This window comes from Marmota marmota, unplaced genomic scaffold (genome assembly GCF_001458135.2).
Source record: "Marmota marmota marmota unplaced genomic scaffold, marMar, whole genome shotgun sequence".
Taxonomy (NCBI): domain Eukaryota; kingdom Metazoa; phylum Chordata; class Mammalia; order Rodentia; family Sciuridae; genus Marmota; species Marmota marmota.
The window spans coordinates 23905711-23977799 of record NW_025999842.1 but is presented as its reverse complement, the minus strand read 5'-3'; positions in this window follow the sequence as shown (position 1 = coordinate 23977799).

Sequence of the window (72089 nt, the reverse complement as noted above, 5' to 3'; positions counted from 1 at the left end):
TCTTTACAAAAAAGAAAACAAAGGATAATAGGGGCTGGGGTTGTGGCTCAATGGTAGTCCGCTTGCCTAGCATGTGTGAAGCATTGAATTTGATCTTCAGCACCATATAAAAATAAATAAATAAAACAAAAGTATTGTGTCCTTTTACAACTAAAAAAAATTTAAAAGGATATTAATAATTTTTACTCAAATCATCCAAAAATTTAATCCTTTAGCTTTTTTATTTCATTTTGAATAATTTCACATTCAACCTCAAATTGCAGCTTAATATCACATATGTAATTATTTGGATATGAAATGTTCTCCAAAACCTCCTATATTATTGCAGAGGTGAAATGATTGGATTGTGAGAGATGTGACCTAATCAGTTCATCCTAGTTTGAATGGACTGCGTGGCAACTGGAGACAGGTAGGGCATAATTAGAAGAGGCATGTCACTGGGTGTATATCTAGGAGGGTGAATTTTCCCTAGGGTCCCTTTGTCTCTTCCCACTCTATTCTCTGACCCCTCCAAGAGCTGAGCAGCTTTCCTCTGATGGGCCTTTTTGCCATGACGTGCAGCTTCACCTTGGGTCCAAAGCAATGAAGTCATTCATCTATGTACTGAAACCTCTGAAACAATTAGCCCAAAATAAATTTTTCCTTCTTTAAGTAGTTCTTATAGGCTATTTTTGTCACAGTGATGAAAAGTTAACTAAAACAACATATCTTTATTATTGCTTTTAACTTTTCTACCATTTAATTCTCACATTCCTCTCTTCAATGTTTTGATATTCTTGCTATTCTGTCATGTCTTTGTTATTATGGTAATATTCAAGAATTTCTAATAGAAACATACAATCAAATCCACTACTCTCTTGCCCAAACCCCCAGTGAATTCTCAACACTAGATCAACACAAAGGTTACTTCCTCTGTGTAGCCTGATCACTAAGTAAAGTACTTCCTGCCCCACACATAGTATGTTGTAATGTGTTTCTTCCATGTTTCTATAATCAATTCATTCTTCCTTAACCTGTTGTATTTTCATCTGATGAAAAAAGAGACAGTGTTATATTTATTCTTTTATCTTTTTCTACACTCTGTTATTTCATGCCTAAAACATTTCTATGACATTCATTGGATGAATATATGAATTCATTTTCATTATTTTATTTCTTTTTAAAAACATGTATTTACTGTGTACAACATGATGTTTTGAAATATATGAACATTGTGAAATGACTAAATATAGTTAATTTACATATGCATTGCTTCTCATGTAATTATCATTTGTTATAAGAACATTCTATGCTCATTATCCCAATATTTTTCAAAAAAATACAATTTATTATTAACTACAGTCACCATGTTATTCGACACAGATCTTGACTTCATTCCAAAAAGCCTCTGTATGGCAAAAGAAACCATCAAGAGTAAAAATACAACCTATGGAGTGAGAGGAAAATATTTGCAAACTATATACATGAGAAGGGATTAACATCCAAAGTATGTATGGACCATAAATAACTCAAGAGTAAGAAAACAAATAACCTGATTAAAAATAGGCAAAGACCTGAAGAGACATGTCTCAAAAAAAGATGAACAGAAAGCCAATATCCTGATTATTTAAAGCACGTCATCAAGAAAGAAGAGTTCTGAAAAGGGCCATTTTTTTAAGTGAACGAACACTATAGTTTCTGTGGTTTTAAAAAGAAGCAAACTCACTGATGCAGATGCCATCAGTGCTCTGTCTGAATTCCCTCAGATCCTGTTACCACGCATACCTGCTCTTGTTGGGCTTTTATTCTCAAGCCAGCATCTACAACTTTCTGAGAACTGCCCTAAGGCTGCTTGCTATTACATTACCTGTACACACAGGGTGCCAGAAATACTTAAAAATACATGTCCCTTAGGGGCTAGCCCTTAGCTAAGGATGTTGATCCTCTCTGCTTTCTGCTTTTGATCCATAGTATTCAGTGGTATTTCCTATAATGTCTCCATAGCTTACTACCAAACTGACCCAACGGAGAGACATTACTTGATATCTCAGTTTTGTTTGGCTCCATTTATTTCCAGTTCCCTTTTCCCACTCTCCTACTGGTCTTTGTTGGAGCATTTCCTAATAAATCAGTTTTTCACAAATATCTCTTTTAGGGTCTGTTTATAATGAGCCATCCATTTTTCTGTTACTATAGCAAAATATCAAAGGTTGAATAATTGATTTAAATATTTGATTTTAAAAGGTATATTTACTTCACAGTTTTGGAGGCTGAAAGTCCATAATTCAGTGGTCCAATATGTCTGGCCTCTGGTGAGGGAACTCTTGGTTATGTCGGTATATGGCAGATGACATTCTTTCGGGAACAAGCGTGAGAGGACACAGTAGTCACATGGTGATAAAGGGAGCAAAAAGATTCAGGGGCTTATACTTGCTGTATTTATGTTCTTATGGAAACTAAGTAGTAGGACCCTGTAAGTATTTCATTACTTCCTTCCAAGGACAGTATTCCCAATTACCTAATCATCTTCCAGTGGGTTCCACATTTTTCTCTTTTCTTATAAAAGATTTATAGTTTTTTATAAGGGATCATAAACAATAGTTGGGTTCATCCTGAAAAACTGATACATGGACAGAAATCAGTTTCAGTTCATGATCTGCCTTCTTCCCTCTCCTTTTCCCCTCCCATCCTCCCTCCCATCTCCCATTCTTCCTTTACTCTACTGAACTTCTTTTGCTCATCTATTAATCTATATTTGATTGGTTCTAAATGTCATCCTATCTTTTCCTCCCCCTTTCCTTTATTTTACTCTAGCTTCTGCATAGGAGAGAAAATATTTGACCTTTAGGTTTCTGAGTTTGGTTTATTTTACTTAGCATGATATTCTCCATTGTCATCCATTTACTGGCAAATGCCATAATTTCATTCTTTTTTGTGACTGAGTTGAACTCCAATGTGTATATATACCACAATTTCTTAATCCATTCTATTAATCTTAATCTATTGATGAGCATCTGGGTTGATTCCATAATTTATCTATTGTGAATTGCATTGCTATAAACATTGAGGTGCCTGTATTACTGTAGAATGCCATTTTTAGAACTTTGGGGAAAATACCCAGGAGTGGATAGCTGGTTATATGATGATTCCATCCCTAGTTTTTTGAGAAATCTCCAAACTTCTTTCCAGAGTGGTTGTACTAGTCTGCACTTCCACCAATAAGGTACAGGGTCCCATATCTTACAGGTTGCACCACCTCAACACTGCCACGTGGAGGACCAAGCTTCTAGCACATGATGGCATACTTTAGTGGGAACACGTTCCAACTACATTCAAACTGTAGCAGCAGGAGGCAACCTAGGACATCTACTAAAGTTTGAGGATGAAAAAAAAAAAATTAATCCCTGGTAAAAATTACGTATGTGTGTGTGTAAATTTTTATGATTGTTTGTTGATTATTGAATAATTTTGAATTATTGAATAATTTGTATGGTTCCCAAAGTACCTGACCACTTAAAACTTAATCTTAGCACAGAGAAAATCGCTTAATCATAGAACACTCGGAAAATTTCTATACAGTCCTTCAGTTGAGAAGTCAAATTTTCTCAAGAGCTAACTTTTCATTTTTATCTCCTCTTAAAAGCTCTTAAAACACTTTATTATCAAATCCATTCTTCTCTGTGTGAAAATATTTGATAGAGAAGAAGAATATTTAGAGAAGGATCTTGTAACTACATGCTTTGGTACCTGGGCAAAAATAATGTCTCCACATTATGACCATCACTAATATTTTATAATTTTTAGATAAAATAGCAACTATTGAACTAGATCTTAATTTAAATGTAACGTTATGTGGCAATCATTAGTTCATATTTAATGCTGCAGCCCATGTAAAAGTAAGAATCATGCTTGTAAACATACCATCTTTTCCAGTTTGAAATGAATTTCATCAGCTTCTGTGTTGCTGATTCAAGTACCAAATTACAACCTAATTGTTACATAATTATGAAGCTGTTGAAAATTAAGAATGAAGAAGAGAGACATAAGGAGGTGATGTTAGACCCAAATCATTTGGTCACTTAAATACATGTTTCATTAAAATATTGTGACAGTTTTATCTTTACATGCACTTTAGGGAAAAAAAAAAACTATTGTTTTGATTTTTCTCTATTGAATATAATATACATGTAAGACAGTAGATTAAAAAGTGTCCCTAGGTTTAATCCGTGGTAAATATTATATAAGTCTTCCCAATAAATTGTAATCTGCTATGCACTGTCATGTAATAGCACCTAGATTAAGAAAGAGAACATGACAGCAGCTCAAGTTCCCGTCAACTTTTTCCCACTTATTACCTGACAACAGTGGTTTGTTTTTGTGCATAATAAATATGAACTAATAGCGTTAGACCTTTTTTGTTGTTGTTAAGACTCTTTTGTTCAATGTTATGCCTATGAAATTCACCCAAACTCTTATGTTGAAATTCATTTATACAAACTGCTATATAAAGTTCTATTGTGTGAACGTATCACCATTTATTATTCTACTAGTGATGAACCTTTGGGTTGTTTACATATCTTGGCGCTTAAAATTATGTTGCAATGGCCATGATAGTTCTTGTTTTGAGTGTCAAAGGGCATGCATATGTTTGGCTTTAGTAGATGCTGCCAAATGGATTTTTCAGAGTGTTTATACCATTTATGCACACATCAACAATATATAACATTTTCATTGGTTTCACATCCCTGCAAAAAAAATTTTTTTGACTCATAGCAAATCTGAGCAGTATATACGTAAGTATATCCTGAAGTAAGCATATCCTGCTCTCACACACAGAGAGCCTCGTCCATTATCAACAAATTAATTTCAAAGGATGATACTATCTTGACATATTTTTATAACCCAAAGTCAATAGTTTGCATTAAGGTTCACTTTTGGTGTTGTACATTCTATGAATATTCATCAAGAATTATGATGTGTGTCTACTAAAGCATTGTGCAGTATGATTACACTGTCCTAAAAAATACTCTGTGCTTCACCGATTCATCCTTCCTTTTCCTCTTAATCCTGTTAACTACTGCTCGTTTTTTTTTTTTTACTGTTCAATAGCTTTGTATTTTTCATATTATCATGATTTGGAATTATATAGTACATAGCCATTCATATTGGCTTATTTGGCTTAGTTGTATCCATTTAAGCTTATGTCGTATTTGGCTTATGTCGTATTTAAGCTTCTTCCATAGCTTGGTAGTTTCTTTAAGCCCCAAATAATTTTCCATTGTCTGGAGGTACCACAGTTTGTTTATCTGTTTACCTACAGAAGGACACTCAATTACTTCCAAGTTTTGGCAACAAATAAAGCCTCTATGGGACATCTGTGTGCAGGTTTTTGTTTGGACACAAGTTTTCAGCTCATTTGGATAAATACCAAGGAGTGTCATTGCTGAATCAAATGGTAAGAGTTTTTGTTTGGTTGTGTTATAAATCATCAAACTGTGTTTAAAGTGGCAATGCAATTTTGCATTTCTACTAATAATAAATAAAAGTTCATTTTGTTCCACATCCTCATCAGCATTTAGTATTTTCAATGCTCTGGATTTTAACCATTCTAGTAACCCATCTAATAGACAAAGTGGCATCTCATCATCATTTTAATTTGCCTTTCTTCGCTGACATTTATGGTGGGCCATCTTTTTATAATCTTATTTGCCATCTGTATGTTTTCTTTGGTGAAATATCTATGCAGGCATTTTGCTTGTTTTTAAAATTAGGTTGTTTTCTTTCTTATTGTTGTTTTAAAAGTTCTTTGCAAATATTGAATAAAAGTCCTTTATTAGATGTGTTTTGCAAGTATTTCTCCCAGTCTGTGCTTTTTCCCTTCTTATTCCTTGAAGTTTCTTTTGCAAATAACTTTTTTTGTTGTTGTTGTTACCAACAACCCACATTTCTATCCATTTTCTATATTTTATTTAGAGACAGGGTCTTGCTAAGTTGCTTAGGGCCTTGCTAAAGTTGGTGAGGCTTGCTTTGGATTTGCCATCCTCCTGCATCAGCCTCCCTAGCCACTGGTGTGTGCTACCATGTTTGGCCGCAAATAACTTTTAATTAAGTTAAACTCATCAAATATTTCTTTCATGATTCCAATATTTGGTGTTGTACAATCAAAACCATTGTCATTATCAAAATTGTCTAGATTTTTAAAATATTATCTTTAATATTTTACATTTAAGTCCATGATCTATGTTAATTTTTTTAAAAGAATGTAGTAGTTCTTGTAGCCAGATTTATTGTTTGTCATGCTGATGGATGTCGGCTTGTTCCAACATAATTTGTTTAAAAGACTCTTTTTTTCTCCATTGGATTTGCTCCTTTGCCAAATATCAGTTGACTATTTATGTGGATTTATGTCTGGACTCTACACTTTTTCATTGATCTATTGGCCTGTTCTAACAGCACTACCAACCTGTCTTGATTACTTTATCTTTACAATAAGTCAAGTAGTGTCAGTCCTCTGTACTTCTTTTTTGTTTGTTTGTTTGTTTTGTTCTTAATATTATGCTGGTCATTCTGTGTCTTTGACCTCTCCATATCTACTTTAAAATAAAAACCCCGAAGAAGATATTAAAATAGTCAATGGGCTTGTGAAAAAGTGTCCAATATCACTAATCATTAGTATAATGTAAATTAAAATCAATGTAAGATGTTACCTGGTATCTGTTAGGATGGTTATTATCAAAAAAAAGACAAATGCTGGTGAGGATGTGGGGGGGAGGATGGGAGAAATCCAAGTACACTGTTGGTGCAATGCAGATTGGTGCAGTTATTATGGGAAACAGTATGGAGATTCTAAAGAAATTAAAAACAGAACTATCATATGACCCAGCAATCCCTCTTCTTGGTATATAACAGGTGGTTGAAATTATTACCTTATAAAGATATCTGCACTCCCATGTTTATTGCAGCATAATTTACAGTAGCCAAGATAGGGAGACAACCTAAGTGTCCACTGAAGGATGAACAGATAAAGAAAATATGGTGTATATACAGTATATTATTATTCAGCTTTAAAAAGGAAATTCTGCCATTTGCTACAACATGGATGAACCAAGATGACAATATGCTAAATAAAATAAGACAGACACAACAGGGAAAATATTGCATGATTTCACTTATATATGAACATTAAAAACTTTTTTTAAAGGTTAAATATACATAAATAGAGGGGCAAAGGTATAGGGAGGAAATGGAAAATGGGAGATGAAGGTCAAAGAAATAAAAAATATGGGCTGAGGATGTGGCTCAAGCGGTAGCGCGCTCGTCTGGCATGCGTGCGGCCTGGGTTCGATCCTCAGCACCACATACAAACAAAGATGTTGTGTCCGCCAAAAAGCTAAAAAATAAATATTAAAAAAAACTCTCTCTCTCTCTCTCTCTCCCCACTCTCTCTTAAAAAAAAAAGAAATAAAAAATATGTAGTGAATAAGTATAGATGTCTAGTGTATGACATTAAAACTATAGTTAATAAAATTATATTATGGGTATTTGCTTAATAAGTAGATTTTATGTGCTCTTGTCCCAAAAATGTAGGCAAGTTGATAGATATGTTGAATTGATTCACTATAGTAACTATTTTACCATGTATATGTCTTCATAATGTAATGTTGTAAACCTCAAATATGCACAATGAAATATAAACATAAAATTGATTTGTTAATAACAACAAAATAACTGCCTGAAATTTTGATTTGGATTGCATTGAATATAGAGATTGAGCCAGGAAGAATTGACATTATGACAATATTGAATTTTTCTACTCAGAAAGAAATAATTATTCTCCATTTTTTAGTTCTTCTTTGATTATATTCATTTATTGTTAATATAACATTTGACTAGAACTGTTTCAAATTTTATTAATATCAGATGGAAGTGATCACTCTGCCTGAGAAATTTTAAGAATCTACATAATAAAAGTACAAATATATGATACATTTTTATTACAGTAACTTGGGCAGAACTGGATAAAGTTGCAGTTGATCATGCTTATCATGGGTTCCTGATTAAAAAAAAACTGATTTTCTCATGGCCCTACTATATCACAGCCATATGAAATCATCCTGACAAATCACATTCAGAACATTTGCCATGAGATCATTTTATCTGTAACCATTACTATTCATATTATGGTGAAGAGTCAAGAAGCTGGGCTACTCTGTGGATCAACAGGAAAATCAGAGATTTCTAGGATGTTTCTATTATGTTTCCGATCACATTTCCTCTATTAGAGGTGATTCCTTTTGTGTAAGCTTGCAGTATACAATCATAAATCATAGGAATAACATAAGAAAACATTTTCATTGTGTTACTTAGTGTTGTTTTCTTTAGTTCTTTACTAACAATAAGAGAAATTAATAGACATATGAAAAAGAGATGAAATTATATATCTCTTTCATGTGAGATTATAGTTTGCAGTTCTGATTAGAGATGCAAAATTGAAATTTTTTATATACAGAAATATATTTCTTCCAATTCTTATATTCAGTCCATACATCTGATCTTTATTCTCATATACAAAGGAATTGTCACTGGAATGAAATCTAAATAATCATATGTCTATATACGAATATTCCACAAAAATCCCACTTTTACATTTAATCATAATATGAATTGTAATGCATTCCACTGTCATATATAAATAAAAATAATAACAAAAATAAAAAAAATAATAATAATAACCACAATAGAAGGGAGATGAGAAGAGTAGAGCAAGTGGATTGATGGGAGGGAAAGATGAGGTATTGGAGAATAGATTGAGCAAATTATATACGTTATATACATGTACAAATATAACACAATGAATCTTATCATTATGTATACTTATAATGCACCAATAAAAAAGAAAGAAGGCAGAAGTTAAAAGCATGCCATCTTAACACAACTAGTGAGCCCTGGAACCAGGACTAGAGTCCAAGACTGCTGTCTCCTAAGCTGGATCCTTTCATCACTACACTGCTACCTGGACTAGAGAACTTGAGAGCTCCTCTTAATGACCTAAGAGTATAAGTGCCCATCAGTGTTCTGACGAGAAGCTATTTGCTTTTTGTAGTTAATATACTTGAGATAATGTAAAAAAATACTGAGATAGCAGAAGCCTTACTGAAGTCATTAAATGTTTTACTGTAACCCACCCTATGAACCATTTTCATAATTGCACAATATGGAATTGACATCCCCATCATTCCTGCCCAGAAATACAGGAATAGTAGTCAATATGCTATGGGTTCATATCAGAACTGTGGAATATTGGATCAATTATCTCACTTCTATGAATTTTAAATTCTTTGTCTAGAAAGTACACAAATAACTACAATTTTTACATGATTGTTGAGAAGAATAAATAAGATAAATATACATTTTTTGCAGTTATTTATTCTTCAGTAACCATTAACAACCTACCTCCATCCCCTCAAATGTTAAATAATTTCAGACTCCTATTCTTTGTAAAAGTGTTGTTTTTATATTTTAAATATATTACATTAAAATCAATTCTTTGGAAAACTTAGACGATTAACTTGAACATTATAAAATTGAAATTGAGAATCATTGGTTTGCAAAAACAGATTCTGTTACATTGTTGTGTTGACTGGATCAGGCAATTTCTGCAATTTGTAAGAATTTTACCTTTCAAAGTATTTTAAAATTATTCAAAAACAACATTAAAAAAATTCAGAAACCTTGATTCTGTAAAACCAAACATAACCCTGACAGTATACACAGTCAGATATTCCTTGGACTTAAATTACAAAACATTTTGGATACAATTAAAAACATTTTTCCCTTGAGTTTTTGTGCTGACCAAGATATCATGTAGTTATAAAACTCATGTGGATTATGTGATACAAGCTTTGGACCTTAGTTATCTTTCTTACTCAAGTCACTTTGGTGGAGTCATGCAGACTTCTTTTCTAACTTGAAACCTCTCCCCAAATGTCTTTACATGTGTAAGTTGTAATGGAGAGACGTGAAGGACTTAGTATGTTGAATTGTCAACTACTATGTTGAAATAACATAGGAAAATGTAAATTAAAAACTATAATACTATTTATTAAATTTGGACCAATTATTCAGTATTTCTAAGAACTTTTTTTTTTAGTTACCTGTTCTGTGAGATGACATGATTTTACATTTTATAGGAAACAGACCAGATGGCTGCTTATTCTCTGGTTGATTTTCTCTTTGGTACCTTGACTTTTTTCTTTAAAAGGAGCTTGCTTTCTTTTCTCCTTGCCTTCCCATAATAACAATCTCAAGTTCACAAAATAGGGAGAGAATGTGTTCCTAGAAAATATAAGAATAGGAATATTCTGAACAAAATGCAGTAAGATAAAAATAAGACATTCAGATTATTTTCTGGTTATTACGATATCTCTATTTTCTGGAATATCCCTAGTTATTGCTTTGAAATTAATATCATTAAACAAAAATCAAAATATTAGCATTAAAAGATTGCACTCTTGAAAGTTACAACAGAAATTGTTGTTTTCACTATTTAAATAAACAATCTCTCCTAGGAGTTGAAGAGTAGGCTTCTTGTGTACATTTTATCCCTTTTTAACATAGTATAAATGTTGAGAGAAAATAGTTTTGCATGTTATTTTAAGAAATATTGTCATTTAATAATTTCATTTGTATTTATAAATATTTGTTATGTTTAAACAGGACGAAATGAATTGACCATTTTTTTTACTTTTATTAGACAGGTATCACAATTTATTTGTCTTTTAATTTTAGCTGGTTTAATGAGTCAAATTTTTTAAAAAAAATCTGTATATGTATTTTATAGTAAAAAAATATGATAATGTCCTCTAAAATGTTGTATAAAAAATTAAAGGTCATGAAAATTGCAGGTTTGTGCTCCAAACTATACCTCAAAGAGCCCTAGAGCCCAATATTTACTCTCTTCACAGCTGTTCCCTAAACTTTACAACATATATATCCAATGAATGACTATTGTGTCATCAGGTACAGAACAGTGTTCTTTTACCTCAAAGTTTTTTAATCCTTCGTATAACAAAAAACTCCTCAGGAATGCAGACAGTGTAGACAAAATATACTTAGCTCATTCATATTCCCAAAGAGAGTCTACTGTTGAGATGATTTCTTAGCTAGCTCTTGATATGTTCTACAAACCATGAAAATATCACTGGGAAGTGATCTGTGCAGATCAGTGAAAAGGAAGATACAGCTAACCCAAATTACCGTAATGATAGGTGACTTCAAGGGCTTGGCACAGTGAAATTTGGATGTGCATAAAAATAAAATCAGATCTGATGTGCACATTATTATCCCTAAATACCACTTCTTTATGAAAATATGATACCAGAGTACATTTCTATGAATGTATAAGTGAACAGAATAATAATTCCATGTAGCTGCAGGGAATTTTTGCAGTACTTGTCAAAAAATGACTGCAACAGAGCTTTAAGCAATTAGGAGATTTATTTTCCAATGTGAATATTTTCCTGTTCTAGTCAGATCAAACATATTAAAAATGAGGTCGTCAGCATGAACAATCATATGTGCTTTATGTGTACTTGTTATGCATGGTCCCATAAAAATATGTACTGGGGGAAAGACATTACAACCTCAATTCCTTGTAAAGACAGCAGGACTTAATGGGCCAGAAAGCAGGTATGCAATCCAAGGAGAAATTGCTCTATAACAGTGCAGTACCATGGTTGGGCAGACTCATGGTTTTGTTTTCCTTTCTAATATCATTGCACAGTCTATTTAGATGCTTTCTCTAAAATGATGCCCAATGATCCATATTTTTGGTTGTGTCAGAATATGTTATTAACAATAAACCAAGCCACTGCCAAAACCAGTGATGCTCTTCTGAAATACTCAGTGTTGGAAGGCAGGCATGACATGCATTTTATGGACTGATTATGTTATATTGGAACTAGAGGTATATTGTTTTCATGTAGTATGATTTAAAGGATATAGCTTAGTGTATGCCAATATTTAATAATATATTATTCATTTGAACATGAGTAGGACTGTTTTAATAGTTACACATGGCAAATGAAAATTCTATGACTATGATGTTGTGAGACAAATTCCCACAAGTAACAGGCTGAATTCAATAACATTACTTCATCGCTATAAATTTTAATTTTGCTGGCCAAATTCCTGAAAACTCTACTAATCCTAACAATACAAACTTAAAACATGAAATGTCCTTTATACAAAAATGGCAATTTTTAAAACTTATAATAACCATTATTATCAATGAGGATGTACTGAATTGAGAAAATGTCAAGTATTGACATAGTTGCTGAGAAAACAATGAATCAATATAGTTTTCTCTAGAGGGAAGTTTGACAAACAAGCAACATTGCTAAAACATTTGTGTCTTTTGACTAAACAAACTCTAAGAATTATCCTGAAAAAAATTAAAAATGTATGTGAAGGTTTAATTTGTCAAATGTTAATCATTATGCTATTTGCAAATGTGAAAAATGAAAATACTTTTACTGCCCAGTATAAGTTATGGTATATGCATATATCAGATAATTCACAACCATTAAACTTGCATTTTACAGAACATTAAATGATATTGGAAAATATTTGTTATTATGTAATGGGAAAAGGAAGTAAAAACACTGCATTACTAAATTAATTAATATATTAATGGATAACAGGGTTTTCACAAGTAGCATCGAAAATGGTAGTGGCCTGTTAATATCTGGCACTCTCCTTATGAAGCCATACTTGACCCTCTAAACCTTAGTTTTTGTGTTTTTTATTTATCCCACAACTCCTTTGTTTACTACTATCATGGTGATTAACACATTCTATTGAAATTGAACTATTTCTTGTCAGGCTTTCCAATTAAACAATCAATATAGAAAAGGTAGGCATTGTTTTAAGCGTACTGTTGACTTTTCAAAGAAAATATCCCATATATAGAATACTATCTTCTCACAGATACACTGTAATTGATTAAATGGTTTCTGAGTTAGTTGGCCAATAATATGGGAATTTTGAATTGTCTCGTCCTATTGCCTTTGTCTTAAAGATCACATAGTCAGAAGTACTGAGGAAGAGAGAAGACGAGGGGCCAGTGTTCTGTTCTTCTCCAAAGTAGAACAGAACTACCAGAGATCAAGCTTTGTGTGCTTTGTTTTAGCCACACTGATCTTATTTTAGTTCTTAATGTAATATCATTTTTCATCTAACTAGATACAGAAATAGCACGTGAAAAAATCTAGCATCAATTAATCGTAACCTTCAGCAAACTGGGAATAGAAAAATACTTTCCCAATCTGATATAGCACATCTACAAAAAGATCCTGTAGTTATATCATACTTAGTAACAGAGGACTGAATATTTCCCCCTAAGTATAGTAAAAGGGATTTTACCAAGTCTATTCAACATTATGTTGAATAGCTAATCTCAAGTAGTAAGGTAAAAAAAGAAAACAATATTCTTAGAGATTTAAAAGATAGAAAATAAAACTATCTTTATTTGTAAAAGTCATGATTGATTACAGAATGAATCCCCAAGAAAACAAAACTCTGAAATAATAAATTTACACAATATCTTGGAATGCATATACAAAAATGATTTTTAAAACACTATAATTCACCTTGGAATAGATCTGTATAAAATACACTGATAAAAAAGGTACAAGAGTTTACATCTTTGGAGAACATAGAAAAAGCCCCACCTTTTTACTTTAAAAAGGAATATGTGTATGTGGCATAAGAGATACCATTTTTAACTTTAAGATATTTATTATATAGTTGTTTTATTGTACCATATCATTAAATATTAAACCACAAAGAAGATGGCCAAGAGAGAAAGGGAGGGAGAAAACAACAATACAAAGAGAAAACAATTTAACAAAATGCAATAGCAACTCCTTACCTCTCAATTTTATTAATAATAAATGTATTAAACTTTAAAGGTAAATGGATTAAAAAACATAGAGTAGCTTAATGGATTCAAAAAACTCCTCAAATCCAGTTTTATGCTGCTTATAAGAAACTCACATTAGATTTAAGAACACATATAACTAAGAGTAAAGAAAATAAAAAGGTATTCCATCAAAATGGCAAATAAAATGGAGAATGGTGCCTATATTTACATTAGACAAAATAGACTTTAGGTCAAGCACTGTCACAAAAAAACAAAGAAAGCTATCACATGATGACAAAGGTCATTAACAGGAAGATATAAAAATTATAAATATATATTCACCCAACATCAAAGAACCAAATATATTAAGAAAGCACGGGCAGATTGGAAGGAATAAATATATAACAATACAATAATAGTAAGAGCTATCCATACCCTAATTACAATAATGGACAACTATCCAGACAGAAAAACAATAAGGATCAGCATACTGTAGAGAAAATTGACCCAACAATTATATAGATACAGGGTATTCCACCTAATAGAAGGGAAAAATTACTCTCAAATGCAGATGGAACATTCCCTATGATAGATCACCTGAACATGATGTTGGGTCACAAAGCAAGTATTAACAAATTTTAAAAGTTTGATATCATTTCAAATATCATTTACAATAATGAAGTGAAATTAGTTATGAATAAGAAGAAGAAAATTTAAAAATTCATACATATATGGAAATTAAACACACTCAAACAACTATTGGGTTAAAGAAAATTAAAAGTAGAATTATAAAATAAGACAAATGAAAACAAAACACCACATACTTAAACTTACAGGATGGATCAAAGCAGTACTGAGAATTTTACAGCAATAAGTGCCTTCACTAAGTAAGAGGAAAGAGCTAAACAATCTAATTTCACACCTCAAGGAATTAGAAAAAAATAAAAAAGAGCAAACTAATGCCAAATTTAACAGGAAATAATAAAACTTAGGGGAGAAATAAAAGAAATAGAGGATAGGCAAAAACAATTAGAATAAAAACTGACAAAACTGAGTTGCTTCTTTGAAAAGAAAAGAAAATTTGACAAACCCATATCTGCACTATTTTTAACAAAAGACCCAAATCTATATAACCAAAGTGGTAACAGCCATTATGATTGATGCTGTATAAATTTAAAAAAAATTAACAACAACAAACAAGGTGACTATTATGAGCAATTATAAACCAACAAATTGGACAACCTAAAAGAAATGAATAAAATCTTAGAAACATACAGCCTACCAAGATTGAATCAAGATGTAGAAACCATGAACAATCTAGTAACGAATAAGATAACTTAACTGGTAATCAGAAATCTCCCAACAAAGACGTGCCAGGAACAGATGGGTTCAAAGGTGGCTATTCCCAGCCATTTAAATAAAATTAATAACACTTCTCAAATTTTCCCCAAAAGTGGAAAGGCAAGTATTTTTAAATCTTTATTGTGAGCCCAGTATCTTGCTGATACTAAAGCCAGAAAAAAACACAAGAAAGCTACAAACTAATGTCCTGATGAACATGGCTGCAAAAATCCTCAACAGAATACTAACAAACCAAATTCAATAGCACATTAAAAGGATCATACATCATGACCAAATGTGATTTATACCTGGGATGTGAAGATGTTTCAATACATGTGAATCAATCACTGGAATGCATTACATTAGTAGAGAGAAGAATAAAAATTAAATTACATGATCATCTCAATAAACGTAGAAAAGGCATTTGAGAAAAATCAGCACATTTTTATGTGTATCAACAAATAATGTATGAAGAAATGTACCTAAATACAATAAAGGCCATATATGCAAATCTCATGGTTCACATTACACACAAAGGTTAAAAACTGAAAGCTTTTCTTCTAAGACCTAGAACAAAGCAAGGATGCTCACCATGATCACTTTTATTTAACATAGTATTAGAAGTCCTAACCAAAAGCAATCAGGTGAAAGAAAGAAAGGTATCTGAATTAGCAAAGAGGAAGTAAGCTGGGCACTGTGGTACACACATGTAATCCCAGTGCCTAGGGAGGCTGAGGCAGGAGGATCGAAAGTTCAAAGTCACCCTCATCAATTTAGCAAGGCGCTAACCAACTTAGTGAGGCTCCGTCTCTAAATAAAATACAAAATAGGGCTGGGGATGCGGCTCAGTGGTCGAGTGCCCCTGAGTTCAATCGCTGGTAGTCAAGAAAAAGTGGCGGAGGGGAATGGGTGTGGGGAGTAAAATTATATCTGTTAGAAGATAATATGATTTTTGTGTGTGTGTAGTGCTGGGGATTGAACCCAGGACCTTGTATGCAAGACAAACACTCTATACCAAATAAGCTATATCCCCAGCCCCCTCACATGATCTATGTAGAAAACTGTAAAGATTATATTAGTCAGCTTTTTGCTCCTGTGACCAAATGCCTGACAAGAGCAACTTAGAGGAGGAACAGTTTATTTGAGGTTCAGTATTTCAAAGGTTTGGCCATGGTTGGTTGACTCCACTGCTCTGGGCCTGAGATGAGGTAGAATATCATGATGAAAGGGTGGGATGGAGGAAAGTTGTTCAGCTCATGTCAGATGGAAAGGAGAGAGAGAGAGAGAAAGAGAGAGAGAGAGATATGTTGCCATGGGGACAAAATATAAACCTGCAAAATATGCCCCAGTGACCTCCTTACTCCACCCACACCCTATCTTCCCACAGTTATCACCCAGTATAGTAGTCTTGCAAGTTATCAATCCATCAAATGGATTAATCCACTGATTAGACTAGAGCTCTCATAATGTAATTTCAGCTCAAAACAATTCATTAACACATGAGCTCTTTGGGGGAACACCTCACATCCAAATCATAACAGACTCCACCAAATAAAAAATGCAAATTTCAAAACAAATTTAAGAAAATTACAAAATAGAAAATCAACATGCAAAAATCAGTTGCAAATATTTATATATATATATATATATAATATATATATATATATATATATATACACACACACACACTAACATCAAATTACCTAAAAAGGAAAAAAAAAGTCCCACTTAAAACAGCTCTAGAAAGAATTAAACTGCATTCCCATGTTCATTGCAGTATTATTCACAAAAAGTAAGAAATAAAAGCAACTTAAGTACTCATTAACAGATGAGTGGATAAATAAAATGTTTTATATATGTACAACAGAATATGATTATGCCTTTAAAAAAGAAGGAAATCTTTTTTAAAGGAAATCTTCAACATGGGTGAAGCTGGAGGACACTATGTTACCTGAAATAAACCCAATCCTGAAAGACAAATATTACATGTTGGCACTTATAAAATGAATTTGACAGTAAAACTCATAGAGAGAACGGATTGTGGTTTCCAGGAGCCAGGGGGAGAAGGATGAAATCAGGAGATGTTAGTCAAGGGTACAGTGCTTGAGTTATGCAAGATGAACAAGTTCTAGATAGCTATACAGCATACCATCTGTAGTCAACAACACTCTATTGTATATTTAAAATTTGCCAGGTGGGTAGATCTTACATTAAAGCATTCTAATAAAATAAAATCACAATAATAAAAATAAATGAGTGTGAGGAGACTTTTGGAGGTAATTTATAGCTTTATGGCATAGATTGTTCTGATGTTTTATGGGTGTATATTTATCTTCAAAGTCATCAAGTTGTATGTATTAATTAAGTACAGCTTTTTTGTGTAAAACAGGTACCAGTGGAATAGCACAAAATCTAGAAAATGTGTTGATATAGACCTAACAATATGTGCATGATCTCTAGGTTGAAAAGAGAAAAATGATGGTGAAAAAAATCAATGAATTCTCAAATAGTGTATTATACTATATTTATGAATTCAAATACTCCATACTGCTGAATAGTTAACCCCACACTGTTTTAATGTGATTCAAATCAAACTCTCTATAGGATTTTGCATAGCTTTTTGACAAGCTGATGCTAATATTCGCATGGAAAGGCAACTAATTTAGATTACTCCATTTGGGTTTGGGGAAAATTTAAAATAAAAAATGAGGTCAGAGTACTCACAGTACCCAATTTCAAAACTAAGTATGAAATTATGTTAGTAAAAACCAGGCCACTTTTGAAAGGATAGACCTAGAGAGCAATGTGACAAAATAGAGATTCAGAAACTGCCTCACACACATACATTTAACTCATTTTTCATAAAGAGGAAAAGCTATTCACAGAAAAAGGGTAATTTGAAAAAATAGTGCTTAAAAATGATCCTCAACCTATTCTTGGTGATCATTTACAAAAATTAATTCAAAATGTCCCAAAGACTTAGAGGGAAATCTGTAAACTCTGCTTGCAGGGGCAATCAGAAGTTTTCTGAATAGGAGAAAAAAAATTAACATATAGAACCTGAAATTTTAGCATTGTGTTAGGCTAAAGGTAGTTTTATGTTATTGTATAGCTTTAATTCTATTCTTATTTGAATTTAGTCATTTCTTATGTTCCAAGTTTCAGGTATCAGCGTAGGTATGAGATAGTATGCTTCTAAGAACTTAATATATGGAGCTTCTCTTAAAGAGAAACTCCTGTCCTCCTTCTTTTTATGTAGAAGAGCAATATTAAACCAACTTCCCTGGCACAAATTTGAACACAATCTGATTTTTCAGTTCTTACTAGGGTTCCCCCATTAGCTCAGCTTAAATATATCTCTGTTAAAATAAACCTTCTGTGGCCTCCAGCCTAATGCATTTGTAGATGACATAATTTGGTCATCTATTTGTACACTGTTTCAAAAAAATTCATCAGAGACCACCAAGGGAAAGCATTGTTGGTTATTTTTCTGTGATCTCCAGCTTTTCTGTTAACAACTAATTTTATTCACACCAACTAAACAAATCTCTCATTGTAGTATTCTTAGCCCCAGGGCCTTTCAGAATTTCTTCATGCTGTGTAATCAGAAATATGTACCAGTTACTTGGCCAAGTGCACAGATATATAAATTATCAATTAATAGGAAAGTCATTCTTCCATCTATCCACCTTATCCTTTTTTTTCCCATAGAGCTCATTATATGATCTACATGAAGATGTAATTAATGTCACTCTGAAGCAACAAGTGGATTAAGAGAGATGATGGAGTTGAAGGAGAGAAACCCCACAAACTTGTGTATGAACTCAGGAATCAAGGTAAACAGGATGTTACAACCAATGTAAGTCAGTCAAGAGGTTATCAAGAGAGTCAGTGGTTCTGTGTTCAAGGACAGAAACTGAATAAAGTATAACCAATTCCCTAATAGCATAAAAACACTAGGGCCTAACATCTAACTAGTCTAAGATGAAAAATAAAGGTCAGTAAGATATCTGTTTCCAGAGTCCAGAAATGATTCTAAGTGTTCAGAGGACTGAAAGAAACCACAAAGGAAAATCCAAGGATCATGGATTCTACAAGTTGCTACTAAAAGGATCAGAAAGTTCCTAGGTGTCTATTGCTAGAGAAAGACTGCAAACAAATACTGTTTAAGCAGCTATAGAAAGGTAATAAATATACTTCATCTATAAGTCTGAATATGGTCTTATATTAAGACAATGGACATTTACTTGTAGAAGATTTCTAGCATACCCTGCATCTATATGTGGTCAGAACTAGTCCAGAGGTGGCAGCATAGCCAAGGAAACATATTCACACTCAGATGAGAATGGAGACTCAGGATCATAATGTTTTCATAGGTTTGGAAGATAAATTTCTGATTTATACACTCTGTTTTTCTAAATATGTTGTAGGGTAAGAAACAAACAAACTAACCATAGTCTCTGCCTGAAAGAATTTTGCCTGGGTAATTTTGAAAGACTCCATTGAGAGGCTGCCCCTAGGGAGTCTATTTCACAGTCTCATAGACTTTGCTCATTTAGGTTTTCCTTGCATCCAATCAACACTTTCTTCTGTTTAATTTAACCTTAATGAAGACATTTCAACAAATGTTTACTTTGCATCCCGTAACTTTTCAAACCCAGGATTTCAGAAATTGAAGAACCTTTTGGAGGCCTAGGTACAGCAAAATTAACAAGTAGTGTCTGCTTGAGACCTGAATATAAGAAGAAAAATCTAAAGAATGTATTAATTGCATTGTGATTACATTTTCATTTCAATGAAGACAATGAGCTATATACCAGGAAAGTCAAAACTATGCAGTTTTATTTTTTTATTGTACATTAATACGACTATTAATGAAACATAGAGTAAAAGTAATACATGTTCATCAATATTTATATTTGATGTTTTCTTTTGCTAAACCATGGGAATTTGTGTTGTCACATATAGCTTCTGGTGCCATATATTGCTTCCAAAGACCCACTACAAAGGACATCAGGTTCCAAACATGAATAAATGAATTAGAGATTCCAGAGGATCCTGTGACTATCTGTATATAAGGTCACATTAAGATAAAGGCTGTAGAAAATTGCTTATAATTAGAAAGTCCACAAGCAAGTAGGCACTGGATGTCTATGTCACTCTCTACTTAAAACCTGTTCATTCACTCTACCTCCCTTCCATCCCTTTCCCTGCCTCCCCGCCCCTGCATACTAAAACCATGTAAATGGCCTTTCTGGACATATTTGATTCATTCACAGGCAGACACTTGACCTATGCCAAGCCAAACAAAAGCCTTTGTAGGATTTTTATCCTGGAACGGAAGAAGACAAACTGCTTCTCTGGTGGCCAGAAGAAAATGGGAATGGGGCTAAGTTAATGCCACGTGAGGAAACCAGTCTCTAGGAAAAGAAAATGAAATGATAAAAAGACATATAGAAGAAAGAGACTAAGAGGTGAGTTCTCTGGTGAATGATATTATGGTTACAGTGCCATTTAAGACTATGTCTGCTTTTCATTTCTGTAGTTTGGACGCTTGGTCCTTTCTTGGATTCTATTGGTTGATAGATCACCATTTTATATGTGAGTTTTAGTTATTTTTTCATCTCCATTTTAGACAACTGATTAAATTTTAATATATACTTAATATATTTAGTGATGGTATTTTAGCTTATTTATTTATTATTTATTTATCTAATTTTTTTGCAGTACTCAGGACCTTACGTAGGTAGGCAAGTACTCTACCACTTGGCTACATCCACAGCCTTTGTTTTTCTATTATGGTATATGTCAGTTGAAATTACTCATTTGTTGCATGGTAATGTATGATTAGGTGGTTATATTCATAGTCTCAATAGTCAAAATATTCTGTTGGAAGAAAGACATGAGACTATCAGTAACATATATAATTATATATTTTATCATATGTAGTAACAACAAAACCTAAAAAAAATAGAATTACATTTATATCTGAAATAAGATGTGGAAGCTGTAATGCCTGTCTTAGGTTAGATTCCTAGAACAGAGCCTGAAACAAGCACTTGAGAACATGCAGATCATTGAGGGTGTGCCCCTATTAGAAAGTGAACATGGATACAGGGTGGGGAAGGAGATAAGGTGAGAAATGTTTTTTTCAGTGGGAGTTGAGCTTCAGTTTAATCCACTGGGGAGTTTGGGATAAACTGTACAACTGAGTTTTGGAATAAGGGCCAGACTTCTGCATTCCCCTGTCAGCCAGTTACTGAGTATGGCCTAAAACTCCTACTCCATGGGGTTGCGAGATCTCCCAGGTGAAAGGCCTGCTGAGAGGGCAGTTCTCCAGAGCAGAGGGGCTGCTGTGAGCCATCAACAGCTAAAATTTAAAGTGCTGGAGGATGGGTGCACCCTACAGGCAAACAGGATCTTGCTGTCTGGTCAGATCACCATCACCCGCTATGCTAAAAATGAGAAAATTTTGGGAGAGCTGAGAAACACTCAATAAGATTTTTAAAAGCTAATTTGTCTATGTCAAAATTAAAATTGAAAAAAAAAACCCACAAAACTATGTGAAATGGCTGGCAGATGATCAATGGTGAAAAAAGTATTTGGAAAAAAATTGAGACAGGAAAGGGTGATGGTTTTAACTTTTAAAGGCCTCTCATAAATCAGAGTAAAAAGCATCAATCTAAAAATATAAATATCTAACATAAAATAAAAGAAATAAAAGTAAACATTTCCTTTTATTATACAATGCTTCAGTCATATTAATGGTTATTTTTTAAAAGCACCAATGTACTAGCACCTGCCAAATATGACAGAATATCACAGAATACCTTGTTCATCATTCTGTTCCCAATAACTTGCATTCTTTACTAAAGAGAATGAGTATTATGAATTAATATATAAACCATTTTTAAACTAAAACTACCTTTTTTCTAAATACTAAATATAGAATATTATTGATGTGTACTTAGATACTGAATTAGCATTGAATTTAGCAGCTTGCTTTATTTGCCTAACATTTTGTTTATCAGGTTATATAGACTCTCAAACTCCTAATTTTCTAAGAAATTTAAAAATACAAATAGATGTTGGATTTCTTGAATATTTTTCTGCATTCATTTACATTAATCTTCTTGTTGTTTAAAAATGTTATAGATTAAATAGGTATATTTTCTAACATGAAATTATTCTTACATTCATGAAGAAAGTTCAACTTGATTCTGATTCATATTGTTTATATACTGAATACTTTGTTTAGGATTTAAAAACCTATATTTATATAATCTGGCTGATTTTTTTTATTCTCAATTTTTTTTTTTAAACCGGGATTGAACTCAAGGGTACTGGACCACAGAGCCACATCCCCAGCCCTATATTGTATTTTATTTAGAGACAAGGTCTCACTGAGTTCCTTAGTGCCTTGCCTTTGCTGAGGCTGGTTTTGAACTCAAAATCTTCCTGCCTCAGCCTCCCCAGCCACTGAGATTACAGACATGCACCACTGTGCCCAGCCTATTCTCAATGTTCTTGATTGGTTATTCTAGACAAATGGAGTGACTTATGATTGGATTCTGTTAATATCATCTCTTAATCTTAAGAATGGAATTATTTTTTTTTAACAGAAGACTTGTAAGAGCATATCGGTTTTTATGTATAAAGAAGAGAACTAAATTTTTAAGTATTTTTTAAAGATTGTGAATCTCTGAGATTTTTCATTTTCTTAATTGAGTTTTGATGTAGTGAATTTTTCCTGAAAATTTTCCATTTGTCTAAGGTTTCAGATTTATTTCTGTAAATTTATTTCAATTTCTTTCTTTCTCTCTCTCCCTCCCTCCCTTCCTCCCTTTCTTTCTTTCTTTCTTTCTTTCTTTCTTTCTTTCTTTCTTTCTTTCTTTCTTTCTTTCTTTCTTTCCTTCCTTCCTTCCTTCCTTCCTTCTTTCTTTTTGTTGTTATTTTGTTCTCTTTCTAACTGCTTAAATGAATGCTCTCAATTTGGATTTCCATAGCATCAGACTCAGAGGATTTGATCACAAATCCTCTTTGATCACAAAGTTTACTTGAATGGTGATCCTTGAAGCAAAATAAACTTCAAGACTATTGTCAAATATAAGGAGGGGCTTTTAAAAATAAACTCATTATTTCATCTGCAAAACATAACCATCATGTGTATGCATGACTCTTAGAGCTTCAAAAAGGAATAAAAGTGATCAAATTATGTACATGATGAATGTGCCACATGAATTCTGCTATTATGTATAATTATTTTGTACCAATAAAAATATTTTTAAAAAGATTAAGTGTTTATAAATATAAACATGCATGATACAAAATCTGCAGTCTTTAAGGAGAAAAATTATCAAATCCATATCATAATTAGATATTTCTATACCAAATCTGTAAGGTAATAAATTTTAATAAGTCATAACATAATTTGACTTAACTGATATTTATAGAACACTATACCAAATAATTGCAGAATATACTTTCAGGACCATATGAATGATTAAGTTAGACTTTATCCTGGGTCATAAAAAAAATCTCAATAAATTTCAAAAAGTTTTACATTTTATAGACTATGTTATTAGGTCAAATGGGGAGCTAGACATGCTTCCTATATTCCTCCTTTTCCCATTGTAGAATCCTAGAGAGGAAGTCTCTTGGGTTAGCCTTGGGCTGTCCTTTTCTTGACTCTTTCTAAAATTTGGAGACAGATAAAGCTGGATAGGGAAATGAAGGAAATGTTTCTTTGTTAATTGGCCATGATCTGATACTCTGTTGTTGCTGTATTGGCTAATGGTACCTCACACTTGGGATCACCTGCTGGCTCTCTTGAACTCTGTAGGTTCTTCCAAAAGTCCTGCATGAGCCACTAGCACACCTCCCTCTCCCTCCCCCTCTTTCAGAAGATGTAGTTTGGACTCCTATTTTACAGTCTGCTACCCAATTCTTCTTTCAGTTACACTTTTCACAGCCACTTGCTGCTTCCCCCCCCTCTGAAGGTACTTTAGCAAGATTGCTCAAACCAGTTATTTTCCACAGTGCCACTTATTCAGGAGAAATTTACAAATTCTTGTTAGAAAAAAAAATGGTGGAAATGCAGGTTGCTTCACTAGGCTTCTCTCCATTTCTCTTTTTCCCCTATCAAGAAATGCTTGGGGTCAGAAGGACAGATCCTTAGCCTGACCATAAGTTTGACAAGGAAAATGGTCATGATCTTCTTGTGGTCATCCCAAACATCTCCCATGGGCATGTGACATTCCCAATGACCCTAGCCCTCCATCTTTTGTAAGCTGGGGGAGGGATGGAGGTAACTGGGACGATTGTGTACATAAAACCTGGCTCTGAGATATGTGTGTGTGTGTTATAATATATGATATATTATAATATATGAATAATAATATTAAATATAATAAACATAAGAAAATGGGGAGATTACTTCCAAACTGATAATAGCAGTAGTCTCTAATTTAAAATTAAGTAGGATGTTAATTGCTATTTGGGGATTTTCTAATATTTGCCAAATTTATGTTGAAAAAATTGGTCATTTTTTCCTTTAGACAATATTATAATTATTATTTCTTTAAAAAAAGTCTGACAATAAGTCAATTTAATTGACATGTCAGCTCTGTCCATTAAAAGCCATGGCCTTATGTCCTCTTACTTCTTTCTATACTTTGTTAAATTAAAAAATAAAGTGATTTACATGATTGGGAAACGACATCATTAAGGTTGCATATGCATTATCCTCCCTTCATTAGCAATCACTCATATTTTGAACACAATATATATTTTACTTTCTTGCTCTTTTGCTTTTATTAGAAAGCTTTAGATACTCTAAACTTTGCTTCATTCTCCTATAGTTCATAAGTTCAAACTGTATATTTTAATGTGAAAATTCATTATGTGATCAGCATCTCAGATACTTTACAAATACCAGAAGTTGCCCTCTATAACTGTTAGCATACTAGATAAAAGAACCTGGAAATGCTGCTTATCAATAATAACATCGATGTACAAAGACAGGAAGGTGGGAAAGGTTATGCTTCTGCTAAAGAGATATGGAATTTTGGCTTATTGTGATTGACACTAAGATTATTAGGATATAAAGAAAGTAAAACACAGAATTCTAAGGTAATTGCTTTAAAATATTGCTAACATAAACCTTATTTTAAACATTTATATGGTTTTAAATTCCCTGAACATTAGGTCAGTTACTGTGTGACAAGATCGTGTGTCTCCATTTCATCATCCCTACAGAGGAGCAAAATATTTATTTCTCAGTATTGTTAAAAGACTCTATTCTGATGATGGATAAATTAAAAAATATAGAGTACCATAGAAATCCAAGCATATTACTCAGCATGGGCTGTCAAAACAAAACACTATAGACAGGGTGGCTTGAGCAACAGAAATGTATTTTGTCACAGTTCTGGGGGCTGAAGTTCAAGACCAGGATGTTGGCATGCTCAATTTCCAGAGAGGGCTCTACTTCTCTCTGTGTGTTCACATGGACTGCTGTGTAGAAGGTAGAGGAAGAGCAAGCTTTCTGGTGTCTCTTCTCACAATATGGTTACTAATCTCATCATGCGAGCCCCATCCTCAAAACTCATCTAACCCTAGTTATCTCCCCAAAGCCCCATTTCCAAATGTCCTTATATTGGTACTTAGAACTTAAAGATATGAATTCAAAGGAGGGGGGACACAGACATTTAATTCATAAACCAAGTTATTATTATTGGCAACATAATAATACTGATTGTATTAGACCAATTAAGAGAGAAAACTAATAAAATGTGTGTTTATATAAAAAGAGACTTAGAAGGAATTGGATCTTGTATCTATGGGGCTGCCAAAACTCAAGAGGTGCAGGTTGAGACTGTGAGCTGGAGATTTATGACAGCCAATGGTTCAGTTCCAGTTCAAGTCAGAAGAGACTGAGAACCAGGGGAGCTGGTGATGTAGTTCCAGTCTGTGGCCTGGCAGGCTTCAGTCTCAGGACAAGTTTAAGTTTCATTTTGAGTGTGAAATGAGGTAAAAAGCAGATTGTTCCAGTTTGAAGGCAGTCAGGCATTAAGAGTTCCCTCTTGGTAGGACAAAGTTCGGTTTTTTATTCTATTCAGGGCCTAAACAGATTGAATGAGGCCCACCCACAGGAAAGAAGGGAAATCTTCTTGACTCAATTTACTGACTTAAATCTTATTTTCATCCAGAAGCATCTCCACAGAGACATGCAGAATTATATTTTGACCAAATATCTGGTATCTCAAGGTCTAGTCAGTTGATATACAAAATTAATAATCATAGTAATAACTGAACTGTGGAAAAAGAACTGGCAACCAGAATTTCCCTGACTATAGTAATTTCTTCATTAGCACTTGGTCTCTAAGTAGGAATGAACTAAACAGACATGAAGGACCCAGCACAGTTCCCAGCAGGTGATAGATACACAATAATTAATATTCTTCCTTTGGTTTGTCCTTTCATCAGCAATGTCTTGCTATATCAGTGCTTTAATAAGGAAACCTGGAGATTTTCTTGTGGGTCATTTTTGTAGAAAGGGCAACGGGAACATACAGACTTTAAGACTGAAAGAGCCAATATCAATATTTATTCTTGTTAGCTGTATTTTCTCTACTTTTTGTTACCTGTCTCATTTCATTTTTCTTTTTTTTTAAGCTTTTAGTCACTTTGCTATAATATTCATCTTTTCTCTATCTCCTTCCTTTCATATCTAATTTCCTGAGAGGAATTTTGCAAAGTTTTGAAGTGGGTCAAACTTTACAAAAAAAAAAAAAAAGAAGACCGAATGACTTACTGAAGTCATACTCTATTAAGAATGGCAGAACTAGATAAAATAGTGTTTTTCTTCCTTCAAATTCAACCATTCTCCCTCTAAAACAGTCTGCCTTACAGAATAGATATGTTTTTAATTTATTATCACTAAGATGAAATGAAAATATTATTGCTTTACATATCAAAGTGCATAGTCCCAGTAAAATGGTCAGTCTAAAGAGATCATATTATCATTTCACTAGAACTTGGATTCTTTTTAAGGAAAATAAAAACTAAACCATGTAAGGCACTATAATTTTAAATTAACTATGAGCTTGCTATATACTATATAAGTGAAGTGAATATAATTCCTATAGATTTAACTTCATTTTATATTTTCATATAAACTCTGCTCATAAATTATAAACAAGTCTATAACAAAAAATATTTATTTCTTTTAAATAACCTTAATCAAAATAAAATAGGCAATTAAATTTAAGAATCTATTTATGTATTCAGTGTTTTGACTAATCTGTACCAGAGAACATATGGACTTTTCAATATAATTCTTAAATTTTCTGTTGTGGAAAAATGAGACCTCAGAAAATATTTTTTTTTGTTGTTGGTTTAAGACTATCTTAAATAGTTTTCCACCTCAGAATAAAAGTGAGCCTAATAATACCTAATTATCACACTTTAAGAAAAAGCTGGTATGTCACAATCCACATGGAAGGAGACTAAAGAAAGAAGGGTTGGTGGGGTAAAATCAATTATCCTAAGTAAAGTACAAATAAATTTAGCATCAGTTAAACTTTATTTGCAGCATTATTCTCTCTCTCTCTCTCTTTTTTTTTTGTTTCCAAAAGGGAAGAATAAGATTTCTCTTTCATAACTATCTGTACAAAGAATGAAGTATTTCTTAAATGTGAAAGGTAAGAAAAATGGTTCCTTCTATCAAGGGTTTTTGTTGGGGAAGATTTTTTATATACATAACTTCATTAACTTTTCACGACACACATACCAAAAATTTAACAGTCCTATTATAATTCCATTCTTACTTGGAGAAAACTAGAATAAAAGAGGTGAGGTAATTGCTTATGATTACACAGCTAATAAATGTCAGTCCTGGTATTAAAACAGCAAGTCTACCTTATTTGCAATGCTGCACAAATTTTTTTTAAAGTTGTCATCAATGCATCATTATCAACTAACTAACTAGGGCTCAATTGGAGTGGAACAAGGGCATTCCACTCCCTTCATACTGGCCATCATGTCAACGAGTGAGTGGCACACTGAAAATTGACTCCCAATGCTGTTCTGCTCAGATTCCTGGAAATAAATGTAGTTCAGAGTGGGGAATGAAGACAGGATCAGGCAGATGAATAACTGGATGCAGAAGGGCCCTTGTCAAGTACTCTTTTTTAGATTTTTTTGTTGTTGTTGTTTGGCACTCCTGTAAACACATTTTTTCAAACAATTAAATTAAAAATAATTTTCAAAAAATCAAGTTTTTAAAATATTTTTTCTCATCCAAGCAGATTACTAACCCAGTTTGCTGAGTTCAAAATTTGTATTTTGCTAAATGGTAAAATATCTTTCTTGATGGCCTCTTATTTGTCTGACAGCAATACACCTTGATGAATTTGACCTGCCCTTTTACTTTCGTCTAATTAGGATATAATTTTATAGAAACAACATATACAAATTTAATACAATTGCAATGAATAAAGGGCTTAGAAGCTATATTCAAGAACTACTTTTCTACATTGATGGCAGAGACAAATTAATGTTATGAAATGTTGTCACCATGAAATATTCATTCCATGAAGGTCCTAAAAAGTGACATCCTAGTACTCTGATTCCATTATTTCTTCTAAAAGACAGGCTCCAGACAAGAAGTAATCTCACTGAGACAGACCAATCTGTATGGCTCTAATTTCCATATGAATTGCAAGATTAAGGTTGAGGATTTGTGCCTTGAGTCTCATAAGATGGATAAAAATGAGCATCACATATGTCAGGAGAAGGTACCTTAATAAAATTTAGACTTTGGGGAGAACTGAGGCAGATGTGGAATGTAAAAGTATTTTCCTTTTTCTCCTCTTTGAATGTGGAACAGCAACTTTAAAAAGTGAATGGCCTCTTTTAATGGGTGGACTTCAGTAGTAAAGGAAATGCATTCTATTGCTCATTGCCAAAGAAAAGGAAGAATTCTCTGTGCTCTGTTATGTGCCAGTCCTGTAGTGAGCCCTGAAGCATAAATTGTAGACAAATCCCCACAGTAGTAGTAAGGCGGACAAATTGCCTTTATATATTTTAAGCATAAAAGTTAAGAGCAGCTATAAGTAATGGCAAAAATTCATATGAGCTGAGGGGCAACGTTGTAGTTGGTATGGCAACTATCACTTTGAATTTTCTGACCTTGGTGTAAAATAAAATTCTAGCTATGTTCTTTCTAATAATGGAAACACATGGGGTGCTTGGTAGGTATGAGACCTGTATATAGAGACCAGCCTCTGAGTCCAAGCAAATGAAATTCTAGGGATGCAGAGTAAAGCAGTAATATATATTTTTCATCAGTGATTGCATCTCTTCTGATAACATTTCAAACAGTAACTTAATAAGTCATTAGATATGTTGGGGTATGTTTTCCTTTGATTAAGTTTTCCTTAGTGATAGTCATACATTTAACTAGTTATTAATTCATTAATTTAACATATTTATGCAGTGACTATTATATATCTGATGCCATTTAAAGAACTTTGCATACAATGATGAATAGGAGCAAAAAAATATTCAGTTTTCATGGAGCTTTCTCTCTATTGAAGTGGATGGATTTAAACTGAAATAAGTGAATTATGAAACCACATTAGATTATTTTAAATTATATGGCAAACAAAAGAGTAGCTAAGAAAGTTACAAAGCATTGGGGTCAGGTAAGTGGCAAAGGAAGTCCTTACTAAGAAGCTTATTGCTTCACAAAACCCAGAGGATGTGAGGGGATGGGTGATCATGTGACTTGTAGGGCAAACGCACCAAGAACCCCTGAAAGTCTGTGAACAGAACATGTCTAGTGAGCCCCAAGAGCCCTGGGGAGCAGCCTAGTGAATAGGGCAGAGTAATCTGACACAAGTTAAAAAGAATGGGAGGAGAGAGAGAGAAAGAATAGGCTTTGTAAATCAGGGTATTGCAAGGAGTGTGCCTTTTACTGGAGTGAACTGGCTGTGAGTAGAGAAGTAAGAAGCTCTGCCTCAGGTGTCAATAGGGACATTCTGGTTGCTGTGTGGTAGACGACTATAATCAAGGAAGGAAGGGAGGCATGGAGCCATACAGCCCAGGTAGGGCTATCGTAGTGATCTGTACACATTACATCAAAAATAATAGCTGTGGGGGTTGTGAGAAGGAGAAGCTGTCAGATCCTAGTTTATATTTTGATAGTTGAGTAAAAAGTATTGGTTGATGGATTGCAAATGAGGCCCAGGTTCCCCCGCTCCCCCGAAAGTTACCAACATAATGGAGTTTCCATTTAGCTAGAGGAAAGAATAATAGCAGGTTTAGAGGGTAGATGGATGTCTACATACTGAGTTTGAAGGTGGTCTGTGCTGTCAATCAGTAGCTGACAATAGAAGTCAAGTAGGAAAAAAACTATATAATCATCACTAAACACATGATATTGAGAACAAGAAGACCTGTGCCATCTCTTGGTTCCATCACTGTCCTTCTACTCTATGGCATTACTTCTTGGTATGCGTTAACCACAGACTTTAAAGGAACCATCTGGTCACTCTTCATCTTGTTGCACTTTTTTCTTTCAAAAAACCATTCATGTCTTATACACCCTTAAAGCTTTAAATTTTTTTTTTACATTCCCTATTTCTTCACATTCAGGCAAATGGAAATTATTCTTTAACTTCATTTAATTATAATTCCAATCAGAGACATGGGAAGAAATAGAGAGGAACTTTAAGAAAATACACTGAAATCTTTGGAAGAGATTGAAACAAAGAATATAGTTATACCCTTACTTCATAAAATAAACTTGTTAGTCCTTTTCTTACCTGAATATTATAGTGTAAGGATTTCAATTTATAAATCAGAACAACAATTTTAAAGATGAATGAATTATTTGGTTCTATAAATGTCATGTGCCTGCATTATTGCATTTGACACAGGAAAGGAGCTCACCTGGTTTGTTTTACCCTGTCAACGTCTCTATATAGTCCAGTTAATACAACAGACACTAGTATGGAAGTATGTATAAACGTGGCTGTATAACAAATGTGATCCTGCAATCTGTTCACATGGAAAAATAAGAATTCATACCCCATTTGAATCAAATGTATGATATATGATATGTCAAGAACATTATAATGTTTTGAGCAACTAATAAAAAAAAAAGGAATAAATCTCTATCCAGCCAAGCCAGAAAGGTGAAGTGCTGGGTGTCTTTTCTGGTTCATCCCAGAGGCAGGCTGAAACTCTACCAGGCTCTTCTTGAGACCAGCAATCATTAGTTTTCTTGACTTCCTCTGAGAGGAGTGTGAGCCTTGTCTTCTATTTTCTGCATCAATGAGGTCCTATAGACTTGCAGCTTGTAAGGAGCATCCCCCAATAAATGCCTTCCTCTGCTAGCGTGATGCCAGCAGTGTCACAGTGAATCTGCTCAAGCAGTAAAAAGAAAAATAGAATTCTTTATATAAAATACAAAACAAAAACAAGTATCTGAGGTTTTCTTGATAATAACATCTCAACTTAGATCTTTCTTCCCTCAGTCCTGTGTGGCATCAGTATAAGATTAACACTCCTTGTATTCAGCTTGGATTATGATAGTTCCTCCTCCAAATCTTCACAGTCTCTTGATACCTAACAAGATAGATGCCTCCATGCTCCTGCTCAGAGTATTGTTTCATCATGTATGAGCTCAGAATTTGTGGAAAAGACTTTTAACCTTTTTATTTTGGTTTCTTTAACTGTACAACATGGATAAGTTTAGCATTTATCATGGGGTTATTTTGAGGATTAGATAATTAACACATTTAAACTTTAGAAAAATATCTCCAGATTTTTTTTTATTATTTACAGTGGTAATAATTTTATTATTAATTAATTTTATTATTAAGTTGCAGCAATATATCTAAAGGAATAATCCATGAATAATTAAAAGTTCCAGTCTTTGGAAGTGTTCAGATGATGTTTAAATTCTAATTCCACAATGTACGAATTTTGTTCTGTTAGCAAGTTGCCTAGCCTTTTCATAAGAAAACTGGTGTTAAATAATTCCACTTTATCGAGTGATTATAAAAGTTAGATTCAATCAAATAACATATAATCAATGGGCCAGTGATTGATAGTGGCAAGGAAACCATGACAGACTCATTTCTGCAAAGTGTGGAACTCTGATAGGCAACTTGGACTGGAGGACACCCTATCAGCCTCACCAAACTCTCTCAGAACTGTGCTGTCACCAAAGTCACTGTCATCACATGGTTTTTGCTCTCTCACTCCTTTCCCACACACTTCCAGCAACCATCTCACTTACCTTACAGGTTTCTTCCTTATAAATTTCTTCCATATCTAATGCATCTTAACCTCTGCTTCTGGGAGGACTTATGCTAATAAACATTTCTCAGCATCTTATTTTTTCTCTCTCTTAGCAATGTGTCATAGCTATCCCTTCAAAAAACTGGTATAAATTTAATCTACTCTTTTTAATGGGTTTAAAATCATCCCTGGATATTATGCTATTAAATTTATTAAATCATTCTGGAAATACAATTTTTTTTTGCCACTAGAAACAAAGCTTTAATGAAAGTTCTCTATGAGTGTACTGAACACCCTACCTTATATTTGCAAATTTCCTGTGGAATAGATGTCTACATGTGGAGTTACTATGTTTTTCAGTCAATTAATATTTGCCAGTCTGCTTTCTAAAATGACAATGAACTGTATCTTTATCAATGGGAATCTCAGCAACAATTTGAATTAATATTTGAGGGTTTTTTTTCCTTCTAGTAGATGTGAGATATCTTTGTAACTTTAATTTGCATTCCTCTAAATACTAAGTTAAAAGTATAAAACTTACAGAAAATAATTTCCTGGGAGATATCCATTACCAATATTGAACTAATGAGGAAAAAATATATAAGCATTAACATTTTTAGAGTACAAAAGCAACAAATCATTTTAGAACTAACTTTGAAAGAGCAGATATTATTATCAGTTAATATCAATTTAAGGAGAAAAGTACCAAATATCAAGATGAGTGTGTGTGATGTTTTGGAGAAAACTAAACAACTTAAAATCTCTGGGTATAAATAATGTAACAAATAAATATATAAAACAAATACTATCATAAGTAAAATAATGTAAAATGAAATTGCAATGGAGTTTGAAACACACTTTCAGGAGTGGACAGTTAATAAGAGAAAAGAAAATAAGTGGAAGAATAATATAAAGTCAATTATACACAGAAATATTTCTGTATTGTTTTACTAGAGAAACAGATGATAGACGAATTTATTAAGAAGTTTTAACATAATTTTCCTGAGTATATTGTTTCAAGCTATAAACTGAAGTATTTTTTTTCCAAAGAATGGAATTTTTAACAATTTGTTATTCAATTTCTGTCTTCACTTCTGTTGTTCTTCTTTTTCCTATTGGTGCATATTACTTATGCAGATACTGGGTTTCATTGTGATATGGCCTAATTTGATCAATTACTTTCCCCTTACCCTCTCTACCTCCCTGATCCCCTTCCTCAACATTAATGGTCTACCTTTTATATTCATGATAACTATTTTATTTCCCTTTGCTTTCCATAAGTGAGAGAAAACATGTGATCCTTGTTTTTCTGAGTCTAGCTTTTTGCACTTAAAATCATCTTTAGTTCCATCCACTTTCCTGAAAATGGCATAATTTGTTTATCCTTATGACTCAGTAATACTCCATTGTATATATACCCATATTTTCTTTATACATTCATATGTTGATAGACACTTGGCTGGTTCCATAACTTGCTAAATAGTAAATCTCTATGGAATGCTTATTTTAATTCTTTCAGGTAGATAACAAGGAGTGAGACAGCTGGATCATATAGTAGTTCTATTTTCAGTCTTTTCAGGAACCTCCATGGTAGTTTCCATACTGGCTGTACTAATTTATATTCCCACTGGCAGTGTGTAAGAGTTCCATTTGACCTACATCCCGACCAGTGTATTTGTTATTTGTAATGTTGATGATTGTATTAAAGTCATGTCCTCAGATCCCTACTGTTCCTCAAATGCTACTCCTATATGAGTAAAAGGGGCAACTTACATTCCCTAAATTCTGCCAAATATTCTTGCTTCGTTTATTACACTTGGATTGCTTTACTCTTATCACTCCCTTGATTTCTGAATATTACCCTTCTAAGTTCATTTTAATTCATGCCTTACTCTTTGGAGAATTCCAACTTCTTTTGCTTTGTTCTTAATTATGTATTTACATATTTTATAAGTTCACATGCAATATTCTTACACTGCCTTAAAACAAATATAACACAAGTTACTCCAGTATATAAAATTAGACATAGAGAAAACAGTTATTAAATGTTCTGAAGTGATACCATATATAGCAAAAACCCATAATCTAAAATGTGTGCAACATTCAGACAGACCACCTCAGTGCGTGAAGTCAGTACAGGGATCTGAGCCTTGGTCATCTGCAGAGCATGTGCTCTAGCTTGAGGTAGCTTTCCATAAACTCCTGCTGTAGATCTTGAAGACCAGTCTGCAGACCCTCAAGTTTTTAAAGGAATTTAGAAATAAAAATTTTTATATTAAAATTCTCAGTTTAGAAAATATCACTACTCATACTTGAATACTAAAGACCCCATGTTAATCAGATAAGTATGTATGTAATAGGATCTGTGGTCTTTTGTGATTTTTCATGTCTACTTTGAACCATAAATCATCTTTATCTTACATCTCACTATGAATGGGGAAATAGAACACCTATTGATCCTTTCTTGTATATGATTATTCCCCTCTGCTGGCTACCAAAAGCATTGCATATGAGACCTATGAAGTTATGTGCATGTAAAAATATGACATGATGAGTCCCATTATATGTATAGCTATAATGCACCAATAAAAATATATGGAGTTAATTCTTCTTCCTCTGTCATATTAAAATTACCATTTATACACACTCAGCTAAATGTCACGTAAAGCAGCTATGTGAATAAAGTTAGTCAAAATAATGACACACTTTACCCTTAGGAGTCTTTGCATGCAAAGAACCATCTTACTGATGCCTAAATCTGTTGACACAGAATTTCCATTGTTCACTTTGTGGACTGTGGTGTTCATATAAGGTCATGTAGAGTTTACTCTAGATTTCAAGCTTCAAAAGACAGAAATATTTTCTCCAGGAAGTGAGAAGGGAATACAGGTATGAAATAGAGGAAGTTTGTCTTTGTTAATTCTTGCCTACCTCTATTCACCTCTCTCCTCCTAAGAAATTTTGATCCCTACTCTCAAATTTGGGACTAAAGATTCTCCAAATTATTTTTCAATGGGTATTTGTTATTTGCTTGTTAAACATATTTAGAAAAATTGTATCATCGAATCATTTTGGATTTTATACTCATATTCTAACTAGGTGGTTTTAATTTCCTCAGTAATTTCAGCACATTTTTTCCTGTAAGTCAGCTGTTCACCATACCTAGTGATTATCATATTAGGGTAAAGTAAGAGGAAGGCATAGCATAAAACTCTTGCATATATAAAGGAAAAAAGTCACAAACTTAAATAGTGATTCTCCTCCTCCTCATCATTGTCATCTTTACCTTCATCTGTTTTTATCTTCATTATCATTAAGTACTTACTATGTACAGAATGAAATAATTATTAACACATCTAGTCTTTCTAGAAACACATTGGAAAAGTTTTGTATTTTCATTTTACATATGATAAGAGCAAAGCATCTGAGCTTAACTTGCCCAAGAATTCAGAGCTAACATATGGAGGTCATAAGATTCAAAATCAAGCAGTCCAATGTCAGAACCTTGAAGAACCCTTAAACAGGAAATGCACTGCCTTTTGCTCAGGAGGATAAAATATTCTCAATTACATAGCACTGTTATTAAATCCAGCAAGTAATAGGGCTCCTGGGTGATTAAATACAACTATTAATAAATTCATATTGAGAATATTGAGAATACCTACAAGCCTAAAGGAGGTTTTGATCACACAATGATATACAAATCTCATAGCCCACAGTGTGACTGTGATGCACTACTTCAACAACCCACTTCTTTCTAGGGAACTCTAAAACAATCACATCTCTTTAGCAAATTCTTTTAGTTAGGTAAAATTTTATCTAACTAACCATTATAAGTCTCTATGGGACCCAAGGGTCACATTAGTAATCCAATTAAAACTATTCCCCTCTGTCTGTGGGAGAAATCAGTATTGTTCTTTACAACAGAATCCTGTTCTGATTAATGAAGAGCTCTGGTGCTCTCTCATTTTATTTAAATAGCCTCACAGGGTCCTATTCCAGAATGATATTAATAGGACTTACAGGTTCCAGTGTATAAAACATTGTCCTTCTCTGGAAATGAAGGTGAGTGGGGGGTGGCTTGGTAGAATGACAGGTACAGATTAGGACAATAGTAACTATGGGCATCCTTAGAAAAAAAGTCTCAGAATATAGTATTGCTATTTTCTCACATTCTTTTTTATTTTTTTTTTAAACTAGAAGATTGGAATCTACAAATATGACTATGAAAAATGTGAAATCTGAGTTTTACTCTTATTAAATTTTTGAGTCTAGGTTTCTATAACTCATAAAAAGACTCTGAAGTGGGTGCAATAGAGATCAACAATGATAATTTCAAGTAACACCCATGAAGAAGTGTTCAGGGAGTGAGGAATTATTTAGTGTGAAACAGAGAAGATTGGGGAATAATTTAAACATTGTTCAAAGATATGAAGAAAAATTATTCATCTCCCTTCCATTGAGAGCCTAACAGCAGGAAATGGGCTTTTGCTGCTATCTGAGGAATTCATGTTATTATAGAAAATAGTTTCCTCAGGCAAAAGTTTTTAGGTACTTTTTCTGGAATGCATTATTGAAAGAGGTTTGTAGATCTTTTTCTGAAAGTCTTTAAACACAAAATATTTCCTCATCAGCTTGGTGGTGTTTACACATAAATCTATATAAAAAAAAGTAGGGAAGTAGGGATGAAAATGATAGATAGCATTTACTAAATTCTTAAGATCAAAATTGGAGTCAGTATCATTTATTTCTCTATGAATCAATTGTGAAAAATATTAGAATACATGTAGTAAAATATATCATATTTTAATGCATCATATTTTGATGCAGAAAGTTTGCATGCATTGTATACAAATAAATTTATATTTTACATATGCACATATGAAAATATAAAGGGTAAAATAATATAAATAAAAACTGCTCTAGGAAAACATTGTAAGACATATTGTACAATATACCTTGACCTTACAAATATAGGATCCTACCCCCAAATCTAATGAAGGCACTTCATTATCAGAATAAGCTGAATAAAATTGATTTTTACTGTTGTGAAACATCCCCCTCAGGGTGCCTGCCTGCCTGCTCCCACTCCTTGCTGCACACATGTTGCTATTTGGGAATCACTGCTCAGTGACATGCTTGACAGAAGGCTGGTGATTGTTCCAACTAGTCTACATGTGGTCTGTGACCAGAGCTCTTTCCTCATCCAGACTGCTGGATTGAGGGATGACTTTCAAGCTATTTGTCTCCACTAGTTTTTTAAAGGCTATGATTTGTTTGCATTGACATTTTATTTCTCACATAACTGTAGATAATATTTTTTAAAAATCATGTTTTTTAGAACCCTATACCATCCCAGACTAAGGAGTTTTGTTTTCCAATTTCTAAGTTGTTGAAATCTCATTAATTAGGACAGCTAATATTACAAATTTAAAGTTTATAATAATTTGGAGAAGGGGTTGGTTGAAAATTATTTTTACTTAGCAAATCTTTCCCTTAAATTATTCTAAATTGCAGCTTGAGCTAAATTGCAGGAGGAATGCTTAAAATACTTAAGTGAATGGGTGATTTTGAAACATTTTCAGAAACGCCCACATGCTTACAATTTACTTGCTAACTGAGAGCATTTTTGTTTTTTAGACAGAGTGCCTTAGCACCTCTAAGAGTCTGCTATTCTAGTTTGGAATATCTTAGTTAAAACTAATACATTTGTATTTATTTTCTATATGTGCTGTGATTTTTTTTCACTCAGTCCTGATTGACTATTTCTTATTTGGTTAACATTGGTAAAGTTTCATCATGTTTTTGTGCTGCTATATGATTACTGAAAATCATTGCAAATGAATTGCTAAATTTGGTCATTCTTTAAAGTGTAGAAGAGAGAGAACTCTTTCATACATATTATTTTCCAAAATGGCTGCCCTCTGAAATTCTAGTAAAAAGCATTTTGTTTATACAAATCTCCAATTATTGAATATAGGCTCTGTGCTTGATTATGGAGGAGCTAAGAGTTATTTAAGGCAGACATAGGCCCTGTCCTCAGTGAGTTTAATAGAGGATATTGCTAATGAGAACTGAGATAAGGATAACCAAAGTCTAATGTGGGAAATGTTTTGAGAGAATAAGAATGGATTCAAAGAGACTATTAACACAATCTAGGCAGAATCATTACATATAAATAATGACCAAGAGTAGTTTTAGTACATTGGAGACAAGGAGAAAGTGAATGGGATTGGTAACAGAACAGCAGGATGATTTCAGTTTTGAACATAGTGATTTTTAAATATGAACAGAAAATTCAAAGAAAATACACAGTTACAAAGGTACACATGAAGCTCAAAAGCGGCAACTACTGATGATACAGATCTTGGATCCCTCAGTCTGACAGTGGTCACTGAAGCTGTGGAGTAGAGACAGTCTACCCAGGGGAGACAGCAACATCACAGGAAAGACTCCCAGGAATGTTCCAATATCAGTGAGAAGAGACGTCTACATCTCAGGCTTCAACAACCTACGTATTATGCATCCTTGAACCCAATGCTTCACCCTTCTGGCTTAAAAAGGGAACAACTCATGAAGAAGAGCAAACTCTGAGCATAAATATTTTTTTTTCAAGTGATTTGATTATGAAGGAGTTGAAGGGGCTATTGAACAGAAGAAGTAATTTATTTTTTAAGGAGAGACTTGAGCCACTTTCAATATTGATAGGAAGCTGGGATCTCAGTGGTGAGGAGAAAGATGGCTTTCATCTCCGCAGGAGGGTTAAGGAAAGAATGGAGCAGAGACTGGTGAATATCTCCCTCCTTAAATTTCCACTTCTGTAGCACATTTAGCATGTAACATAATTTAGCTTCTCCAAGGTATTCTCTTTTATTACTTTATTTCATGTGTTAGCCTTGGTATTAATTGCTTCTAAGTGCTCTGAAAGCAGGAGATCACAGTTTGCAACATTTCCAACTGTGAGGTTAGAGATGTTGCTCATAATCATCCCCAAATGAGTCCTAAATATCAGAAGACAAGATATTTAACTGTTTTTGTTTCTTATAGAAACAGAATATTAATGGATCGTGAAAATGCAATATCAATGGGAATCCTATTGCCTTTTTTTCTGTTATCCAGACTGCTTGATTATTCTGAAGGGAAATTTTAAAAATTTGATTTAATCTGTGATTAAATATTATCCTACCATGTTTTTCTATATCTGTTTAAATACAGATAAATATGCTTGGAAATATAGATAGACATAGATATATAGATTAGGGCAATATTGACCCTTTTATTTTAAATAAAAACAAGACAGGCTCATTCTATTTGTATTACAAATTCATAATTTCTGACTGGCATGAGGAATACAAAAGGTACTCATGCTCTTTCCCATCACTGCTGTTTTCTGATCTAACCCACAAGTACCTGCTTGAAGAACTGTGTAAAACCTTCATGTTATTTATGCAACACATGGGTAAGAAGGGCCAGCTTTGAGGCCCAGAACATCTCTTATTAAGGTATTTTCTACCTTAAGGGAAAAGATTAAAACATTCTGGATGTTATCTGCAGAATGCTCTGAGTAGTGAATAATGGATTCAAGAGGCCCATTGCCCCGTATTTGGCAGTAGTATACTGAAATTTTAATCTCACTGCAATTAAAAAAATCTAAAAACCTTCATGGCCAAAGCAGGGAAGCATCTCAAGGTTTAGTAGATACTGTTTTAGTGATGTAGTATCAAACTGGTAAATACATCTTTTTTGTTGATTGACTTCTAAGATGTGGTATGACCTGTTTTCTGTTAATAGTTAATAAATACATAATTTAGAATTGTGCATCCAGAGTTGAGTGACACACCAGGTCCCACTATTGAAATATGCCAACATTTTTATCTGTTTATTTTTTCATTGAGGAGGTAATACAGTCAAATGATAAAAATGACAGTTCAAAATCTCTCAAAAGAATGTTTCAATTATTATTTTTTTAAAGAGAGAGAGAATTTTAATATTTATTTATTTTTTTTTTAGTTTTCGGCAGACACAACATCTTTGTTTGTATGTGGTGCTGAGGATCGAACCCGGGCCGCTACCGCTTGAGCCACATCCCCAGCCCTGTTTCAATTATTTTTACTCCTTGCCATTCTATGTAAATGTTGTCGGCAAAATTACTCAGTACTTTACTTAATGTCTCTGCTTTTGTTTCATGTCTACTATTTCAAAAACTGTCTCTAAATAAATGTTCCTGATATGGAGCCCATGACCATCACTTGACGTTGTCTTTCCTACTGAATCCATGGTCCATCTTTTCCTCTGACCCTCAAAGACATAGATACTTAATGCACATCATTTCTCGGTTTCAGATTTCCTCCTCCATAGATAATTAATTGGTAATTGAGCTTTCTTTATGACATTTGTGAGAGAGAAGGAAGAATAAGAGAAAGGTAGCTTGAGGAAAAACTGTGTTAGGCAAAACAGATTTTGGTTCCCAATACCTTTTTAAGTTGAAGACCGGCTATTGGAAAAGGATATGCTATGCATGTGAGTCAGCCTGTACACAGTCACATGCCGCTCTGTATGTGGAATCTGTCTCCAAGGTGCTATTTGACAGCTTGTATTTGCTTACTAACCATTCCTCAGCAAGGAGATGTTTGGGTCTGGAATAAGAGCTGTTTATAGACATTGGGAAAGTTGTCCATTGGCACTGTGTACATAAACATTTAGAATTACACAAGCATTATTCAGAAAATTTTCCACTAGAGCATAACTCTTTCCCTTATTCTCCTCCAGCAAAATTGTTTCCCTTCCTCCCATTTTCTCATATGCCTAAATATAGTAAAACTCAGAGTGGGCCAAAAGCACACATGTATTTTTTTGGCCTATATGTAAGACTTTATTTCACTCCTTTCATAGAATGTATGTTTTTTTCTCTTCCTCAAAATCCTCAAAGAAATTCATTCCATAACAATTCTTATCACATTTTCATTGCAAGCACTTGGTTTTTCATAAACATTGAGGGATGTTGGCAAGAATTCATTTAACAGATAATTCTGATTATGTTTTCTTGTATTTATTTCCTTTTGTCTTGTCCTTAGTGGAAGTTGAATGATTGCTTTTGGCCAACTCCAAAATCTTGTTTCACACACTAATATGAATTTGGGACTAATTGAATAAAGAAGTCTCATTGGTGTTTCAAACTGCATTGTGGTAGACTTTTCTAGTAAACTAGACTTCTAGAGTTCTATTAGAATACGCCTTTTTACGAAAATATTTTGCCATGCGTTTGCTTTATGTTAATTACCTCATTTCCTACTGGCAGATTTCCTATATCCCAAATGCTTCCATCATGGTGTCTGGGAACATGATGGTATTATTGGCAGAACATCTCTCCCATCTATTATAAATCTCACCATACATGTGCTAAGAAGACTCAAATAATTACATATCTATTAACGCTGAAAATCTTACTTTAAAGTTTTTCTGTGAGGACCATAAAATAACTGGTATTCATCAGGGCAATTCAAATTTCTAGTCATTCCTTTCATTATCAGATTGCACAGTTTTTTTTATGTCTACTTTTTTCACTTAGACATGTACCTATTTATTTGTTTTCAATATCACTTTCACTTTTCCTCTGGACAAATTGATTTCTATTCTTCACAGAATGAATTTGTGTGTGTGTGTGTGTGTGTGTGTGTGTGTGTGTGAATTGTGTTTTTATGACCTGATAAAGTAGATAGCATTTCAATTTCAGTCCTTTTATTTAGGTGCTGAAAAGCTGCTCAAAAAATGCATAAAATCTGAAATGTCCCCATACGTCTTTAAGACATCCAAAACATGGAAATGAGAAGTGTTGTATGGCTTTTAATTGATTGGATAGATTCTGCTATTCTGTTCCAAATTAACTTTGCTTACAACTGTTAGAATTGCCAGTCACTGAAGGCCCCTGGTGCTGCTGTTCTCTTCATCCTGGATTGTACTCCACACATTTTTCACCCACTCTAGTTCACCTTCCAGCACTTATCAGAGTTTGGACCTACCTTACCTGTCTTTTAACAACTGTTCCTAGTGCCTTCTCCTTCTTTTTAAGCACACATGTCCTTTGGCATTTTCTCATCCCTCTCTGGTGACTAAATGTCCTTAGATGCTTCTCTTTGAACTTTAAATTTTGACTTTTTCATTGCTCTGTGGTAAGATTTTGCTCTTCTTTTTTATACCCTATCCTTCAGAGAGCTCAGCTAGGATGAATGGCTTCATTTATGGCTTATATTTGATAACTCTCAAATTGAAAAAATCTTTATCCCAAAGTTTTAAAAAATTATCTGCCATACATAAACTCAACTGGTTGCAACAAAGGCATTAACAATCAGATTTATGCCAAACTGAATATGATTCTTTCTCTGTAACAACCTCACTCCCTCCAAAATTGTTCAAAATGGTTTAGTCTTCATGGTAGTGAAAGGGTCCAAATTCCACTAGTCATCCTTGACTACTTTCTTCATCTCCTTCCTTAGCTAGTCAATAATCAGATTACTTCAAGTCTACCTCTAAAACATATCCAATTCATTCTACTTTTCTCCATTTAGAGTCCTCATTTCCTTCTAACCACTGTCACTTCTCACTTGGAATAACTGGTCTCTAAATGATCCTCTTTAATTGGTACTTCATATTGCAGTCCGAGTGATTTCTTTATAAAAAGCATTTTAAGCATGTTATTTCTGTGTTTAAAATATTGCTCTGAGGAGAGGGATAGCTGGGTCAAATGGAGGTTCCATTGCCAGTTTTCCAAGGAATCTCCATACTGCTTTCCATATTGGCTGCACCAATTTTCAGTCTCATCAGCAATGTATGAGTGTGCCTGTTTCCCCACATCCTCGCCAACACTTATTATTGTTTGTCTTCATAATAGCTGCCATTCTGACTGGAGTGACATAATATCTTAGAGTAGTTTTGATTTGCATCTCTCTAATTGCTAGAGATGATGAACATTTTTTCATATATTTGTTGATTGGTTGTATATCCTCTTCTGAGAAGTGTCTGTCCAGGTCCTTGGCCCATTTGTTGATTGGGTTATTTGGGGGGTTTTTTGTGCTTAGCTTTTTGAGTTCTTTATATACCCTAGAGATTAGTGCTCTGTTTGATGTGTGTGGGGTAAAAATTTGCTCTATGGATGTAGGCTCTCTGTTCACCTCACAGATTATTTCTTTTGCTGAGAAGAAACTTTTTAGTTTGAGTCTATTCCATTTATTGATTCTTAGTTTTAATTCTTGTGCTATAGGAGTCTTATTAAGGAAGTTGGGGCCTAATCCCACATGATAAAGATTAGAGCCTACTTTTTTCTTCTATTAGATGTAGAGTCTCTGGTTTATACCCAAAAGACTTAAAAACAGCATACTACAGGGACACAGTCACATCAATGTTTATAGAAGCACAATTTACAATAACTAAATTGTGAAGCCAATCTAGATGCTCTTCAGTGGATGAATGGATTAAAAAAAATATGGCATATACACATAATGGAATTTTACTCAGGAATAAAAGAGAATAAAATCATGGCATTTGCAGGTAAATGGATGGAGTTAGAGAAGATAATGCTAAGTGGAGTTAGCCAATCCCCCCTCCCAAAAAATGCCAAATGTTTTCTCTGATATAAAAAGGCTGACTCATAATGGGATAGGGAGGTGGAGCATGGGAGGTATTGATGAATTCTAGATAGGGCAGAGGGGTGTGAGGGAAAGGAAGAGGCAGAGGATTAGCAAGGATGGTGGAATGTGATAGACATCATCATCCAAAGTACATGTATGAGGACACGAATCTGTGTCAACATATTTTATGTACAACCAGAGATATGAAAAAATGTGCTATATACATGTAATAAGAATTGTAATGCATTTCACTGTCATTTTTTAAAAATCAATAAAAAATATTACTCAATATCAAGTAATTGTTAAATTGGCCTGCAATACCCTATTCACACTGACTCTGGCATAGCACCCAGGTTATGTGCTCTACTACTATTTATTCCACTCAGTCCTCCAACAATATTGTCCTTGCTTCAATGCCCTGTTGTCATATGCTGTGTCCAAATCCAGGGCATTCTTATATCCCTTGTCTATATGATTTTACCTCCTTATGTTTTGATAAAATAATCTTCAGAGCTCAATTATTACTTGCTCATAGAAGCTTCCCTAATGATATAGATTAAATCAGGTACCTTTTTACATGTTTTAATTACATCTTGTTATGAACCACACATTTGGGTCCCCTCAAAATTCCTATGTTGAAGCTCTGAGCATAGGTATAGCTATATTTGAAGAGGGAGCCTCTTAGGAAGTAATTGAGGTTAAATGAGTGGAGCCTTACCCATTAGTGTTCCATAAGGAAGACATTAGAAAACCTGACTTTTTAAATTCTTCCTTACATATGCACCAAGGAGAAGCAATTTGAGGCCGTGGTGGGACAGCAGTCATCTATAAGCCAAAAAGAGATCCCTCAAAACAAACTGACCATATCACATGGGCTTAGCTTGGGCTTCTAGTCTCCAGAACTCTCAGAAAGGACATTTCTGTTGTTTAAGCCATTCAGTCTATGGTGTTTTGTTATGGCAGCCCAAGTTGACAGGCTTAAACTTTCTCTTTATAATACTCATAATGACTCTAAGTCACTAATTATTATTTTTTAATATTCTGTTTTTTTAGTTGTAGTTGGACACGATACCTTTATTTATTTATTTATTTTTATGTGGTGCTGAGGATTGAACCCAGGGTCCCACATGTGCGAGGCGAGTGCTCTACCGCTGAGCCACAACTCCATCCCTTACTAAATTATTATTAAGTTGGTCATTTAATGACTGCCACTCTTTGGGGAAAGGTAACCTGGCTAAAATTGGGCTTGTTTTTTTCAGCACTTGATTGACATCTGGTGTCTATCTATGAGTTTGCAAAACTAAATATATATGGGTACTTAACAAGAAAATGCATTAGTTGAGTAAGTGCTCAGGAGAGGGTTAATGCTTGGAAAACAATTACTAGAGAAGAGATCTCAGAGAGCAGAACTTCCCAGTCATAGGCAGAAATAAGGCACAAAAGGAAGTAGAACAGCAAATAGTGAGAAGACAAAATAAGTTTATTGCAGAACAACTTAGAAATTCATCAGCAGTTCTCTCCACTGATAAAGTAAACACATAAATAAATAAATAAATTTCAAAATACAGCCTGGTTTCATCATCTGTCAACATCTTTCATCCACTCCTTTATCCTCACAATCCTCCTACAAGACCTGCTATTTGGAAATAAATAGAAAATTATCAACAGTGCTCAAATAGAGCAACTTGTAGCTAAGGCAACTTGAAAGTATTGCTTATCTTCTTTATCTACCTGGAATAATTTTATTCTACCCTCCTAGCTAGTAGACAGGCTGAACTTTCAAATCAGTGGTTCTCACCTTTTAGACTTTCATATAGCTTCAGGTGTATGTGAACCCTTTAAAATTATATGTTCTTTTTTTCATAAATGCACGGTTGTTGTGTCCTTTTGTGAGAAAGGGCACGATAATTCTTGGAAGGTACCTGCAATATGACTTATGCATATTCTTGGAAAGTACATGCAATATGACTTATCACAGTTTATCTTGGATAAACTCTGTGATAAGTCTTATTGCATGTACTTTATCTTTCAGATAAACTCTGTGATAAGGTAATTTGATTCCAGGTAAATGACTAATGCAGCCACCATGGGAAAGAATGATGGCCCTTTTGTCACCCCTTCCCCCACCCGTTTAATGTGTATTGCTTAGAGAACACAGCTTGGAGAATTACCTGGGCTTGAGTGGTCACTGTCTGCCTTCTACTTCCATTTTTCTATGCATTATTTGTTGCTTCACCTCTTTGTACCTTTGTAATGCTAAATATTTCAAGATTCAAATTAGCCATTCACTGCCTTGAGCTTTTCAGAGTAGTAAGAGTTCAGTATTAATCAAAAAAAAAAATAAATAAATTTCAAACTGTGGAGCTAGAAACTAAATGACAGTTATATTGCTAACCAGAAATTTCTAGCCAGTAGTAAAATTCTGAATGATTCAAGCAGTAAGACATATATCAAAACTGTTATTAGAGCTATTAGGTTTAAAATATAGTTATGTAATATCAAAGAGTATTCAAATGCATGCATAACAAAAATTTACAATGATGTGAATTCTCTGGCTAAAATAGTTGTTCAAATGTATAAGTTTTTTGTTGTTAAATTTGCCATATTTTTCTTATTTAATACCTTTGGATTATAAAGTTGAACTAACATATTAGTATAAAATGTGGTTAATGCATGTATAGATTTAAAATGAGTTTGCAAAACTAAATATATCTTGACTATTATCTATTTCAAATACATAATCATTTAGCATAATGGATTCTTAGAAATAGGGAAATATATTAGGAATGGAGTAAAACAAACAACTCCCAACATCCAAACAAAGGCTTTTATTTCTTTTGGTAAAAATTTTCTAGTACCTAGCAAATAACCATTTTCCCATCCCTTATTTAAGAGAACAATTAATTTATTGGGGTTGCCTAATTAAAATAGTACATTTTCTTCTCACCTGCAGGCAAAAGGTAGCTAGAATTTTGGAGCAGATGTATGTTTTGTGGGGGAATGGGATCCTGGGGATTGAATCCTGAGCCTTAAACTTGCTAGGCAAATGCTCTACCAATGAGCTACCTCACCAGCCCTTTTGGGTAAACTTGTAAGCACTCTTATAGGGGACTAAGTAATCTTGGGAAAGGTTCACATTTTTCCCATCAATTTTTTTCTTCCTATTTGGAATATGAAAGTTATGACTAAGTATTTGGCATCTTGTAGCAAATGCTTATGTAGCAAATGCTTATGGAGAATTGAAGACCACATACTAATGATGACTATGCAGAAAATGGGAAGGATCTTGGGGCAAGGGTGACACCGTGTACTAGCCACATTGTATTTACTCCTTATCTTCTGATGTTTGCAAGGGTAGAACATAAACTCATGCAATTGAAGCTATTGGGCTGAGTATCTGTTTCTACTATCAGTCAAATTCAATTCCTGTGTGATGTTTCTGTGATTAGAAATATTGCTTAGTTGTAAAAAAATAACATTAAAAAAATAAGCTTTTGGTAGTCAAGGTAATGGTGTCTGCCCAAATCTGAATTTGCCTGCTCAGTTTCCTCACAATCCTATGAATCAACAAAGAAAAAATAAATCCATCTAATTCCTCCTCCATCATGACAAGAAGACAGAAGATACTGTGTTTAGTCATAAAAATAGACACCAAGCTTTTTCTTACACTTCTGTTCATGCCTGTGCAGAGGAAAAAAAAAGATGAAGCTAAAATCATTCTTATCAAATAAGTTCACACTAAGTGTGAAAATGCTGAAAAATAAGATGCTATAAGTCAGAGTACTATTGAAAATGAATTTAAAACAGGACTGCTGAGGCAGTGTAAGTAGAATAATATTTTGTGGGCAGAAAAGACTGAAAAGGAAGGCAGAGAGAACTTGGCAACTGAACAATGAAAAAAAAAAAGCAAGAGGATGAAATTTAGGATTCTGAAAGACAACAGATACCAAATTCTTTTTCTATCAGCCTCCCCAAAGTCTGTGCATTAAAGCAAATAGATTTATATGCACTTACCTAACAGGGATTTAGTAAACTAAAATCCTTTACTTGTACCCTGAAATTTCAACCCTATTTAAGAAATCCATAGACATTAGCAGCATTCACTTATCCAAAGCTATTTTAGCTGATGAAAAACCTAAGATAATTATAAAAGAGGTCCAGTGATACATACCTTTAGTTCCAGGTTCTGGGGAGGCTGAGGTAGAGTATTTCTTGAGCCCCAGAATTTAAAACCAGCATGGGCAACACAGTGAGACCCTATTTAAAAAAAAAAAAAAGCAAGAAAAGAAAATTTTAAAAAGGAAAAAAAAAGCATCAAATATGAAAAGAATAAAATTAAAAAGAAAGCAAACATAACACTCTAAAATGAATCAAATCCTTTAAACTATCATTCGAGTATGAACATATGAATAGATCTTTATTCAGAATTTAGAAACCTCTAAACAGAAGTTCATAAAAATAAAGGAAGAAATAAAATGAGAGCTGTTTTAATTCTGGAAAGATAGAAGAAGAAAAAACTTTAAGAAATAAAGAACAAGTTATATAATGATTGAATTAATTATTTAATTATTATTTTAATAATTACAATAACTACTTAGTAAGGGAAATTGAAGAAAAGCTAAAAAATAAAAAAAAAATTTAAAAAATAGAAAGGGTATAGGTATATTTTTTATATAAAGAATATAAAAAGAATCCAAGAGAAAGTAATGAAATAGAAGACCAGCAAAAAATACCCAAGTCCCTGATAAAGAGACAGTGGGAATCACTTAGTATTTAAAACTGTCATCCAAGAAAACTTTCCAGAGAAAAATAACTCCTACATCTTCATTCTGAAAGGGTCCTATGAGTGGCTAGGAAAATTGAACATTGATCTTGGAAAATAAACTGTACTAGTTCCATCAGTCTTTTTGTCTATTCTGCACAGATACAGCAAAATCTCCATTACTGTATCTATCTGACAAATATGAACACGTGCTAATAGGAGTATTTCAACAATGCCGTTTGTCATTGTTATCACTACTTTAAGCCCTTTGCATTTCCATCTAATTGTTTGAATCAATCTGTCAATTTCCATAGTAAAACTTAGTGTCGTTTTATTGTAATCTCACTGAATCTATGTATGAATTTGGTAAGAGTGGATGCATTTTCAATATTGAATCTTCCATGAATATTGGTTTTCCTTATAATTGCTCTCAGCAGTGTTTTACAATATTCAGTGAATAATATTTTTACTGTTTCCAGTCATTGATATTTGTCTTAACTTCTGTATTAAAAATAAACACATAAAAGGATTTTAAGTACTTTTCTCTTTAAAACTGAACCAGTTGATAGAGTTCTAGAACATACTGAGAGAGAAAGGAAGGCAATTAGTAAAGACAAGGCATATACACTCATGATCCATTTCTTCCTTGAGTGAAAAAATTTAAGAATGTCAAATGCTAGTATCAAGAATGCAACTTTTTTTTCTCATCAGTAATGTTAAACCATTATATTTCAGCTTAAATTTCAATGTACAATGAATATATATATATATATGTATATNATGAGTGTGTGTATGTGTATGTGTATATATATATATATATATATTTGATAGCTATTAGTACACATGACAAAATATTTAAAATTTCCTGTTAAAATTTATTATTAAACAATGTGTTTGTAAGATAATTAGTGCTTCATTGTATCATTTGTAAAAAACACTAATCAATATTTTGTCCTTTTATTACAAATATTTTTAAAGGAGTGTACTTATTTCTTAGAGTGTACTTATTTCTTAGAGTAACAAAATAGTAAACACTGTGTAGCTTAGCAGAAACTTATCATCCCATAGTTCTGGAAGCTGGAAGTCTGAATCAAGGAAGCAGGGTTTGTTCTTGCTGAGAGCAGTAAAATATCTGTTCTGTTCTGCTCCCTTCACTTCTAGAGGTTTGCTCGTAATCTTTAGAATTCCTTGGCTTGTAGGCACATCACTCAATCTCTGCCATCCTGTTCACATGACATGCTACCTGTAAGTCTGTCTGTGTTCAAATTTACCTTTTTTTATAAGAATATAAGTCCTATTGAATTAGAAACTTACCCTTCTCCAGTTCAAACTGCATCTTTTTGTTTTTAAGCTTTATTGACAAAGTACTATTGACAAAAAAATTTGTATATATTCAAAGTTTACAGTGTGAGTTTTTTGAAACATGCATACATTGTGATTACTCAAACCAAGCTAATTAATATATGTGTCATCTCACATTGTCACCTTCTCTCTCTTTTTTAATCTCTTGATGGTATGAATATTTAAGGTCTACTCCCTTAGAAAACTTCAAATATACACCGCATTGCTATTAACTGTAATCACCATTTTGTCCATTAGATCTCATTCATCCTCTAATGGCAAAATTGTATCATTTGGACAATATTTCTCTATTTTCCCCACTTGCAGCCCCAGGAGACTACCCTTCTACTCTCTGTTTCTTTGAGTTTGATTATTTTAAATTCATATAAGTGAGATTATAAACTATTTATTTATTTTTGTATCTGTCTTAATTCACTTAGCATAATGTCCCATAGGCTTATCTGTGTCATTAAAAATGGCAGAATACCCTTCTTTTTTAAAGACCAAATAATATTCCATTGTATGTATATGTGTGTGTGTGTGTGTGTGTATTCTACATTTTTAAAATTCATTAATCCATTGACAAACACTTCAGGTAATTCCTTATCTTAGTTATTGTACGCAATGCTGCTATTTACACCTTTAATAAACATATTTCAAAATAACTTAATATTTTTGTGAGTAGAACATTATGCATGAATATCAGAGGGACATAATTAAAATCAAAAATTATTTCTATATTATAAAACTTTTAACACATAGATTTCAAAATGTTTATTCAAACCCTTACTTTATCTAAATGTGCAAAAATTAAAAATAAGGACTATAAATCTCTAGGGAATGGTCAGAAAATTTGTGCAGGTATCAATTAATGGTAGAAATACTGCCTTGTGTAAAAATGAATCATGCTTTTGACCCTTAATGCGAAAATTTATAGTTCCCACTAGTAGGATAAAATTTACTTGTCTTGTAAAATATTTCATTTTACTTTATTATTATTCTGAAGATGCCTATTTTCCTAATTAGTCTGTAAATTTTGGAACCTACTTATGCATGATTTCATGTTTAATTTAACACCGATATGCTGCAGACAGTAGGTGTTCAATAATTATTTCTTAAAAATTATTAGTGATGAATAATTAATAGTAATGATACCAAAATGAATTGATTATATAGAAATGATTAAATTTTGCATTGCTGCTATTGTGGTTTCTAGTATGCCATTTATTTCATTTGAGCAAACATTATTTGCATGCTATCTTTTATTTCAAATAATTGCACAAAGTTTGTTAAGTAGGTATGTAGGAATCACTGCATCTTCTACTATATTACACCCCAGAGTGAAATGTGGCATCTGCTACACAATGCACAATACAACATCAAAACATTTCTATCACCCAGGGGGTCATCAAGTCTGACTGAAAGCATAGCAGCTCAGATTTAAGACAGTCAAATATAATTACTTGAAGATAAATTTGACCAAGAAAGTAGAATTAATCTATTTTGCCAATAAACTCATTGATTGTTTTGGGAACAACAGTAAAATAACCCCTAAGCAATTAAGTAGAACAAAACCAAAGTTACCTGTCACATAATTACACAGAGATATTTTTGGAATTCTAGATATTATGAAAAACTTCAAGTTTCAGATTTAGCTTTCAAAGACATTTGGGTTTTCTTCAGTCTTTCAAATTGTGATGGTAGAGAACTGGAAATATGTCCAATATAAATAAATGAACACAATAAATTCAATAACACAAATATTGTAGGACTCTGGTTCATAAAAGGAATCAACCAAGCAACTTTAACTTAAGCAACTTTAAGTTAAAGTGTTTTCTTTTTCAACTTTATGAGAATTTTAAATGAAATTCAAGGATTTGTTTTTACATCAAAATAAAATGTTTCACAATTTTTTACTAACATGATAGAAAAGGAAGAGGCACTTACTTATTTTGTGGATTTTAGTATTACACCAATTTCCCATAATTCAGTAAGGCAGAAGAGTGATCACAAGTTTTGAAATCACCCTGACTTTCCTTCAAATGTCATGTTCGACATATTTCAGAGCATATAGGCAGAAGCTTTTTGCTCATTGAGGGAGATGACAGGTGGATTCTCACCCAGTGATTTAAGCTGTTATTTTTCCCTTAAAAATTTTTGGCAAGCATTTATGGTTTATCTTGGATAAGTGAAAGTGCATGAGTTGTTCCTTTGTCTTTTATAAATATCTTTCCTGGTTTGTTATTTTTCTTCCCACTTTGTTTTTTTTTTAGGTATAAATACATTAAATTATCCTATGGTTAAAACGTTGATTTTTTTTTCTCTCTCAAAAGATGGTCCTTCCTTATTCAATGATTAAACAAGAATAAAATATATTTAAACAAATTAAATATATGTATTATAAAGTATTAAATATTTAAATATATCATGTCTAAAATCCTTTGCTTTCAAATGATTAACCCCTTTTTTATTAATTTTATAAAAGTGAGCTAGTTTAACTAAGGGGCATATATATAAATCTGGGGATTTGGGAAATATAACAAAGCCCTAAGTGGTATTTCCTTGGGGACAGAGCTATTTGAAAAGACCTATGTGTTGAGTTTCATCATTGATTATCCCAGGGTTTCAATCAACATTTCCAGAAAAAGAATTAAAGAGAATGTATTTCTGAGCATGTTGACATTTTGGATAACAGAGACCAAATCTTAATGGAACTGGATTCTCAAGCTTTAGTGCCTCCTGTAGAGTGGCCAGTTCCTTTGCCTCACTTAAAAGGTTCTCCAAGCCCCCACCCTAATAAGTCTGCATAGTCTCCCTTATACTCTCAGAAATTTCTACTCAAAATAGATCACTCAGTGCTCCTTATGTAAAGTTCACATTTTCTCCATTTTCAACCCATTAGTCTTATTGTTCTTTTATCTCTGGCAGTTTTAACTAGTTTGAACAAGAATCCCCCACCTAGCTTATTTACCTTTTCCAATTCCACCCATCAAGAATGAAATCACAAAATCTTTCTTGGGTCAGCCAATAAGCTGTGACCTTTGCTTCCCTTAAATCTGTAAATAAATGTTTATACCTCTTATACAACCATTTTTTATCTTGATTATATTTGTGTGTTTTGTATTTACCTTTTTAGCTTCTTTTTAATTCTTTTTTAGTTGTTGATGGATTTTTTTTAGATTTATTTATGTATTTAAGTACTTATTTATTTATTTATACATGGTGCTGAAAATCAAACCCAGTTCCTAACACTTTAGGCAAGTTCTCTACCACTGAGCCTCAACCCCAGTCCCTTCCTTTTTAGCTTCTTAAGGGTAGAGAAAATAATTGTTTTATACCCATTTAGAATTCCAATTTTAAGTGCTTGGAGTGAATTCCACTTATACTTAATAATCCACAGTTATAGAAAGTAGACAGATAAGTGTTGTTGCATGGGGATGGAGATGGTAGGGTGGTAGCCATGATGGATAGAGAGGAATAGGACAAGAAAAATGAGAAAAAAATTTATCAGTGATAATAATATTCACTATCTTAGTTGATGATAACTTCATGATGAAAAATTATTATGTAAATATGTGCCACTTATGTTTCTCAATTATACTTCAATAAAACTGCTCACATCCAGTGTTTGTACAGCAAAGAAAAGGCTGGTTTGCAAAGTAATATCAGAGTAATCAGTGAAGACTGTTGGAGATTTTGATAAAGTCTAATCTTGATGAATAAGAAGGAAGAAAATTCATGGAATGTAGGGCCAAGTTTCATCCAGTCAGAAGAAATAGCTGTAAAAGTTGTAAAGAACCTGGAGTATTCTTGATATTAATGGAGAAGAGAAAGTTAGGAGTGGAAGAATAGCAAGGGATGAGATTGGAATAATGGAATATGGCTTCTCAAGGTAAAGAGATGAATTTTATTTGAAATAATAATACTAAAGGATATTAATACAGGCTTTTAAGTAGGATCTTGTTTTTACATTATCTGAATTACATGTTAAAACATCTTTTTATGACTCTCTCTGCTATGTGGACAATGAGTCCATGAATCTGTACATCAGATGGGGATAATATGTGAGAATAGGGACAGGAGTTAAAGTAGAAGCAGAAAGACCAAGGGTCCTTGTGTGCACTGGTGTGAACAAGCACAGATGGAAAAATGTGAACAGATTCCAGACATGTTTTAAAGATGGAATTATTGGAACTTGTAAATGGCTCTAATGAGTTGAAAATTAGACAAAAGAATAAAGCATTATGATGAAGATTCTTGTGATAAGCAACTAGTGAAAGTATTTACTGGGATGGAAAAGACTGCAGGAGGAACTGATTTTTTAGTAAAAAAAAATGCTGGAGAGGAAAAGAATCTAGGAATTTGACCAATTGCTTAGGTTGAAGATAAAGCACAGCTTGATTAACACACACATATATACTACCACCACCTCCACCAATTTAAATAGTTTGAGGAATTACTTAATTGGGAATATACCCCAGATAAGTATGGACCTTAGAGGTGCTTCTAATGGTTCTTAAACAGTTTCTATACTGACTTTCATCTTATAATGTAGGCATCTTGCCAGACTTTGAGATATGTGTGTAACCAGTCCACTTGTTTCTATATACAAACCAGATATTTATATGGTTATCAAAAAACAAGCAAAGAAACAAACAAAAAACAGCAATCTCAGTCAGTTCTGGCAGGTTGATCTCTATGAAGATGACCTCCCAAAAGATTTTCCAGGGTAATTTTGATTGTCAATGATTTGAGTCTAACTCTGACTGAAAACAAACAATACCTTAAATGTTTTTAAATTAATTATTGCCATATTGATAGTTTTAGCCAAGTAAATGAGAAGAATTACTCAGGAGAAAAAGAAACAAGTCTTCAATTCAGAAATTCATACAGAATATGAACATTCAGAAATCTGGTACAGGGAGAGGAATGAGTTAAAACGCCTGATTAGGTGTAGGACAAGAGGTAGGAGAAAAAAATTAAAGTGCATAGTTTCAATAAACACTTAACCACATCAACTGTCTCTGGAGGTGGAGTAATATGCAAATCAGACAAGGCATATGTTGTATTCTCTGTTATATCCAATGCCTAGTGCAGAAACTGGCACTCAGGAAATGCTCAATAAAATTTATTGTGTAACTGCAATAAAATCCTACAATGCATTCCATGAGTGACATGATGAATCATGGTTTATTATTGTAGGTATTCTTATACTATCTGACATACTAAAAAGAAACAAGATTATATATGTTTCTGCAAAACAGTACATCTGAAACTTCTATGGAAATGTCCAGGGATTTGGGAAATTTGCAGCATGAATACCAGTTGAAACTAATGCAATTACCACATTGAAAAACTGATTTTTTTTTATTCTGAGTAGTTTCTTTTACTCTGAGGCTTAGGAAGCTGTTTGAGTATATACATTTTAAAAATGAAAAACAGAACTGGGATTGAGGCATAAGGCAGAAAACTTTTCAGTTCTCCATCAGTTGGATGAGTAGTGAGGGCTGACCTATTTGTTACCTAATTTCAGAAGGGCTGCAAGTATAAGGAAGGTATTCTTACATGCTTTGGAAATGATATTTCAAAAAATTTGAAATTCCTGTCACTAAGATCTATTCATAGAAATATTATTCCATTTTGATTGGTCTGATAGATTTTAATATATTCCAGTTATATTAGAAAAAGGTAAAAGAGGATAAATAGAGATTCAGTTATTTAAAACAACACATACTAAGAGAAAACAAAGCTCAAATTCCTCTTTCTTGACTAGGATAATCTATCTTTCTATAAGGTAATTGCTTAGGGGCATCTTCCTTGAGTTTGTCTCTTGATTTATGACTGTTTTTCTTTTAAAGCTTTTTCAAGCAGCGCCAATCTGATTGGTGAATGATTGACAGAGTTTAAACCTTTGCTAAGACATCAGGCTCAAAAGGTTCTACGATTGTGATAGATAACAGAAAGAAGTTGTTACAAAGGAATTTAAAAATATAAGCCAATAAGCCAGATCTAGCCAAAAGGTAAGGTCTATCCAGTTATAATTTTCTGAATTCAAGGTAGCAGTTTCTCAATTTAACTCCAGAAACTTGGGTTTGAGTTTTGTTATGGAAACTAGTTTATTTAACTGCTTATTTACTGGTTTGATTTAACATTCCCTTCAGTGCATGAAGAGAAGGTAGCTGGCACAGAATTGAGGGAATTAATTTACTAAGTAATAGTGTTAGATTAGTGAGGCAAAGATTTTAGTCATTAAAAGTGCCACATTTTCAGTTATTTCAATTAGACAATTAAACTATTAATAATTATAATAAAAATAACTGAATAAAGTTAATATTGAAAAGCATATATTATAGATAATATTGAACACAAGTGCATTACCCTAATGTGGAAATTTTTTCATTTAAAAATAACACTACATAAATAATAAGATTCTATGAAATATGGTATATTCATATATAACAAAATATATTTCATAATTCTATGAAATATATGAATATGTTCTTATCATTTTGGGGAATCTATATTAATAATCAATCCCCCCTCCAAAGAATTCACTTTTTATTGTTCTTTAGAAGTATTGAAATACCAAAAAGTATGAAAACTCAAAAATAGCTTCATAACTCTAAATATGTGACAAATGTACATAAGTCCCCTTATCTGTACCATATTAAAAGTAGTCAAGTCATTTAGGTAAGTAGCAATTTAACAGGGGACTATCTATGGTAAAATAATTTATTTAGAACATTAAAGGCTTTGTAATAAGTTAGTTTTTGTTCACTATTTTACCTAGCCAGGTAATAAAGATATCCAGAAATGTACATGTAGAAAAACCTTTTCTAAATATAAGGTCCACAATTATTTCTAGGAAAAAAATGTTGGGAACCCTGGAGCAGGTAAGAGTGTATTAATATCAGATCTAAGTGTTCTATTTCACAAGGCTTTAGTTGTAAAGCATCCTGGCTCTTCATCTATTGGTTAGCAGGGAAATTGGGAGCATGATTTAGAAAACTAAGTTTAGTGGTGGTCTGCAAGAAGGTAGCCAGGAAGCCAGATCATAAGGACCAAGGAGGCCCGGTATACCTAAGCCTATTTGAGACTATTGGCATAAACTAGAGGAATAGTGTGTACAGAAGAATGTCCTGGGCAACAGCTTCATTCTGTTTTTTACAAGAAGGTTGACATCAGGTTTGAAGAGAAACTCTAAGCAGTGGTTGGAAGAGCAGTAAGAAAACAGTTCTTTAAGGAGGTGGGAGTGGACATGTTTGCGCTGATTTTCAGGGTCCCAATAAGATTAGATGAGGTCATGAAATAGGGCAAGAGTGCATTATACTAATGAGGGGAGTAGTTGAGTGATACTTCTCAATGGATAGTTGTGTTCAAGGCTTTACTAAAACTACTCTGAGCTGGAGACATCAAAGGAATTGCAGATACTGGCTATAAATGGTTTGGAGCTTCAAAAGTCTGGACTGGGTTAGAATAGCTATATCTTTGAGCGTGTTTTAGCAACATGCTAGGTCAGGGGAATGCTAGGATCACTTCACTGTTTTTACATGTTTAAATACATCAGCTATCTGGATCTCAATGTGTAAACCTAAACACAGAGAAAGGGGGGGCTGTGTTTGTAGCTCCATGTTAGAGTGCTTGCCTAGCATGTATGAATACATTGGGTTCAATCCTCAGCACCACATAAAAATTAAAAAAATAAAATGAAAGTATTGTGCCCATCTACACCTAAATATAAATATGTATTTTAGGGGCTGGGGTTGTGGCTCAGTGGTTAAGTGCTTGTCTTGTATTCATGAGGCACTGGGTTCAATCCTCAGCACCACATAAATAAAAAATAAATAAATAAAAGACATTGTGTTCATCTACAACTAAACACAGAGAAAGGAATGAGATGAGCCTAGTTTCAAATGATTGAGCAAGTGAGGAGACATATTCCTACACAAGTGAGATCTGAGTGAATAGTGATTCAAATTCAGATTCTAATCAGAAGGATCTGAGCCAGGTATGTTGCCTGTAGAAACCACCTATATGGGAAAATAGAGTCAGGAAGATATCTCTCTCTCTCTCTCTCTCTCTCTCTCTCTCTCTCTCTCTTTCCACAATTTTATTGTGCTTTATAGTTTATATAATGGTGGGATATGTTGTTACAAAATTGCACATGCACACAATGTAACAATATAATTTGATCAATATCATTCCCTGGTGTTACCCTTACCCTTCTCCTCCCTCACCCTGATTGCTTTCCTCTATTCTATTGATCTGCCTTTGATTTCCATGAGATTACCCCACTTTTCTCCTCTCTAGCTTCCACATTTGAGAAAAAAATCAAAACACTTGATCTTCTGAGTTTGGCTTATTTTGCTTAACATAATGTTCTCAAGTTCTATCCATTTTCCTGCAAGTGACATAATTTCATTTTTCTTTATGGCTGAGTAAGACCCCATTGTGTACATATGCCACATTTTCTTTATTTGTTCATCCACTGATGGACACCTAAACTGGTTCCATAGTTTGGCTATTGGGAATTGTGCTGCTATAAACATAGGTACACATGTATCACTGCATGATAATTTTAATTCTTAGGGATAAATATGGAGGAATGTTATAGCTGAATCTTATGATGGCTCCTTCCTAGTCTTTTGAGGAACCCCCATACTAATTTCCATAGTGGTTGTATTAATTTACAATCCCATCAACAGTGTAAAAGTGTTCCTTTTTCTCCATATCCTCCCCAGCATTTATTGTTATTTTTATTATTTTTTTGAGTGGGGGTACTGGGATTAAACTCAGGAGCACTGGACCACTGAGCCACATCCCTAGCCCTATTTTGTATTTTATTTAGAGACAGGTTTTCACTGAGTAGCTTAGCGCCTCACTTTTGCTGTGGCTGGCTTTGAACTTGCAATCCTCTTGCCTCCACCTTCTGAGGCAATGGGATTACAGTTGTGCACTCTGCATCCAGTTTATTATTTGTATTCTTGATGACTGGTGTGAGGTGAAATCTCAGTGTAGTTTTGATTTGCATTTCTTTAATTGCTAATGATGTTAAAATTTTTTCCATATATTTATCAACCATTTGTATTTCTTCTTTTGAGAAATGTCTGCTTAATTCATTTTTCCTTTTATTAACTGGGTTTTTTGGTTTTGGTATTCAGTTTTTTGAGTTCTTTATATATTCTAAGTATTAATCCTCTGTCAACGAGTAGCTAGCAAAACTTTCTCCCATTTTGTATCTATCTCTTCACATTCTTAATTGTTTTCTTTGCTGTGCAAAAGTTTTTTAACTTGATGCTATCACTTATATTGGCATTATTTCTTGGCATTATTTCCTGAGCTTTAGGGGTCCTATTGAGAAAGTTATTGTCTGTGCCTATGTGCTGGAATGTTGATCCTACATTTTCTTCTAGGAGTTGCATAGTTTCTGGTATAATTCCTAAGTTGAGTTGAATTTTTTGTGTGTGCAGGGTGAAAGATAAGTGTCTATTCTCATTCTTCTACATCTAGTTAACCTTTTTTTTCTGGAACTATTTGTTTAAAAAGGCTATCTTTTCTCCTATGTATATTTTGACCTTTGTAAAGGATCAGATAACTCTGTGTGGGTTTATCTCTGTGTATTGTATTCTATAAAAGTGGTCTATGTGTCTGTTTTTATGACAGTACTATACAGTTTTTGTTATCATAGCTTTCAGGTATAATTTGAAGTCAGACATTGTAATGAGAGGCAGGAGAATCTATTGGACCCAGGAGTTCAGGGCTAGCATAGGGGGAGCCTGTTCCTTAAATTGTATCAAAATCTTCTGTGAAAAAATTGGTATAGTGTTTTGCTGTTTAAAATAGGTAAGATTAGAGAAAGTCATTAGCAATCTCATTGTTCTATAGGTTGACAACTAGTTGCTACACAGAATTAAGAGACATTTGCCCAGTGACTGAGACTAAAGTTCTTTGACCCAGAATCAGAGATGTTCTCCATTTTGTTCCCACTTAGTTACATCATTTTGCAAAGCAGGAAATTAAGGTGCTACTTTTTCTTTCTAGTTGTCACTAGGTATTGAACCCACGAGTGCTTTATCACTGAGCTACATCCCCTGTCCTTTTCATTTTTTAATTTTGAAACAAGGTCTCACTAAGTTACTGAGGGTGGCCCTAAATTTGTGATCCTCCTGCTTCAGCCTCCTGAGTCAGTGGAATTACAGGTGTGCATCACCACACCAGCAATCAAAGCACTTCTGATTCATGGGATAATCCAGTAACAGCATTATGGCTCTACTTTTGTCCAGTAGACAATTCATGGCACAGTATTTTGTTCTAAAATTGAATTAATTGCTACAAAAAGTGTCCTTTATACAACACACACATTACAGAATCAAGATTATTTCTATTCTGGAGTTGTTCTGATGATGACTTATTTTTTGTCTTTCAAAAGATTCCCTGTTTGAAGCTTTTACTGTGGGTTGAATGATTTATAATATTTGAGAAGATAATGGAAATTTAGAGAGGAAAATAAATTGCAGGCATCAAAGAATCCCCATTAAAAGTTTTTTTTCCTTATACTTTTTGGCATGTAATAGCATATGTAATCACACCTTACTGCCTACTTAAAAGATTTCACTAAAGACTACTCTGCTGCAAACTACACTAATGGCAAATCTTGTTGTTAAAACAAGTAATGTTAAAGAATCCTGGAAGGTGATAATAATCTTTTTATAGCTGATAAAGTACTTAAGCACACATCATTACTTTCATACACTTAAAACTTTCTAATAAAATTAGTCCTTGGATGAATATACTGTTTTTCTTTAATCAGAAGTTCAGTTTTGTTGAAATTTAAAGGAAGCTATTTAAAATAACTTAAAAAGGAGGTGAAATTGCTTACTTAAGAGCACAAAATACATTTACATAGGCTTTTGTGTTCAAACTTTGCATGTTTATGAAAATCCACATTTTAATCTGGAGAAAAAAGATTTAAAAAGAAATTTTAAACAAGTTCAAGATTAATAATAATAAAACCCACATGGACTAATAAAACCCACATGTCAAAATGGTCATTTTGACATCAAAATAACTAAATGTCTGTCTTCCTTACTCTTTAATTACAGTAACAATTTTCACTGTTTTAAAAATTTTAGACCCCTTAAGGACCTAACTATTTTTATTTGGCTCTTAAATTTTTTGAAAAATATTTATTTTTTAGTTGTTGTTGGACACAATATCTTTATTATTTTTTTATTTATATTTATGTAGTGCTGAGGATCGAACCCAAGGCCTCACATGTCCTAGACGAGAGCTGTATCGCTGAGCCACAACCCCAACCCTGGCACTTCAATTTTAAACCAAATATTTTAAAAGTAAAACAACAACATATACACATAAGAAATTTCAGTAATGGACTATAATGCTAAGTTCTATCATATGTGCTGATTTGTCTTTCAGAGGCAAAAGCCATTAAGAGTTTTCTGTTTAACATTCCAGATTTTATGACAACATAAACTTTATATATAAAATATCTACAAATATAACAATTATGGATAAATATACAATTATATATAGCTAATTCTGTACAACATGTATATAAATGTATTTTTATGACTATTACATGTGTGTATGTGTATGTGTGTGTATATTTATCAAGGCATTTCTTCTATTTCATTGTTTTATTTGCAAAAGCTATATCTGCACCCCACCAATAATTTTGAACTATTTGATTTATTCAAAATTTGAATGGGATAACACGGCCATATTCTGCTAATTTTTTCACTATATAAATTTTTCTTCTTTTAAAATAAGTGCCTCCCTTAATTTTTTAAAATTTTTTAAAATTTTAATTTGTTATATATGGTAACAGAATGCATTATAATTCATATTACACATATAAAGCACAATTTTTCTTATCTCTGGCTGTACACAAAGTACAGTCACATTCTTCATGTCTTCATACATGTACTTAGGGTAATGACGACCATCACATTCCACCATCTTTCCTAACCCTATGCACCCCCTTCCCCTCCCTCCCCTTTCCCCTTTGCCTTATCCAGAGTTCATTTAATCCTCCCATCCCCCCCACCTCCCACAGTATATTATGAATCAGCATCCTTAAATCAGAGAAATCATTCGGCATTTGGTTTTATAGGACTGTCTAACTTAGCATTATATTCTCCAGCTGCATCCATTTACCTGCAAATGCCATGATTTTATTCTCTTTCAATGCTGAATAGAATTCCATTGTGTACATATATCACATTTTCTTTATCCATTTATCTCTTGAAGGGGATCTAGGTTGGTTCCACAGTTTAGCTATTGTGAATTGTGCTGCTATGAACATTGATGTGGCTGTGTTCCTGTAGTATGCTGCTTTTAAGTCTTTTGGGTATAGGTGAGGAGAGGGATAGCTGCGTCAAATGGTGGTTCCATTCCCAATTTTCTAAGGATTCTCCCTAATGCTTTGCATATTGGCTGCACCAATTTGTAGTCCCACCAGCAATGTATGAGTGTGCCTTTTTCCTCACATCCTCATCAACACTTATTATTATTTGTATTCTTAATAGCTGCCATTCTGACTGGTGTGAGATGAAATCTAAGAGTGGTTTTGATTTGCATTTATCTAATTGCTAGCAATGATTAACATTTTTTTTTCATGTATTTGTTCATTGATTGTGCATGATCTTCTGAGAAGTGTCTCTTCAGGTCTTTGGACCAGTTATTGATTGGGTTATTTGGTTTTTTGGTGTTTAGTTTTTTGAGTTCTTTATATACCCTAGTGATTAATGCTCGGTCTGATGTGTGAGTAGTAAAGATTTGCTTCCAAAATGTAGAATCTCTATTCACTTCACAGATTGTTTCTTTTGCTGAGAAGAAACTTTTTAGTTTGAATCCATTCCATTTATTAATTCTTAATTTTAATTCTTGCGCTATAGGAGTCTTATTAAGGAAATTGGCGCCTAATCTGACATAATGGAGATTTGGGCCTACTTTTTCTTCTAATAGATGTGGTATCTAGGTTTAATTCCTAGGTTCTTAATTCACTTTGAGTTGGTTTTTGTGCATGGTGAGAGATAGGGGTTTAATCTCATTTTGTTGCATATGGATTTCCAGTTTTCCCAGCACCATTTGTTGAAGAGGCTATCTTTTCTCTAACATACGTATTTGGTGCCTTTTTAAATGTAAGATAACTGTAATTATGTGGGTTAGTCTCTGTGTCCTCTATTCTGTAGTATTGGTCTACCAGTCTGTTTTGGTGCCAATACCATGCTGTTTTTGTTACTATTGCTCTGTAGTGTAATCTAAGGTCTGGTCTAGTGATGCCACCTGCTTCACTGTTCTTGCTAAGGATTGCTTTAGCTATCCTGGGTCTCTTGTTTTTCCAGATGAATTTCATGACTGCTTTTTCTATTTCTATGAGGAATGTCTTTGGGATTTTGGTTGGAATTGCATTAAATTTGTATAGTGCTTTGGAGTATGGTCATTCTGACAATATTAATTCTGCCTATCCAAGAACAAGTTAGATCTTTTCATCTTCTAAGGTCTTCTCTAATTTCTTTCTTTAGCATTCTGTAGTTTTCATTGTAGAAGTCTTTCACCTTTTTTGTTAAGTTGATTCCCAAATATTTTATTTTTATTTGAGGCTATTATAAATGAGGTAGTTTTCCTCATTTCCTTTTTGGAGGAATTGTCACTGATATACAGAAATGCCTTTTATTTATGGGTGTTGATTTTGTATCCTGCTACATTGCTGAATTAATTTACTAGTTCTAGAAGTTTTCTGGTGGAATTTTTTGGGTCTTCTCAGTACAGAATCATATTGTCAGCAAATAGTGCTAATTTGAGTTCTTCTCTGCCTATCTATATCCCTTTAATTTCTTTTGTCTGTCTAATTGCTCCGGCCAGTGTTTCAAGAACAATGTTAAAATAGAAGGGGTGAAAGAGGGTATCCCTGTCCTGTTTCAGTTTTTAAAGGGAATGCTTTCAATATGTCTCTATTTAGAATGATGTTGGCCTGGGGCTTACCATAGATAGGTTTTACAATGTTGAAATATGTTCCTGTATCTCTAATTTTTCTAGTGTTTTGAACATGAAGGAGTGCTGTATTTTGTTGAATGCTTTTTCAGCATCTATTGAGATGATCATATGGTTCTTATTTTTAAGTCTATTGATCAATCTCTATTGATTTCCATATTTTGAACCAACCTTGCGTCCCTGGAATCAACCCCACTTGATTGTGGTGTACTATCTTTTTGATATGTTTTTGTATTCAATTTGCCAGAATTTTATTGAGAATTTTTGCATCTATATTCATTAGAGATATTGGTCTGAAGTTTTCCTTTTTTGATGTGTCTTTGCCTGGTTTTGGAATCAGGGTGATTTGGGCCTCATAGAATGAGTTTGGAAGTGCTCCCTCTTTTTCTATTTCCTTAAGTAAGAGTATTGGTATTAGTTCTTATTTAAAGGTCTTGTAGAACTCAGCTATGTATGCATCTGGTCCTGGGCTTTTCTTAGTTGATAGGCTTCTGAGGACTTCTTCCATTTCATCGCTTGCAATTGATCTGTTAAATTGTGTATATCATCCTGATTCAATTTGGGCAAGTCATATGACTCTAGAAATTTGTCGATGCCTTTGATATTTTCTATTTTATTGGAGTACAGGTTTTCAAAATAATTTTTAATTATCTTCTGTATTTCTGTAGTGTCTCTTATGATATTTCCTTTTTCATCACATATGTTAGTAATTTAGTTTTCTCTCTCCTTCTCTTAATTAGCATGGCTAAGTGTCTGTCAATTTTATTTATTTTTTCAAAGAACTGACTTTTTGTCAATTTTTTTTGTGTCAATTTCATTGATATCAGTTCTGATTTTAATTATTTCCTGTCTTCTACTGATTTGGGTGTTGGTTTGTTGTTCTTTCTCTAGGGCTTTGAGATGTAGTGTTAAGTCATTTATTTGTTTATTTGTTGACTTTCTCTTCTTTTAAGGAATGTAAATGGGGTAGTTTTCCTCATTTCCTTTTTGGAGGAATTGTCACTGAAATACAGAAATGCCTTTGATTTATGGGTGTCAATTTTGTATCCTGATACTTTGCTGAATTAATTTACTAGTTCTAGAAGTTTTTTGGCTCATTGCATGCAATGAACTTTCCTCTTAGAACTGCCTTCATAGTGTCCCAGAGATTTCGATATTTTTAATCTGTGTTTTCATTTACCTCGAAAAAAATTTTAATCTCCTCTTTGATGTCTTCTGCAGCCCATTATTCATTCAGTAACATGTTGTTTAATTCCCTGGTGTTGGAGTATCTTTTATTTCTTATTTTATCATTGATTTATAATTTCATTTCATTATGATATGATAGAATGCATGGTACTATCTCTACTTTTTTATATTTGCTAAGAGTTGCTTTGTAGCATAATACATGGTCTATTTTAAAGAAGGATACATGTGCTGCTGAGAAGAAAGTGTATTTGCTCATTAAAGGATGAAATATTCTACATATATCAGTTAAGTCTAAGTTATTGATTCTATTATTGAGTTCTCCAGTTTCTTTGTTCAGCTTTTGTTTGGAAGATCAATCCAGTGGTGAAAGAGGTGTGTTAAAGTCACTCAAAATTATTATGTTTTGATCTATTTGACTCTTGAACTTGAGAAGAGTTTGTTTGATGAACATAGATGCTCCTTTGTCTGGGGGATATATATTTATAATTGTTAAGTCTTGTTGGTGTATGGTTCCCTTGAGCAGTATGTAGTGATCTTTTTTATCCATTTTGATTAACTTTAGCTTGAAGTCTACTTTTTGATATGAAGATGGAAACCTCTGCTTGCTTCTGCAGTCCTTGTGAGTGGTATGATTTTTCCCAACCTTTCACCTTCAGTCTGTGTGTCTTTTCCTATGAGATGAGTCTCCTGGAGGCAGCATATTGTTGGGTCTTTTTTTTTTTTAATCCAATCAGCTATCTATGTCTTTTGATTGATGAGTTTAGGTCATTAACATTAACATTACTACCTCATTAAAGAGATTGTGCATTCCTTTGGATTATTATTGAGACATGATTTGTATTTCTAGCCATTTTTGTTTATTTATGGTATTTACCTTGACTTAGTTTCACTTCTGATTGGATTTCTTTTAGTCTAATATATCCCTCTGCTGATTTTCATCATTGTTTTTTATTTCCTCTTCATGGAATACTTTTCAGAGGATGTTCTATAGTACAGGTTTTCTAGTTGCAAATTCTTTTAACTTTCATTTATCATGGGAGGTTTTTATTTCATCATCAAATATAAAGCTTAGTTTTGCTAGATAGAAGATTCTTGGTTGGCATCCATTTTCTTTCAGAGCTTGGTATCTGTTCTTCCAGAATCTCCTGATTTGAGGGTTTGGGTTGAAAAATCTGCTGAGATATGAATTGGTCTCCCCCTATATGTGATCTGATTCCTCTCTCTGTGGCTTTTAAGATTCTATCCTTATTCTGTATGCTAGGCATTTTCATTATAATGTGCCTTAGTGTAGATATGTTGTAATTTTGTATATATTGTGTTCTGAAAGTCTCTTGTATTTGGTTTTCCAATTCATTCTTCATGCTTGGGAAATTTTATGATATTATTACCTCATTGAAGAGATTGTGCATTCCTTTTGTTTGAAATTCTGTGCCTTCCTCTATCCCAATAACTCTTAATTTGGTCTTTTGGTGCTGTCCCATAATTCTTGGATGTTCTGTTAATGGTTTCTTACTATCTTCACTGTGTATGCAACTTTATTTTCCAATTGTATACTTTGTGTTCATTATCGGATTTTCTTTCTTCAAGTGATCTAGTCTGTGGTTGATGCTTTCTACTGAGTTTTTTATTTGGTTTATTGTATCCTTCATTTCAAGGATTTCCTGCTGATATTTTTTGCAGGCTATCTCTTTCTTGAAGTAATCTTTTGCTACCTGTATTTTCTCTCTTATCCCTTTGTTGGAGTGATCAATTTTTGCCTGTATTTGCTCATTTAAGTCATTCTTTAATTCACAGATCATTTTAATTATGAACCTTCTGAACTCCTTCTCTGACATTTCATCAACTTTGCTGTCCATGGGGTCTGCTGGTTTGTTTGGGGCACTTTTCCAGGCCGGGGACTGGAGGTTTGGGGGCGAGCTCTGACTTACCCTGGGCCTAGGTCTCACATATATTGGTGTGGGCAGATCTGGACTGGGCCTGAGCTCCCACAGTGGTCTGATGGTTGGAAGAATCGGTCCTCTGCCCAGGAGCCTGAGCTCCAGGGGTGTCTACTGGTGGCAGGATGGACCTGAGCCTACTGTCTGCATCCCTTATTCTTAATGAGATATAAGAAAACCAGCATAAAGATCACATTGTCTCATTTATAATATATTTATCTGTGACCCTAAGCTCTGACCACAGGAATATTGTGTGAACTGATACTTAGTGACTCCTGGTCCATTTTCTTAATGTCAGGACTATAGACATGGTGGAGAGCCTTTCCAAGCCACATTGAGGTTGAGTGTGGTAGGCAAGAGTCTAGGAATGACTGAGCAATAAGTTAGAAAATCTTGACACGGAACCCACCAAACCAAGCCTAGACCACTGCACTGGATTATTACCTGTTCTGTATCTTATTAGGAAGAAATAAACCTGCATATAATTTAAATTTTCAGTATTCTGTTACTGTGAGTTGTAATTTACTAGTTAAGAGGTTTTTTTTGGAAACAGGGAAGAGAATAAAATACACCTTATTTTTAACTGCATATTGGTTTAAAGGTATAAAGAAAGAAAAGAAAATTGAATGAAAAATTGTGCTTTTTCAGCCTTTTTTCTATTTAAAACTTATGGGATCAGCATTTTTTCCCCTTTAGAGAGATAGCCTAAAAGGTGCTGGGAGCCTTTAAAAAAAAGTCATGGTTGAGCAGTTTTATTGAAAGTTCTGTCAGGTTAGTTTGTTTTCCCTGGATAATGCCTTTACAATGGATATTAAAACCCAAGGCTAAACCTTCACAATGACCTACCTCAGCCAAAGCTTGGGATCAAGGCCTACAAATAACTGTAAAAAGCTTTGTGCTTTAATTTTAGCTTTTAAAGTATTCTTTTTGGTTTGTATTTATTATAAATATCCACATTTTGTTTAAGGTAGACAGTAAAGCTATGTTAGAAAAGACATTATTAATCAAAAACTGCCTAAGAAGTAATGAACATGTGAATTTATTCCCAGCCTTATAGGCTGGCAAAGGATTTTGAATTATATTAGATAATACAAATGATATTTTAGGATAAGAAATTGCAGAACTGAATCATCTCAAAGTAAATGTCAGTTTGGATAAGCATTTTTCATTATAACATTCAAAGTATTTTTGTGTGTGTCTATTATTATTTGTTGCCAGTGTCCCTAAATTAGCATTTCATAATATGTGAATATTTCTATTTGCATTATTTCTGTGAAGAGATTTGTCCACCAGCTTTTATGATTCAAGTGGATTTAACCTAAATCCAAAATTTAATTACAAATAAGTTTGTAGTGTTGACTCCTTATGCATTTCAATTAGATGGGAAACATACCAGCTGGGAGCTATTCACTGATAGATTAAGAAACTTTAATTTTAAGATATCATGGTGTACTTAAAAAGGATCCAAATCATCACAGGCTTTCAGTATTTTTATTTTTATAGGCTTATTTGGCATAATATATATTTTTCCATGTTGTTGATTATCAAGTTTAGTGACAGAAATAAAACTATCAAATGTATTAACTTACAATGCCCTCAAAGAAGTTCATGTTAAGAACTGATCATTTTAAAGGCCTCATAATTCAGAATAATTTGGATTTTACTAAATTAGTTCTTATGGAGAGGTTCAGTATCTTGTCCTTTATGTATGTTCATCATCACTACAAACAAGTTAGTTTATATAAATGGCCTCAAATGGTCCTTAATTCTTGGAACTTCCTTCTGCACTATTATAATAAACAGACATTCTGTGATAGATGCAAATACCATTTCCAAAGCTCCATTTAATTGCATAATTTGTAATAGAAGCTGGGCATGGACACTGCTTGCAAAGTAAGAAATAATCCTGAATAATCTAGTTGGCATGATCCTTGAATCTTTATTAGTCTTTGGTTATTTATCCATTAGCATGCAAAGGAACCCGTTTTTGAGCATTTATCTTTCATTACTGCACCTTTTTAAAGGTACTCTGGAGAAATTCAGAGGAAAGTAGAAAATAAATATCTTTGATTTCCTTTAAAATGTGGCTCTCTATACACCTTCTCTTAATAACGTGACTCTGCATTGAGCAGTCCTTAGATTTTACTATTATTCCTTTTGTGATGCAGACAACATTAGCATGTACCAGATATTACTCAAGGTTTAAATTTACTATCGTATAAACTTGGAGAAAAAGGGGAGGAGCTACACTTTTCTTTCTGCCTTTATTTTTTTATGCCACCAAGAGCTCTTAGTTCTAATTCTTTTTTATTTTTATTTGTTCTTTTTAGTTACAAATAACTATTTTGATATATTTATACAAACACAGAGTATATCTTATTATAATTAGGATCCCAGTCTTGTGCAAGTGCAAGATTTGAGATTCACCGTGGTTGTCGTCGTATATGTACATAGGAAAGTTTTATCCGATTCATTCCCTGTCTTTCCTATTTCTATCTCCCCTCCCTTCCCTTCATTCCCCTTTGTCTAATCCACTGAACTTCTATTCTTCCCCTCCCACCCCTTGTTGTGGGTTAGCATTCTCATATCAGGGAGACTATGTCATTGGTATTTTAATAGGGATTGCACTGAATCTGTAGATCATTTTAAATAGTATGGACATTTTTTAAATATTGATTTTTTTTCTAGTTCATTAACATGGTTTTCTTTTCAATTTATTTTGTGTCCTCTTCAATTTCTTTCACTAATGTTTTATAATTTTCATAGTCAAGATCTTTTACCTCTTCATAAATTTATTCCTAAGTATATTACCTTGTGTAGTTACTTGAAGTAGGCTTCCTTCCTTGATTCCTATTACAAATGGTCAGTTATTGGCATATAGCAATCCTAATGATTTTTCTGTATTGATATTTGTCCTGTGACTAGGACCTTCAGAACTATGTTGAATAAAATGGTGAAAGTGGGCATCTTTGTTTTGTTCCAAGTCTTAGAAAGCTTTTAGTTTTTCACCATTCAGTATATATTTGCTGCCTCAGTCTTAAAAATAACTTTTTGATTACATTAGTCTCATCTGCATAATGCAGGATAATTTTCCTGTTTTAAGATACTTTGCCGCAGTCCGGCTGCAGCAAAATAACCGGGGGCTGAGGAGCAACTTGTGTACATTGATACAGCAGGAGTGGGAGCCATTTATTGTAGGACAGGAGGGGTATATATACATTACACACAGCTTATCTTAATTAACATAAACTAGATACAGCAGTCAACCAATAAGGAATCTCCACACTTAAAGGCTCGCTGGCGTAACTTCACAAAACACTCCCTCTGTCAAAATGCCAGGCGCCATCTTGACTTATTTACAGACCCTAACAATCCTTAATCATATCTACAAAGTCTCTTTTGCCATATAAGTAACATACTCAGTTTCCACTGGTTAGAGAGTAGACCTCTTTGGAAAGTGAGTATTCTACCTACGATATCAGTGAACCCCAAAGTGTCCTGCTTGCCTTTGCTTTATAAAGTGACTACCACCAACGCAATAACTTGTTACATCTTGCTATGTTTAAATTGATGATTTTCCTAGTTTCCCAGTTTTTTCTCTTCCTAAGAATAAACATATCTGGATTGTTAAGAGAAAATAAAAACCACAAGCATAGGAAGGTTTTTAAATTTAGTAGACTTACATTTAGTAGACTTTTCATTCAGATTTCTTGACTACCTAAGGTAGATGCTGGGTGATATTGAGATGCCACTGAAGTCCTGGAGTTACCTCTTGGTGCTCAGAGCTCGGTATAGATTTTGGAGAGAACCACATTGTTTCAGTGGTTCATAAATGACTCACATTTATGGAAGCAAGGAGTAGGGGAGAGAGCTGGGCAGCAGCCTTTCAATACTGCTTTAAGGATTTTTTTTTTCTTAGTGAAAATACCAGAAATAAAATTTTGTTCTTCACCACTTACTGGTGAAGAACTAGTTACCACAAGACTAGTTTACTCATTCAGCATAACTTTTTTATTTTCATTTATATTTTTAAAACTCCACTGCTCAAGTTGTACCTAAATTTAATGATTTTTTTATTCAAAGAGCTTCCATGATGGGGTTGCCCTTGAGTACTGTCTGATGTTCTGATCTGAGTTTTTTTCTCTAATATAACAGTGATCTTTAATAGACACATATCTTCCAGACTGTTTTTCTATGTTTTGCGTGCACACACACACACACACACACACATATATATATATATAAATAAATAAATATATATTTCTATTTTCCAGATTTGTAAAATTAGTGATATTATAAAATATACTGTATATATTATTCTAAAACAAAATTTTGCACTTAAAAATTTTGGAAAGGCCTGGGATTGTGGCTGAGTGGTAGAGCACTTGCCTAGCATGTGCGAGGCTCTGAGTTCAATCCTCAGCACCACATAAAAATAAAATAAATATATTGTGTCCAACCTCAACTAAAAAATAAATATTAAAAAAAATCTCCAAAATATTTCCATGTCCTTCTGCATTCATACATTGGTTTGCTACGTTATCTTTTATTGATATATAGCAGTCCTTTGAATAGATGTATTGTTACTTCAATAAGCATTGCCGTTTAGGATGAGCATATAATAATAAATATTAATTTCTTACAATCATTAGAGAATTAAAGTTTGT